The sequence below is a fragment of the Nelumbo nucifera genome, chromosome 5 (assembly GCF_055504915.1).
Source record: "Nelumbo nucifera cultivar China Antique chromosome 5, China Antique-T2T, whole genome shotgun sequence".
NCBI lineage: Eukaryota > Viridiplantae > Streptophyta > Magnoliopsida > Proteales > Nelumbonaceae > Nelumbo > Nelumbo nucifera.
Window position 1 is genome coordinate 26,700,000 of NC_142653.1, and position 72,089 is coordinate 26,772,088.

The 72,089-nt window shown below is 37.9% G+C and overlaps 2 protein-coding genes and 1 long non-coding RNA gene across 6 annotated transcripts; 2 read left to right on the plus strand and 1 right to left on the minus strand.

Annotated features, from left to right (window-relative positions):
• The first annotated feature begins 208 nt into the window (after positions 1-208).
• LOC104607527 (zinc finger CCCH domain-containing protein 44) lies at positions 209-37,015 on the plus strand. Its single transcript, XM_010273188.3, has 10 exons — positions 209-868; positions 1,028-1,107; positions 7,969-8,159; positions 15,227-16,145; positions 16,251-16,378; positions 27,272-27,331; positions 27,454-27,504; positions 27,806-27,876; positions 33,338-33,492; positions 33,629-37,015. Exons 1-10 carry the CDS (start codon positions 411-413, stop codon positions 36,727-36,729), a joined length of 5,214 nt encoding a protein of 1,737 aa, XP_010271490.1. The 5' UTR covers positions 209-410; the 3' UTR covers positions 36,730-37,015.
• Positions 37,016-49,349: 12,334 nt separating this feature from the next.
• LOC104607528 (transmembrane and coiled-coil domain-containing protein STS1-like) lies at positions 49,350-60,760 on the plus strand. 4 transcript variants are annotated; one of them, XM_010273190.3, is made up of 15 exons: positions 49,352-49,788; positions 50,249-50,330; positions 51,625-52,116; positions 53,516-53,681; positions 53,788-53,940; positions 55,571-55,668; positions 55,972-56,063; positions 57,357-57,427; positions 57,523-57,658; positions 57,829-57,888; positions 57,997-58,082; positions 58,165-58,241; positions 58,610-58,680; positions 60,287-60,344; positions 60,452-60,760. In XM_010273190.3, the coding sequence occupies exons 1-15, from the start codon at positions 49,565-49,567 to the stop codon at positions 60,593-60,595; spliced, it is 2,010 nt and encodes a 669-aa protein (XP_010271492.1). In that variant the 5' UTR covers positions 49,352-49,564; the 3' UTR covers positions 60,596-60,760. The 4 variants fall into 4 exon arrangements, with proteins under 4 accessions (XP_088745004.1, XP_088745003.1, XP_010271492.1 ...); XM_010273189.3 differs by having other exon boundaries at positions 49,353-49,788; positions 58,162-58,241; XM_088888878.1 differs by lacking the exons at positions 60,287-60,344; positions 60,452-60,760 and having other exon boundaries at positions 49,350-49,788; positions 58,591-58,633.
• On the minus strand, positions 60,663-62,717 carry LOC148791337 (uncharacterized). Its single transcript, XR_016076682.1, has 3 exons — positions 62,105-62,717; positions 61,221-62,073; positions 60,663-60,798 (listed from the first exon to the last, which is right to left on the minus strand). It is a non-coding gene; the product is annotated as an uncharacterized LOC148791337 (long non-coding RNA).
• Between the last annotated feature and the right edge of the window lie 9,372 nt (positions 62,718-72,089).

A 72,089-nucleotide genomic window follows, 5' to 3' on the forward strand; every position in this document is an offset into this window, starting at 1 on the left:
ATGAACGGTCAGGCGTCGATATGAATGGGCCCAGAACAAACCCTATATGAAAGGGGCCCACATCAAACTAGAATGGTATGTTGCTTCTTCTTGGATAAAAGGGGGCAGTTTCGATATTTCAGTTGTAATTAGGGACATTTTCGGCGCACTCCCTTTCTTAAAGATAACTCCCCTTGTTAACCCCGGTACCAAAGGAGGCCTGATCTTTATGCGTACCCTTTTTCCTTATCGGGGGACGGTCTGGCGCGTCCCGTCCCCGCTTTGGTTCGTCTGTGCTTACGGAACCAAAAAAACGACTATCGTATCATTTTCTTCTTCTCGCGCTGCCAAGTAGCGAAAAATTGAATTAGTAGCAGGACTGTGAATTTAGGGTTTCTTTGGTTGCTCTAATTTAGGGTTTCTACTTTGCCATGGAAGAAGAGGAGGAATGTGCGGGCGTTTACAGGCCTTCTCTGAAAATCGAGCATTCGAACCACGACAAGTTTGAGGAGCTTGAGGAGTTCCCAAATGTTCAACAATGCGGAGTTATTCCAGAGATGGACGATTCGCAGCTTGTCGGGGGGTCGCCCGTTGTTACTGAAGGGGCTGATGTGGCTGGGGAAGGAGCTGATGTGGCTGAAGATGAGTCAGCTATGGTCGGGGAAGGGGCTGCTGTGGCTGGAGAAGAAGCTTCGCCGATGGAAGAGGCGGAGGTCGAGATGGAGATGGACGCAGAGGAGACCGAGGTTACAGAGACTACCAAAAGTGGCGGGAAGCGCAAGCGAGGACGGCAGGCGAAGGTTCAGCCCAGATATTCATCGAAGAAGAATGAAGAGGATGTGTGTTTCATTTGTTTTGATGGCGGGAACCTCGTGCTTTGCGATCGCCGGTGAGGTCTCCTCTTTTTCGTGTTATTCTTGTTCAATTTATTTATTTATTTTGACTTATTTTTATTGATTTCACCTTTATTTATTGTTTCTGGTTTTTGTAATAATTTCCCCTTCTCTTTCCTTGCTTATTCCTAAGAAAGTGTTTTGGTGGTTGTTAGGGGCTGCCCTAAAGCGTATCACCCTGCTTGTGTTAACCGGGATGAGGCATTTTTCCGTTCTAAGGGTCGCTGGAATTGCGGTGAGTGGCACTGTTTCACTTTAACTTCCTATTTTGTTGAACTTCTTGCATTTTATCGCTCATCTTTTTCTTATTCTTCTTGCCTGCCCTGTTAAATGTTTTCTTTTTGGTGACTGATAGTGTGGTTTTTATGGTGGTTCTCATATTGTAAATTTGTAATGTGGGTCCTGTACGTTCGTATATTGTAAACTAGGGAGAGCTCGAGCAATGTAAACGAAAATATTGATTGGACATAGGCCTCACATATCACATTTTGCGTTTATGACAACAGAACTCGTATTCTTCTCTAGTTGCTTCACCAACCACATAACGAATTGGCTTGTAGTAGAAACTCTCTTGCATACCATATAACTTAGTTCAAACATATGCTAGTGCGAATTCTTGGTTCCTTTTACATAAAACAATTCGTGGTTCCTTTCAATTAATGGAAAAATTACTTATATATCCATTAATCTTATTTGACCTTTTTGTGCTTTCCTGTAAAGGTCAGGAGGTGCATAAGAAAGACAAAATATATTGTGGGAAAATTATAGAGAAACCCCTTCAAGGAACTGGTTGTTATTATTTGCGATATCGCCCAGCACACTGTTTGTCATTGGCGAACTGGTCCATGGAGTAACCCCTTGCGAATGTATATATGGGTGTGAGTGTGGTTACCTTGGAAATGCCTAACTCTGCCAGGGGCCTGAAAACTCTCTAAGGTCTCTTAGGCAATTATTTGCCTACAAGTAACTTGTTGGATTGTGCTTTCTCTCTGTAGGGGAATTGTGAAATGATCTGAATTTATACTTTCAGATTTATGGATTCCGTGGCACTTTGTTGCTTGTTTCTGCTCTCGCTTGTGGGTATGAGCTTTGCTTCACATGCGAATTTGTGCCAGGCCTTTGAGATATGGTTGCCATTCTTCTGGTAACTTTACTGCAGTTTATGCAAATAAGAGAGCTGGTAACTTGTGGCATAACCAGGTGGGATGGATGTTCAGATCACTGGGGGCAAAACTGCTGCAGCTGTTAATGCAAGTTTTTCTGCCCTTGGCTTAAGACTAGATATGTTATTTGGTGGTGTTCAATGAGTAGTGAGCGGGAGAGGCAGAGAAGGAAGACACCGTTTTGGTTTTAGAAGAAAATTGAATGCTTGATTTTTTGAAGAAGATTGCCCCACTTTTTGATTAGTTGTAAGCAATGTTGTTTTATTTTTGAGTTGCTGATAAAATAATGTTGTTTTTTTAATTGAGTTTACAGACAGACAGCCCAACCAAAAAGTTGCTCAGGCATAATGTTGCCTACTGTTCAATTAGAACCTCTCAACCCCTGATTTAGCTATTCCTTCAGTGATGGGTTTTAGTTTCCTTGATATTCATCTCATCTGGCCATTCAGTTGAGATGGGATTTCTCTAATTTCATTAAGAAAATGTGAGAGTATCCATGGACTCCTCCCCAAACTTTGACACCGCAATATTGCATTTCTTGAATCTCCTTCAACAGTTATTGATGTGATCTAGTATTCTAGTGCTACTTGACTGTACTGGGACCAACCAACAGGGCTCCAACCTTTTCTTCTGTGGAGTCTCCTTTGGAACATGTTTGTAATGGAAAAAGAAAGGCATCTTTCTTTCTACCATGTTCATATGTAAGTGAAGATAATTGCATGAGAAGGTAGTTTAGGTAAAACACAGAGTTTATTCTCTTAATAGCTTTCTATTCAGACCAAAGTCTATCTTTAAGGTTGTTTGCATCCTATCCACAACCCATTTTGAAAAGTTAAAGCACCTTCCTGATCATGTATTACTGCAAATCTTCTGGGTCATGGATCTCAATATTAGACATTGACTAAATCTAATCTATTTTACTGCTAACTTCTGAAGTTCCTACTACGTTGTTGATATTATTGGTTCATTTCTTATTCCTGGTGATTTTATCTGTGCGGCTTGAGTTATTCTGGGTGGCTAGGTTCAATTTCGTATATGCTTCTTTAAAGACCGAGCTTTTGACAGATGGAAATAAACAAGGACACTATTTTTTTTCTCATTGACTTATAAATGGTAAGGATCCTTGAGTCGCCTATTTGTTGGGTATCCAAAATTTTTATAATCAGAAACTCAGAATATAATAAAAATTTATTAATAAAAAGGATGAAGTACAGTTTCCATGCCTTTTTTTCTTCCTGATTAACAACAAAAAGGAAATAACTACTGTTTCCAAGTTGAGTCTATAGCATTTTTTCGTTCATGCAAGGTATTGAAACACTTGTATTGTTTATCATTGTTTTGATACTTCATCTAAGGGAGTTTTTTGTAGTGATGTCAACAGGTTGGGTTTGCCTCAACCTAAACCCAACCCAACCTGGCTAGATAAGGAAGGGTTATAAACCTGATTATGGATGATCTGACACTAACCCCATAAGGTCAGGTCTGTGCAGTTTTACCATTTAACCTGGCCCACTGATTAGAGATTGGCAATTGCAACATCCTTCTTAGCTTCTCAAGGATGGTAAGTGTTGATAATTTTGTAAGATCTGATGTTCTGGCTCTAATTAAAGGTGTACTTCCTGCCTAAGCTCTGTCGGATGGAGAGAGTTTATTGTTTGAAAGGGACTATAAAATTGTTATAAGCTAGCTACAGTCGGGTAAAGAAGCACTATGGATTTTCAGGTCATTGGTTAGATAATCTAGAGCTGAGCTGGTGACCTGAATACATTGTCCAGTTGGGTCCCAAGAACGGCAAACACAATGTTAACATGGAGGTGTTATGCGAGGCATTCCACTACCTGGAGGTGTGAGGCATAGTTTAGAAGTCAGAATGTAACAGGCATAAGCCTCCTTAAGAGGAGGGGGATGGGGAGGAAGAAGAGGAAGGAAGATCTCATTTTTCTTTATTTAGAAAAAAAATCTTTTATGTTAAGAAGAATGAAGATGCATAGCACCACTAGCTGAAAGGGGGATCTTGTCAAAGACCCAAAGTGGGGGTGAGCAAGCAAAGCGAGCAAAACTACAGACTCAATTTGTAGTTTAGACTTCAAATTTGAAATGAAAATTAAGTTTCTAGGACCTTCTTACGTTCTGATGTGATCATATGTCAGACATACAATCATCCAATATGGTTTTTAATCACTTCATGCCAATTGTCTCATTTTTCCTGAGCCATGCATGATCCAGTTACAGCCCTTTACAAGTAAAATTTAGCCAGACTTGGCAATCGGGATCTGTAGTATACTTCTCGGAAAACATCTTTGTTTAAATGCAATAGAAACATCAAATGAATACATATTTTATTAAAAGAGTAGCAACAATGAAAAGGTGTTGACTGTATAGCAATTAAAGCACCAGATTATCAAGAATGCAGGCATCTATGAATGAGAGAGTATCATTATGTTCACCAAACTTGATAAAAAATAAAAACTGAGCTACAATTCAAACCAGATCCACGCACTCCCCATGCAGAAGTGTCCTGTTGACCCCTGTTCTGGCGAGAATGATCAGCTACACTGTTTGCCGCAATGTTTTGAAAGGCATGGGATTGATGAACTTGAATTTGATTTCTGAATTAGCAATGTCCTGGTCAAAAATTTGAAACTTGTTCAAAATCATAATTAAATCCTGAAACATCGGAAACTTAATTAGAATTGTAAACTTTGGCTGCCATGGGTGCAATAGTTGTAAATTTGTTGGATGCAACAAGGATAAAAATTTTGCAACCAATAAGTTCTTTGACCAATTAATCCTCAAGTTAGACATCCTCTCAAAGAGTTTCACAACCAGCCTCAAATTTTCCACTCCCTCCCTACTTTCTCCCTCACAAAAAATAAGTATATCATATGCAAACCGTCAGTGAGTGACCAAAATATTATTCCTCCCAATTGACCAACCCTTGAATAGCTGCAAACAATTTGCTCTCGAAATCAATTTACTTGGGGCTTCAGCAATGAAAGTAAATAGAAAGGGAGAAAGGGGGTCACCCTGCCTAAGCCCACTGAATCCTTCAAAGAAATCATACACTGTCCCATTAACCATTACTGAATAGTGACTAGTTTGTAAACATCCCTTAATCCATTTACACCACAAATTTCCAAAGCCGCACCTCCTAATAATATCGATCAAGAAGTTCCAATCCACTAAATCATAGGCTTTTTCCAATCATGTTTGATAGCCACTCTTTTCCTCTTTAATCTCTTTTGAGCCTCCATACATTCATTGGCAATTAAGATTTGATCAATAATCTGTCTATCCTGTATAAAGGCCCCTTGAGATTGAGAAACAAATGGAGGGGTCACCTTCTTAGTCCTTAGAGACAACACCTTTGCTATCACCTTGTAAATACTGGTGACTAGACTTATTGGTCTGAAATTCCTTGGCTGGTTGGCATTTATCTTTTTTGGGATCAGTGCTAAAAATGTTTCATACCCGGATTTATTACCCCTCTTCTATAGAATTCATTGAACACTCTGAGCAGATCTCCTTTAATTATGTCTCAACAGTTTTGATAGAATGCCCTTGTGAAACCATCGGGTCCTGGTGCTTTTGATTTGTTCATAGAAAAGGCCGCTTCCTTAATCTCTCCCTCTTCAAACTTTTTTTTCCAAAACTTGGACTTGAGTCTTCCCCAATGTCTCCCAATCAATGCCTTCAATCCTCCATCTCTCAACTAGGGGTCTTCTGTTATTCCATCCAGCATATCGGGCTGTGTTGATATTTTGAACCTTGGGATGCAGTATTTTCTTTTGATTTTTTCATGTACAGTTGTTCTATTAATGGGTGTTATCTGGTTAACAATCCCTACGAGGGACAATTCATGATGTTTTGGAATGACTATTACCAATGATAGATGAGAAAAAAATGGAAGAAGCTGGTGATTCCCTGAACTTTTTGGCAATGGATTACAATGATCATATTGTGCTTGAAGCAAGTTACATGCTAGGTACGCCTACCTGGTCGTTTTACCTTTTCACCTGCATATTTGTGGTCAACCATCTAAACCATTTCGTCTCATTTTCATAATTGCAAACAGTGTTTTCCCCATTCTTCAGCCAACTAACTAGTACCTTTACCAATATTCATCACACTAGCTTGCTGAACCCCCTCTAACACACTGACATTTCAGTCATTGTAGTCTCCTTCACCACTTGGCCCTGAAAATATTGCTTTCGCAAGCCCTTATCCCTCACAATCCCTTCTTCATTCCTTATATCTCCTCTGTCCTCTCACCCCCAAGGGTCCTGGATTTCCATAACTACTTCCATCAAATTTATGCTGTCAAAATATCCTCTTTGGGTTCCCACCTTCTCAATTCCTTGATTATTGTAAATGCTGAAACTGCCACTGCCAGTCAGCCACCACCTCCCATTCTCTTACAATGTCATTGATAGAGAAAGGCTTAAAGATCTCCAATGATTTTATCCAGAACACCACTTTAATCTTTATGAATTCAATTAATGGCTGCTTGGTTCTATTTTGTTCTTTAAAGATTCTTGCATTCCTTTTTCTCCAAATTGTCCATAAGATAGTTGCCCTTGTACACTTGCATAATGCTCTTTCTCTTCTTATGGTTTACCCTAAGGGTCCAAGAGAGAATGTATCTGTCACACAAGTTGGAGTTGCCTTCCTGCAGCCAAATAGATAAAAAAACATTCCCAATTACCAACAACAAATGAACCCTTGCAGGAACTTGTTCAGACCACACCTCATCACAAGCATTGTAAAGAATGCATCAATTAGGGTATAAGCACAAGCATTATAAAGAACACATCAATTAAGGTATAGGCACCAATAGCATCTCTCTTTTTTTTCATTTTTTTTTTGGTAATATGTCTAGCAAAAAGTATGAACCCTTGGAGGAATTGGTTTAACCACACCTCTTTAACAGAAAAGGACTGGGATGGGTCACGATGGGAAGAAAGAGCCTTAAGAATGAGGCTCAAGAAAAAGAACCAGAAGGTCAAGGACTAGGAATCTGAACCCTCTTGTTGGCTTTGAGGGTTCCACAAAACTTCCCTCCAGCTCATATAAAAGTAATTAATAACGTTATCAAGCTATGACTCTCAAATTCCCCTTCAGAAAACTAAATTGCAATTAAACCCAAAGGAGGAGGAACTAGGGGAAAAACCTAGAAACTAGCTTATTCTTGAAGGAGGAAAGGTTAAAGAAGGGAAATGATCTCTAAGAGAAGTCTCCGCCAACCATACTGAAACAGATTCTATCACTTTAACACACATCAAGCCTGAGGAGGAATGAAGGAAGCATACTGTGAATAGCCTTCCAAGGAGATGCTAATGCTGCCTTTGTTGATACTCTGGCATCCCAGCCATTATCCTCTACCCCATGATTGCTTGCCACCAACTTGTGCTACAATTTCTCTATCACTTGAGAATCTCTACAACCCTTTCCCTAGTAATGCCTTGTTCTTCTTAGCCACCCTCCCAATCCCCAGCCCTTCCCCTGGCACCCATAAAATGTCTCTCATAATTGTCTCCACCTTTCTAATTACCCCTTGTGGCATCCTGAAAATTAATAAATGGTGATAGGTAAATTAGAAAGAATGGACTTAATGAAAGTAATTCTTCCTCCAAGTGAGATATAGTTCCTTTCCCAATCTGCTAACTTTCTGTAAGTTGCATGTTTTCACTGATTTTCTTTCTTTTGAGCTAATGGGATTATTGCTAATTTTCGTCTAATTAGCCATGTAAGCTGAGCTTACTGTTTTGAAATGTGGTTTTTGAATATCCTGCTATTTTTTTTTTGATTGCTAATTTCTTGCTACTTATAGACACTGGTTTCACTGCTTGTTAATATGGTTTGGTCTTTGGATTTCCTAAAACTCTTTTGTTTGCTGGCATAACTGCTGCCTTTTGTGATTGTCATTCCTGCAGGTTGGCATATATGTAGCAAGTGTGAAAAGGCTTCTTCCATTTATATGTGCTATACATGTACATTTTCTTTATGCAAGAATTGCATCAATTTAGCTGAGTTCTTTTCTGTTAGAGGAAACAAAGGTTTCTGTGCTACATGCAGGAGTCTTGTAATGCTGATTGAAAATGGTGCCCAGGCTAACCCGGAAATGGTATGATTTATTGTCTCTCTGTTATTATAGATTTTTTTAGAAGGTTTTTCATTTTTGTTATACATTTGATAGAACAATACACTGAGTTTCTTATTCTCAAGTTTGGCTGTAGCAACATTTTGGGTCAAACATTCTTTACTTTCCCGGTTGGGTTTTAGTTCATACACTTAAGATATTTGCATTAATGTTAGAAACAGAATATACAAATTTGCATTCTGAATTACAATCTTATTTTAGAGAGGTCAGACCTCTCCCCATTTATATAATTGCAACTTCGTCTAGAACGTATTATCCCTCAGAACTCGTTTATTTAAAGTATCAGTCTATGGTTAGCTGATCTCTGAATCCACTGCACTACGATGTCCATCCTACTCATCATCCATCTAATCTTTTTGATTTCATTCCTGTACATCCAAAGAGCTTCTTTGTAATTCATCAGCCATCTGATTAGACCATTTGAATCCCTTTCTGTTATCAACTTCTGTATATTCATTTCTTTTGTTCTCTTCAAACCTTCCGCGACAGCCATCATTTCTGCTCCCAATGAGTCCCCTATTTCAATCGGCCCTGAGAGCATTGCTATTACATGACTTGTTCCTAAAAACTCCCTACTCCTGGTTCCCCTGGGTTACACATTCTGCTGCCATCAAAATTTAATTTTATATAGCTTTCCTATGGAGGTAACCGTTTTTTGTGTTCTATTTTCTTGGCCACTGAACAGTCTGCTATTTCTTCAAGTTCCTCAATCTATCATTGACTGAATACAAAGAAAAGGCCTCTAAGGTTTTCACCCAATGAGATACCTTCACTGATATGCATTCAAACAATGCCTTCAAGCTTCTCTCCTGATCTTTTTATCTTGCCAAGGTGGTGTTGAAGCCTGTAAGTTATTGGAGTTGCTCAGACCTTGCAAGTCATTTTAGTATTATCATTTAGAAGTCAATTCTGGGGACATGGCTTAATTTATCATGAGTTCTGTACCACCAATTGCTGCTTGGAGTCCAGGGGTGTAACTTGGGCCGGGTTAGCCTGACCTTTGCTGAAAAGTTGGTGTTGGGGATTATGGTTGAAAAATACAAACGTGTCTTAACTTCAGGTTGGGTTATTGTAATGCATTAGGAAAGTTGATCCAGCCCAACCTACGTTGTCTTTTCATATTTGTATATATAAATATTTATATATGTATTTTTAAGTTTAAAGGCTATGCCCCCCCACCCCCCAACATGAGTAGAATACTCCTAAAGCACTGTAAACTTTTCCTCATCTAAAGGTTTAACCAACCACCCACTCAAAAAAAAAAACACTCTAGTTGACCCTAATTGGCTAATCATAAGTCTAGGAAAGTGGCATTTTTTTTCTTAAATTGAGAAAAAAAGGTGAAGAAATTGGGCTAACACAACCTGATAGTTCAACAACTTGGGCTGGGATAGGATTGGCCTCAACCCAAGCTAACCTGCTCTGACTTGCACCCTTATTGGAATTCCTTTTTTTGCTTATACATGTGATTCATAGTTTTCAAGGCGCCAAGGCGAGGCTGGGCGTCAGGGGGGCGCCTTGTCGCCTATGCGATGGGTTTTTTTATATAGAAAACATAGATCCTAGGGTAGTTCCCTAGGTACCATAGCCATATTTCCTTAATAATTATTCATAATTTTCATAAGAAAAGTATAGAGTTCATGTTAAAGTATAGAAAATGAACATATTTATGAGAAGGAAAAGAAAATTCAAAAAATATAGGGGCTGAACCCTTAGTAGTAGTAGTAGTTGAAAATGTGTTGATTAGGCAAAACTTTAAGTTCTTCCTTGCTTATTGGTTCAGGTTTTAAAGTGTCTTTGAGGGTTCAATACAGCATTTAGCAATGTTTGTATTGGTTAAATCCCAACAAATAAGAAAATAATAAAAACAATTTAGTATATAAACACACAAAATGAATATTTTAATTTAATAGTGCCTATTTTATAATTATAGTGTCAAAAATAAAGAATAAAAAAGTATTTTACAATACATAGTACAAAACTGCTTGGCGATTAGGCGAGGCGAGCCTCAAAGGGCACCTTGTCGCCTAGGCGTCGCCTTGACAACTATGATGTGATTACAAAAACAATTTTCATGGATATCTTAATATGTTTCTCCTAGAATCCGACATTCATTAATCTGACCTCTGAAACTGCAGAAACCACAACAGAAGTTAGGATGCCAAGGTTGAATCTGGCCTTGTGGAAAAGGAAAACAAGGCTTGGTAGCTGTGGATCCTTTATTACCCTTTTCTTTACTGTCTTGTCCTTTTTATTCAGCTTAAACTGTGTTCTGACACTTGAAATAGACTGGATTTGGACCATAAAATTGATTGGATTGGATAAAGTACTACAGGATTGAAAGCTATGTTGGATTTCAACTACTTCCTACAGTTTGACCCAGTCAACCTTTCTTTTAGCATTCAGTTGTGTGTAGCTTGCAAATGGGGCTGACCTTCTGCAGGGCTACAATTGGATTGGATTTCGATCAGATCTAGCTACAACCAAATCAGATCTGGTTATCAAATCTTTGGATCCAAATCCAATCTGGAATCTGATATGTAGGATTCAGATTTAATCAACCTCCGCCTATTGTGCTCAAAATGACAAACTTTTAAAAAGTATTAAAAAACTAATTTCTTTTAACTTATACGTGTATAATAAATGTATAAATATAAATACAAAATATCATCATCATTATCATCCAAGCCTTATCCCAACTACATGGGATGGGCTACATGAATCCTGTTTCACCATTCTATTCTGTTTAAAGTCATATCAATTTTTGAAAAGTGTGCTTAAATAATTTCTTAGTACTTCCACTCTTGCCCTTTTTGGTCTATCCCTAGCCCTTCTAGTCCCTTCAACATGCAACAGACCACTTCTTTTTACAGGTGCCGCCAGTGGTCTTCTATGCATGTGACAAACCATTTTAATATAGTTTCTCTCATTTTATCACCTATTTGAGCTACTCCTAGGTTCCTTTGAATGACTTCATTCTTACCCATCATTTCTAGTTTTTATTTTCTTTACTTATCCATCTCAGCATTTACATTTCTGCCACACTCATATTTAGGACATGTTTCTTTACTGGCCAAGACTCCACACCATACATTATGGCTGGCCTTACAACAGCTTTATAATTTTTTTTTGACGCCATAAAACTTCCTTTTAATCTAAGTTGTATTCTCCTATCACATAACACTCTGGATGCATCCCTCAATTTTGCCCATCCTGCTCTAGTTCTATGGGTGATATCGTCCTCATTCTCTCTCTTTTTTAGCACAGTCTCTCCCTTGTTGTGAATTATTGAATTTATTAGTTATAAACTTTAGTATATATATACACATGATTATACTGTATATATTTATAATAATTTTCAATTGGACTTGGATTTAATCAGATTTGATGGGTTAAATCCACATCCTATCCAATTATTAATCTGCAAGTGCTAACATCCAAAATTGGGATAATCAGATAAGATGTTGAATTGGGTATCGGACTTCTGGAGTCCATTGACAGCCATAACCTTCACTCCAGTCTTCTTTTATATCTTTAGCTGATAATCAAATAAGTTTTATATCAGAGAAGAAGAAGAATGGTCCCACTTGAAAAGAATCATGCAGATGGGGGTGAAGGATATACAACTATAAGTTGACTTAAGCAGATAGCAATATCAAACAAGCAACTACAGCTTAGGGCTGAGCCTGAGAAGCCAGGGCCTGTACAAGGTTCATCATGCAAATCCTTCCTCAAGAGAAAACCATGAACCTTTTGCAAGAGAGTTCACAAGATCATTTTCTGATGGTACCTATCTGGATGTACTATTCACTTATTCAGTCAAACAGTCAAGCATCTCAGTTTTCTGATCTGATGTCTTGGAGCCCAAGGACCATCTGGACCAGTCAAAAGCTACCCAATCATTACTTGGTATTTATCAAAAGAAAAAAAAAAACAAAGCTATCCAATCACCACTTGGTGATAGAGGTAGGAAGCTGAAAACTTACAGCCAAAAGAAGAACCCAACATTGTGGTTGTAGGTTATTGCTGTAATTTTTCAAAGTTATTTTCTTTTCTCTTTGGTATTTTTTCAAATTGCATTAAGATATGGTTTTCCTAGTTGAATTAGGAGTTGGCTATCCTCATCATGGTAGTCATATGTTTTCCTAATTGGTTTAGGACTTGTGTAGTTATTTCAGTAAGTGAAATGTTATCTTAGTAGGTGTAGTTCATTGTCCTAAGAGAACTCAGATTTGTCTCCTACCGAAAAAGTCAACTTTTTATTTCAGTCCTAAATGACCACTAGTATTTGAATCATCCTTGGTGTTTTAGTGGCATTTTCTTGGTTTTAAAGTAGGAGGCAAGGGAAAAAGGCATAGCCAGCCTTCCAATCTATGCTTATATTCAAGGCCTTTGGTTTTCTTCACATAAAAAGGTATAGTTGGAGTTTCTATTTGGAATTGTTCCAAATTCCTTTGTGATGTTGATTTTTTTGATCAATGACAGGAAACCATTAGATTAATAAAAAATTTAGTTACTACACTCCAGAGAGAGATAAAAAGGCTTAACTCTCTCCAAGAGGACAACAAAGAAAAAACTTACAAAACAGCCCAAAACATTTGATCCCTTCCCACCCCTGCATTGCCAAAGCAGCTGTAAATGCATTTACTCTTTCTCAACCCACTGAAATTGGATTTCCAGCCCCCTAGTCAGCCATTTAATCTCCCTCCTTTCATTAGCAAATTTCCACAGTCCACTTTCCTTCTGTAAGCAGCTTAACACCAGGTTTGAGTTCCCTTCAACGGCTAACTTTTGTATCAGTTCCTTAGTCTTCCTTATACCCTTCAGTACAGCATAAATCTCAGCTTTAAGAGAATCCTCAACCCCAATGGGACCTGAATTGCAAGTACCTTCCCATCCTCATCTCTAAAGGCCCCTCCTACACCTGACGGACCTGGATTGTCCTCACTACTACCATCAAAATTTAACTTTGTAAAGCCACAGGCTGGTGGTGACTACACAGGACAAACAGAAGAGCGAGCAGGAGCAGAATTAGCCACCTCCATCTAGCTATTCAGCAACGTATCCGTAGAAACATCATCAAACAGGTCCAAGGATTTTAGCCAGTTCACCACCCTAACTGTTATTACTTCAATAAGGGTTTTCTTTACTTCTTTCAAGGATTGCAAGCACCTTTGTGATGCTGATTCCTTCAAGAAACTATTGAGTTCTCTTTCTTAATTGTTACTCTAGGTGCTAACTCTAGAGAATCCTAGGCACTGATTCCTGGATTATTTTTATCCTCTTTGTAGGTATATTGTATATCACCTGGCATTTCTCTTCAACAATCAAATCTGGCCACCCACCTTCGGTCCAGGTTTTGAACTTTTGGATTCAGTGCCAGTCATCATCATCGTATCATCTAAGCTTTATCACAACTATATGGAGTTGGCTACATGAATCCTGTTTCACCATTCCGTTCTATTTAATGCTATATCCATTGTTAAATTTTGAAAGCTTACATCATTTCTTACTACTTTGACCAATGTACATTTTGGTCTGCCCTCACCTTTTCATCCCCTTCAACTTGCATGTGTTCAACATTGGTGCTGTTGATGGTTTTCTATGCACGTGTTCAACATTTTTTTTGGATTTCTTTTGAAGGGCTACACAATGGGGGGCAGCCCATCTCCCAACTCATAACCCCCCCCAATGCAGGTGCAGGTGGGATTTGATCCCAAGTCTCTGCTAGATCAGTAGGAGACCTTACCAACCAGCTGGTTGGCACCTTGCTATGCACGTGTTCAACCATCTTAGTCTACTTTCTAACATTTTATCACATATTGGAGCTACTGTTGCATTCAATGCTAGTATTTGTTTTAATCAGAACATAATAAAGTGCATTTATAATTTGGAAATCAAAGGAATCCTTTCCGACTTCTCCAATTCTAAACATGATTAATCTTAACTTTGATGGTTGTACCTTGGGGGCTTATAAAAAAAAAGGTTGTACCTTGGCGAATCGAGGAATTTCTGGAGTTGGGTGTGTTTTCAGAAATTGGGAGGGAAGCATTGTTGCTCTATAAGTTTTGGTGACTATATTAGGGCAGATATTTGGTTGTTCTAAATGGGCTAAATCTGGCTATATCTTGGTATTGCAAGGATATCTTGGTTGAATCCTTGAAGGGGACTCAACATGTAATTGCATTTTGGTTGAGAAACAATAAAATGGTCATGGAAGATTAGATATATGTTAAAGGAGATTACAAATTTAGTGCTGGAACTGGGGACAGTTAACAAATGGACTCCGAGATCAGCTAATAGTGTTGGGGAAGGTTTTGCATAACAAAGGTCAAATAGAAGATAAATGTACTGGGGTTCAACTCCACAGGGTGGGAACTCATAAACATGAAGCATGATATTCGTAAGGCAGCTAGCCAAGGATAGATACCTTTTACAGGTGTTTTGCACATTAAACCAGAAAGCCACACACTCCTTTTTCAACACAACAGCCCATTAACTCCATACAATGATACAAGAAAATCGTCAGGACTAATCATAATAGTTTGAGCCTAAAATAAGTCCCTAATCATCAAGAGAAAACCTAAAATAACTCCCTCTTCTCTACTACCGCAAGCTAAATTGTCAACAAGCTGGATACAGTGGAATAAGATGTTCACTTCAGCAGTCAATAATTCTAGTTTCTTTCTTCATCCATCAACCAACACATCAGCATCCAAAAATCTTCCTCAACATCCAATGAGAATGTTCCTTGATGTACAGTAGTATAATTTGTGATGCCTGTAAACACCCATGTGCTTTGCCACATCATTTAACACTTTTGGCTGCTTTATTGTACTTCTACTGTATGTTGTGCTAATTTTGTCTCATTTGATTCAAAAATCAGTATTAATGGCTGAATCATCAAAATGCTGTTGAATTAAACGATTATGAACTGCCAGAATATATTGTGCTTTATCTATTTTGTACTTTAATGGTTGATTTCTGCTATTTATCTGAAGCTTTCTTTTGATTTCTGTATATATGTGCAGGCTAATGTAGATTTTGATGACAAAAGTAACTGGGAGTACCTTTTCAAGGATTACTGGATGGATTTGAAACAGAAGCTGTCTTTAGCTTTAGAAGAACTCACTCAAGCCAGAAATCTGTCAAAAGGATCTGGTGACACTCAGAAGGACGAATCTTCTGATGAACTGTATGATGCTAAAGATGATAAAGGTTCCAATTCAGACAGTTCTTCTGGTCATGCTGAAGAAGAAAATTCCAAAAGAAGGAAGGCTAGAAAACGATCAAAGACCACCAAAATTGGGGATTCTCCTGGTGTGGCAGAGGCAGCTGGTGGAGATGAGATATTTATGCCTGATAACATTGAGTGGGCTTCAAAAGAGCTTCTGGAGTTTGTTTCACACATGAGAAATGGTGATAAGTCTGTTCTATCACAATTTGATGTCCAAGCGCTCTTGCTAGAATATATTAAAAAAAACAAACTTCGTGATCCTCGGCGGAAAAGTCAAATTATTTGTGATTTGAGACTTGAGAATCTCTTTGGAAAACCACGTGTGGGGCATTTTGAAATGTTAAAGCTTCTTGAATCTCACTTTCTCATAAAAGATGATCCTCAGGCAGATGATATTCAAGGGGAAGCTGTCAATACTGATGCAAGTCCCTTGGATGTTGATGGGAACAATGATATTGTCACAAAGGCAAGTAAAGATAAAAAGCGTAAAACACGCAAGAAAGGAGATGAGAAAGGACCACAAACCAATCTTGATGATTATGCGGCAATTGATGTTCATAATGTTAACTTGATTTATTTGCGACGTAGCTTGATGGAGGATCTACTTGATGATACTGCTAAGTTTCATGACAAGGTCATTGGCTCTTTTGTAAAAATAAGAATTTCTGGCAACAATCAAAAGCAGGATATGTACAGGCTAGTTCAAGTTATAGGTATATTTTTATAATTACTAATTATGGCTTAAAAATTTGTCATTGGCATGCATATATCGGTGCACATTCTTTAGAATTGTAAAACAATCAATAATTATGATGTAGGTACATGCAAAGCTGCAGAGTCTTACAAAACTGGCAAAAAGGAAACAAATGTGATGCTAGAAATATTAAACTTGAACAAGACAGAGATCATATCAATCGATACAATTTCAAATCAGGAGTTCTCTGAGGTAAGAATAAACAATTGAAGGCATGCTCCTTTTCTTATTAACTTTTTTGATTGTTAATTAATGACCAGTAGCTTCATTAATGGAAATCAATTCAGCACTGGGTACAGGCAAAACTTCTTTTCTCCTATTAGAGAGAGGACAAAAACAGGCCTTAACAAACAGTAGAAGCAACTATGTATAGAAGGTCTCCCCAATATAGATCTGATTTTCCGACCCCTCTTGCTATTGAGTCATTCCCTTTCAATGAATTTGGTGATCTGGGCATGCAAATTTTACTATAGAATTAAAGCTGGGTGGATAAAATGGAATTTTGTTTTGGAGTCTGATGCAACCGAAGAATACTAGTAAAGCTGAAGGCAAAACTGCTATGGGCGGCCATGTTTTGTTAGTTACAACAGAAGAGGAACACAAGGTCTTTCAAAAGGTTAGCTATGATTCATCTAGTGTGATGTTGCATAGCTTAGAAAGATATACACTTGACTAGAACTTGGTAAAAGTTGATGAGCGGCAAACTTAGTCCGTATCTGTAATCTTGGAGAGCCTTATTGTTATAAATTTCAATATGGGGGAAACCAGTAACTTAGAAATAGAATTGTTTAATGCTATGGAATAGTTCCTCTGAAACTGAGGAAGTGCCACTTGAAATGCCTGATTCTGTATCCAAACTTGTCAAAAAAATGCGAGATTCTGTATCCAAACTTGTAAAAAAAATGTGAGATTCTGTATCCAAAATGTTAGATCAGGATGCAAATCATAACTTCTTTTTTATTGTTCATTACAAATCAGAATAGTTTTTATTAGCAATCCAGAAGAAAATAGGGATTACAAGCAGAAAGTAAAGCCATTTAGCATGATCATAGTGCATTAAGCAGGTGGCTCCCTAGTGTGGTGGATAGTATGGTAAATAGCTTAGCAAGGGTAGGAGTATCGAGGGACAATCTGGTTTGGGGCACCACACCAGGTCCTGTAGCTAATTTGTAGCACTGTTTGTTCTTCATTGTTAGTATATGGGCAGTTTAGAGTTATTATAGCCCCCTCACTAGCTGGGACCTGTGCAACGCATGGGCTTTATTAAGCAAAATATAAAAATGGAAATCTATGACATTTTAAATTAGGCTTAGCTTGTCCAGCTCCAACCCAAGCATTCTTTTTGGGTGATTTACTTATCTTTAATTACTTTAGCATTTAATTTTTAATTTTTGTTAGTTAATTAATTTTATTTTTTAAATTTCTGCTGATTAATTTTAAAGCTATATGAATTAATTTTAAAATCGTTAATTTTGCAATTTTAACATTATGAAATTATAATTATTTTTATTATTATTTTTTTAAATTTTGCTAACCTGGTTTTTGCTTAAGCTGTTTTCTTTGTCTTCTTAATCCAATTTGCTGAAATAGGTAACTTGATATTATAGATAACGTGTCAACACTGTCAATAGTTGATATGATGATACCATTTGTTTTCACTACTTTTGCTGCACATTACATGGTGATATCAACTTTGATGTTATTGACTGTATCAACGGTGCACTCAGCTTCATCATTTAAACTGTTCACAGTTTCAATAATTCTCCAAACTGGCAGCTTATCAATGGGGTGAAGTAACTTAACCCTTCAACTATAAATGGTAAGTAAAGTTAATAGGTGAATGTGGACTTCAAGAAAAAAGTTAATAGGTGAACGCAATGGAGGTCTTAGTAATTTTCTAAAAATTTTGGGGGAGATATTCTTCAATTGAGATAATGAAGGATCCCTTCTCTTTTAATTTGTACGAATATCCTACTCCTATACAGTGTTGTATGTATCCCCTGTTACAATTTCCTCAAAATCAGAAGATGTGAAATTGCAAGTGAAAGATTGTCTCCTTTTCCCAAATCTTGTACCATCGACGTCCATTCCTCAAATGGAGAAGACATTCTATTCACCTAGGGTTCCAAAGGCGGGTAATGAAAATCCACCATGATGGAAGTGACAAAGGTACTCTTTAGTATTGGAACCCTAACCTATCTTTTCGTCCTTAGAATGAGAAAAACAATGGTTTTCACTTATTGATTCATGCTCCATTAGTTGTGAAGATTGCACCACCTATTCTGGTTCTTGCTCATCTACCTTGCAAGTTTAGATTTAAGCCATTCTCATTGTCTTCTTAACTTGGTTTTATTGAAATAGGTACTGTTAAATCCTGATCGACATGAGAAGTGAAAAGCAGCAGAGAATTTGTCTAATGAAACCATCATAGTCTAGCCAATCTCTCTGCTCAATTCTCTTTCTCTTTTCCCTATATTCTCTCTTTCTGCTTCTTCCCTTCTCTCTCCCCTCTTGTTTTTTCTCTGACAAAGTGTCAAGAGCTCAAAGCACTTCTAACATCTCGGTCATCAAGGTCTCTTTGAACTCAGAATATTGAAATGTTGTCATGTGGAAGACAAGAGGTCTCTAGCTCTAGCTCAAGAGACACATTAATACAGCCATAGACCAATAATTTTTTAATAATGAAAAGTCTCTCAAAATGACATGTTTGTATACATGGACCAGTTTATGTGTTTTTTTTTCTTTAACAAAGAAAAATGCAAAAAAGGAGAAAATAGATAAATTATTTATCTGAAAGGAGAGGCCATGTGACATGGGCTATCTTGTTTTAATTTAATATTTCCTCAAGGATCAAAATTTTGCAGTGTATAGACCCCTATCGGCTGATACATATCATATTGGTGACCCACCAATACACGAAATACATAGAGTTTTGGGTAAGACCTCATTCAGGGGGTAGCAGGCCTTATAGCGACCCCCCTCCCCTGAATATGCTTAAGAAAACTAAAAAAAGCATGGTGTTAAAGTCAAGTTGAGGATAAGTAGTGTAGCTGAAGGTAGGCTTGTAATCTAATTTGTTGAGAAGTTAGGGTTTAGGGTTAATAATCAAGTTGAGGTCAAGTAGCACATCCAAGAGAACATAAGAGAAGGGATAAAAGGTAAAGGAGAACGAATGATGTAGTACATCCAAGCCCACCCAAGTTGCACCACTATTGAAGATTATAAGTTGGAACATAAGGGAAGGTAGACATTGTTTTAATTCAAGAAACATAGTTAGCTAAAATTGATAGGTGGTAGAATGGTCACATTATGAAGTAATGGGGTGATTAAGAAGAGTTGGTAGGAAGATACATTGTTAGTGAAATTGAAACATCTTGAGGATGGCTTTGAGTTGATGTTAACAAATGTCTATGGTCCAAATAACTATAGAGAAAAGAATGAACCGTGGGAGGAAATGTTCAAAGTATTGGTACAACCCAATATGCACGGACACGTGTATTGGATATTTAGTTTACTGCCCTACTTTTTGTAGTTTTTTTTTTCAAAATTTTACAAGGGGTTGGTCTTAGGAAGGCCTACCCCCTAAGATTACAAATATACAAAAAAGTGAGTGTTTTCTAGAGATATTTTGCTTAGATATTTGGAAAATCTAAAATATAGGAATATTTTATAGAAACATTAAATTTGTTAATAAATCTTCAAGTGATCATTAAACAAAATGTAATTGCACATTTTAGGCTCCAAAAACCATGGCAAAGAATTGTATAAATCAAATAGGATAAAATCAGTGTTTTAAAAGCGCAAGGGCCAAAAAAAACTAAAAAATAAAAAAAGTCAGAAAATTAAAAAGAATTTTAAAGAATGCAAAAAATTCAAAAATATTAAACATAATGTTAATAAAAAATATAAACATAAATTTTAAAATAAATGTTTTAAAAAACCAATTAATTAAAATTAAAATACATAGAAATAACATGTAAAGCATATTCAAGTGAAAATTTAAAAATAAAAGCAAACATATAAAGCATTTTCAAGCAAGTAAAACCCACAATCTCATTTTTTCCTTAATTGCATTGCTTCAAGTAGCTAATGTGATGTAAAACATATTGCATTCTTGATTCTATGAGTCGCCTCTGTACCACACCCCTCGAGGCAAGCCCGAACAAGGCTATGTTAGGGTCTGAAATTCTTATTTCTCACATGAAAAGTAATGATTTTATCACTTTAATTGCCTTTTAAGAAGATATTTTATTGGAATGAATGAATGAACAACATTAGCAAATAGGGGTTCTCGGAGCTTCGGTGAGCAAGCGAAGCAAGCACATCATGCACAAGGTGCATATCGAGGGCGGAGCCCCCAACCTAGTCGTTAGACTAAAAAAAAGGCAAAAAGCGCAAAATTTTTTAAAGGTGCATGCCTGGGCTAAGGTGCAAGGCGCACCAAGCGTGTGCCTTTTGAAAGGGGTGTGCCTAGGACCTGGACGAGGGGCATACCCCAAATTAAATCACTCCAATGTTTTAAAAGTGAAAGGCGCAAGGCAAGGCGCGCGCCTTTTTGAGGCAAGGCGCACAATTTAAAAAAAGCTAAAAAATAAAAAAAATTGCCAAAAAAATTTAAAACATAATATTAATAAAAATATAAACTTAAATTTTAAAATAACTGTTTTAAAAAACCTATTATCTAAAATTGAAATACATAAACATAATATGTGAAGCATATTCAAATGAGAATTAAAAAATGAAATCAAACATATAAAACATTTTCAAACATATAAAACCCACAATCTCTTTTTCCTCAATTAAATCAAGTAGCTAATGTGACATATTACATTTCTAATTCTACGAGCCGCCTTCGTGCCACGCCCCTTGAGGCAAGCCCAAACAAGTCCATGTTAGGGTCCTAAATTCATAGTTTTCATACAAAAAATAATGATTTTATAGTTTTAATTGCTTTTAAGATGATGTTTTATTAGTATGAATGAATGGACAACATTACCAAATAGGAAAAGGCGTTAAATTTTCAAAAGGTGCACGCCTTGGCTAAGCATTAGGTGCACGCCTGGGCTAAGCATTAGGTGCACGCCTAGGCGCACCAGGCACACGCCTAGGCGCACCAGGCGTGCGCCTTTTGAATGGGCTGCACCTAGGACCTGGGCGAGGCGCCTACCCTAAAATGCTTCTTGCTTGTGTGCCTAGACGCGCCTTTTAAATCACTGAATAAGATGATGTCATATGCAAATTGCAAATGTGTGACTGCCACCTCAAGTCTTCCTACCCTCCTCCACCCTCTAAAAAGGTTTCTCTGATCTACCTCCATGACCATCCTACTTAGGACATCAACAATTAAAGTGAATAGGAATAGAGAAGGGGGATCCCTTTCTCTCAATCCTCGATCAACCATTAATCATGATCAAGTACTGCACTGAACTAAGGCATCCCTTTATACACATCCTCCAGCGCTCCCCTAGCCCAATTCTCCCCATAATTTCTAAGAGAAAAGACCAGTTCACAAAGTCATAAGCCTTCTCTAAATCCAACTTGCACACCACACCCCTCCCTCTCCTCCTCTTCTCTAGTTGCTAATCTGTCTCCCTTCAACAAAGGCACCTTGATGTTGTGAGATGACTAAGTGTAGTACAACTTTTGTCTTTTATTTTTACTATATGTTTTGATTGCATTGATATTACTATTTTGTAGTTTTATGCAATTTTTCTTTTTTCTTTTCAATTATAGTAACTTTGTTAAGTGAATCATATGAAAATAGTAAGCTAATTGCCCAATCACCAATTCCCTGTTGGTGCTTTTATGAAAATAGTTTTGAAAAATTACGATCATTTTAATGAAATATTGAAGAGTTTTTTAGTAATAACCTATCAGAAAAAGTTTTTTAGTAATTTTTTTAAAACTTTAAGCTTTAAATAAATAGTCTATCAATTAAATCTGAAGTATAACCAACATATTGTCAGAATATTGAGGATATTCAGAAAAAAAAAAGATTCTTGGAACATTTTGTATTACCACCCAGCAAATTGGGATATTTCGAGGATATTTTGCCAAATATCATTGATATTGTGAACTGTGGCCAAAACATTATGATAGGCTTGATACACCCCAATAGACCTGTTTACAGGTCGGACTTCGGACCCAACTTTTCACTGTTTCGTGCTCGGGCTTCGGGTCAGGCCTATTCAAAATTTGGCAAGAAGCCAAGCCTGAGCCCTACCCACGAACATGTCTACACCCCAATACATTGTGATTTTTTGACCCGTGGTGGGATGAGATAAGTGCAATAATAGGGTTCTATGAGGAACCATGGTGTTTAGTAGTGCAATAATAGTGTTCTATGAGGAACTATGGTGTTCATGAGTAAGGTATACTTGGTCAAATGTGCATAGTGTTTGCTTGAGGTTGTATATGTTCCTTTTTAGTTGGCTTTTGAGGGGCATTGAAGGGGTCAACTTTTAGAACAATATCTAGGTCCACTTGGTTGTTAGCCTAAGTCAAGAGATGGAAGGTGGGATTGGACCATACCCCTTTAAGTTTGCTCGAGGTTGGGTGGTAATTTGATGAAGTGGATAGGTGGTACATTTCATGGGAATTAAAATGCTAAAGGTCAAGTTGAAAGTGTGAAACAAAGGGCATGTTGGGCAACTTGATAGCAAAGAGGACAATGGATATTAAGGAATGAATTGAAGGATGCATTACTTAGGTAAGAGATTATATCATGGAGATAGAAATCGAGACAAATTGGAAGTGGATGGTAGGATTTTAAATTTGGAGGAAATAGCAAAAGGCTTTATGGATCATTTTAATTGATCTTTAGAAGACCTTTGGAGAGGAGATTCTTGGTTGAAGGACTTGAATGGCCATATTTAAGATGGGACCAAATTGAGGTTCTTGAAAAAAAAATGATTTGGTGAGGATGAAATAAGAGTGGCGTTTTTTTTTTTCAATAGACAAATGAAAAGTCTTTAGGCGAAATGGATTTTCAATGGCTTTTTACTTGGAGTTTTGGGGGATAATTGAGGATGATTTGATGGAGGCCTTTTAGGAGTTCTACAAAAGGGGAATAATTATTCCAGTGTTGTAGAACTCCCAAGGATTCTAGACCTCTTAGTTTGGTGACAAGTGTTTATAAAATCTTTGCCAAGGTGCTGTCCTTGAGACCGTAAACGGTTCTCCCCCATATTACTTCTTCTACACAAGTAGCCTTTGTGGAGGAACATGTCGGGGAACAAGGGGATTAGGGTGCCTTCAAACTTGTCATCACTCGGTGTTGGTGAACAGGGTAGTGTAGGTTTTTTTCCCCAGTGTGTAGAGGGCTCAAGCATGGGTATCATTTGTGCCCATTCTTGTTCATTTTGATAGCTATCGTCTTCAATAGATTAGTCTTAAGAGAAGATAAAATGCAGCTAATAACAGTGATTTAAAAAGCGTGCCTAGGCGCATAGGCGAGGCACATTTCAAGGTATGCGCCTCGCCTAGGTCCTAGGCGCAGCCCTTTCAAAAGGCGCACACCTGGTGCACCTAGGCGTGCGCCTGATGCGCCTTGCGCCTCAGCCCAGGCGTGCGCCTAGAGGGGCAGCAATTAAAGTGTCTTCTTAAAAAGCAATTAAAACTATAAAATCATTATTTTTTGTGTGAAAACTAAGAATTTAAGACCTAACGTGGACTTGTTTGGGCTTGCCTTGAGGGGCGTGGCACAAAGCCAGCTCGTAGAATCAGGAATGTAATATGTTTTTCATTACATTAGCTATGTGAAGTACTGCAATTGAGTGGAAAAAATAGAGGTTTTACATGCTTGAAAATGTTTTATATGTTTGATTTTATTTTTAAATTCTCATTTGAATATGCTTTACATCTTATGTTTATGTATTTTCCTTTTAGTTAATAGGTTTTTAAAGCATTATTTTAAAATTTTAGTTTATATTTTTTATTAATTTTATGTTTAATATAATTTTTTGATTTTTATTGATTTTTTTTGACATTGTTCTTTGATTTGTTAGCTTTTTTTTTTTAATTTTTTCGCCTTGCATAAAAATGGCGCGTGCCTCGCCTTGCGCCTCTAGCGCAAATTGACCCCTGCGCTTTTAAAACACTGGCTAATAAGGGATTGGAGAATAGATAAGTAAAATGTTATGATTACTAATTTGCAATTTGTGGATGACATCGTCTTGTTCTGTGAAGGTGGTGGGTTGCATTGGATAGAAATTTAAAGTTGATGTTGAATTGTTTGAGAGCTTGTCAAACTTGAGAATCAGTTTTGAAAAAAATGGTGTGGCAGGTTGATCAATAAAAAGTGGTTTGATTGGGGTAAATATGAATGAAAGGGAAATAATGGGGTGTTTGGTAGTTGATTGGCCAATGAAATATTTATGTTTACCTCTAGGAGCCGACTTGAGGGAGCATGCCTTTTTGAACTTGATTCTAGAAATGGAATCTAGATGTCTTGTAGTGTAGATTGTGGAAGAGGATTTACTTATCTCTAGAAGGAATGATCACCCTAATCAAATCTACCTTAGCTAACCTCCCTGTGTACTATTTGTCAATACTTAAAATATTGCAAGGGGTCGCAAGGGACTTCTCGTGGGAATGTGGGAGGGTCGGAAGGACCATCTGGTGAAGTGGGAAATAGTGTGCAAAAATAGAAGGCAAGGTATGTTAGAGTGGTTAATTGATAAGAATATGGCCCTGTTGGGATGTGGTTATGGAGATTCCCTAGAGGTAGAGATAAACTTTGGTGTAGGGTGGTTGGTAGTGTTAACAGTGTGAGGCACAATGGCTAGATACAAGCCTTTTTGTTCGAGTGACAAAGTCTTTTCCATGGAAAGTAATATGCAATATTCTACTTTCCTTTTTTTTGATCAAATTCTACTTTCTTTCCTTAATTGGGTCAAATATGATGTCTGCTCTAGGGACATGATTTTATTTTGGGAACAGGTTTGGTTGGGTGATTTACCTTTGAAGGACCGTTTTCCTTGCTCTTTGTTGCTACTCTTAAGGCCTCATTCACATCTCGGTAAATGACTTATCTGGGCAAGTGTTTCTTGGGAAACACTTATTTGTATAAGATCCGATGTCTTTTATTCCCCAGGTAAAGGTGTACAATGACCGATTTATCCAAAAAAGTGTCATTATTGAAGGGACAATATTGTCCCATCATGTATTAGCCATTTTCGGTGTGCATGTGTAAGTAGTTTACCCAGGTCTGAGGAGAGTATTACTTCCCTAGGTAAATGAGCTGTTCGGGAATTGTTCTTTTCCGCAAGACCCACTAATACCAAAAAACGAACGTGGTTTAATTCTTTTCCATGGGACCTACCAAGTTACCTACCCCTACTTCCCGAAAAACGAATGAGGCCTAACAAGGAACCTATTTCCGAATTCATTGTGCCTTCTTCTAATGTGTTTAATAGGGACGTGGGATTACCTTCCAATTAATTACTTAGACCTCCCTTTAGGAGCCAAGTGTAAGTGTAACTCTTCTTTCGTTTGGTGCTCAATGCTTGAAAGGTTAGAAAGAAAACTAACTTCATGGAAAGGAAAATATGTATCCAAGGGAGGTGGGATCAGCCTTATTAAAAGCACTCTTGTAAACCTCCCAATCTATTACTGATTCTTGTTCCCAATCATTGCAAAGGTAGCAAAATGATTGAGAAGCTTCAAAGAGATTTTCTTTGGAAAGGGGTGGGAGGGGAAGAAAATTCATGTATTAAATCGGAGCCAAATCTGTGCCACTTTGGATCAAGGAGGACTAGGTATCAAAAAAATCAAGGACTTTAATACAGCTCTCCTTTGTAAGAGGATTTGGAGGTTTAGGTCTGGAAAGGACGGTAGGACCCTACTGTTTTAGAAAGGTCCTTGGTGCTTGGAATCTCCCTCGGAGAGGCTCTTCCCTCAAATTTCTCAAATTACTGAAAAGAAGGAAGCTGCGATGATAATTGCTGTGAGTTGGTGGAAGGAAATTTGGTCTGGGCCCGTAAGTTTGGAAGAGGCTTTCAGGACTTGGAATTGGATTGTATGTTTGGCCTACTCCAGCTTCTTAGGATCAGACCCCTAGAGAATACTGCTCTGACCAATGGAGGTGGAGATGGAACAGCGCTAGCCAATTCTCAGTTAAGTCTTTTCCAAGCAGTGTTAGAGATCATAACAATCTCTCCTTCCCTGCCAAGCTAATATGCAACCACCATATCCTTTCCAAGGTGAACTTTTTACTATGGACCGTCTCTTGGGAGATGTCTCACCAAGGACCTGCTGCTCTGCATCCACTGCCCTGTAGTTGCTAAGCTGTGGTTTCATTTTATTGGGGCAGAATGTGTATGTTGGGCTATGCCCAGATCCACTACAGACGTGGTGTTGGGATGGACCCTGATGGGTGGGCTTCAGTAAGAAAGAAAACACATTTAGAATTCTGTTTCTGCTGTTGTAATTACTACCATCTGAACCGGAAGAAACAATGGAATTTTCACTTTTCAGAAACATTTCCAAGGATGTTGATGAGTTAATCTTGTTTCCTGGTGGCCAAATTCGGTCTTGGACTTCTGTTGCAAATAACTTTAGAAATCAAAATACTGTTCTGTTGTTGAACTCGAAGGGTCTGTGGTAGATTTGATGTTCTCTCCTTCCAGGTGGGGATTGTTGTTTCCCTTGTGACCTGGATGCTTGTCATACTGTATCAGTGTGTGTTTTTTCTTTCAGCAATAAAATTCTACCTTGCCTTTTTTCAGAAAAAAAATATTGACATGGGCAACTATTTTATATGCAGAGTGGAAATGGTTGTTATTAATTTTGTTAATTATTTATGAAATATGTTGTATAATTAACCTTTCCATTTTTGTTTATTTTGTGGTTCTTATTATTATTATTACTTTTACAATACATCATTAAAAAAAGCTATTTGAACCCACTATTTATGGTTATGTGACTCCATTTGTTTAGTCAACATTAATCTGACTCATAATTACACGAAATATTAAGTTCTGCTTTTGCATTTTGTCATGGCTTCTTTTCTTAAAATAAGCTATTTCCTTTCATAAGCTAGTTATTTTCTTTTTTTTTTTTTTTTAATTCTTCTTTTGTTTCTAGGATGAATGCAAACGTTTGCGCCAGAGTATAAAGTGTGGATTGATTAATCGGCTCACAGTGGTAATGCTACATGTTACTTCCAAATTATAGATTTCAGTATGGTATGTGGACTACTGATCAAAGAAAAAGTCAGGTATGTGGACCCTTATATTTACCCTAAGAAGTTTTGTGGTTGCTTGTAGGGTGAAGTTCAAGAGAAAGCAATGGCACTTCAGGCAGTGAGAGTCAATGATGTAAGTTTATTAACTGTGTTTCTCCTCTCAAGCACAAAATCATGATTCATCCTCCCTCTTATCTCATCTGCCTTGTTTCTTCTTTTTTGTGGTTATCTCTAGAAATTCTCTTTTTTGATTTATTCATGTATGGGGCAAGATGCATATGTGTTTATCTGGAAATACTTCGGATAATGTTGAGTAATACGTCATTATATCTTTGCCTCATTTTTCTTATAAAAAAAACTTATCTGAGAAATTCTCTGGCATCTGATTTCATTCTTGACATGGTCCTATCAGTAACACTTTTTATTTATGACAGTGTTTGGAGTCGGAGAAGCTGAGGCTTAGTCATCTTCGTGACCGGGCTAGTGAAAAAGGGCGCAGAAAGGAATATCCTTTGTTTAGATATGTTGATATTTGCATCATATCATGCATACTTGTGATTTCTTTTATGCTGTAATCCATCATATTATTTGTCAGTTAATGTTTCTACAATCCTACTCTCTTTAGCACTTAGTCTGGTCGAAGAATTTGTTGGGTGATGTACAAGCTCTGCTACAACCCATAGAACTTGAATATGGTTTAGGCCACCATCCTGGTTTTGCATACTTTTTTCCATCTTCTATTCTGAAAATAATGGATATATGCAAGAAATAAGCAAATATATAATAAAGAGAAGAGAAAACTTGTGTGCCTGTAATAGGGCTGAGAATCCATCTTGATTCTCATGATCACTAATCATTGATATTATATATACTAATGATTTGAATACAAAGTTGCCTCTTAATAGGCACCTACTAATCTGCCCCAGTACAAAGTCAAGATTACCCTTCCATACTCAAAGAACATGTTAACAGCCAATTTTTTGGCTATAGACTGAACAATCATTTGGGTTGAGTATATTTTTGGGTGAAAGAGGAATTATTCTAATTGGTCTGAGGCTGAAAATGAGCATGAGATAATTCTTAAATGAAGTACTCTGAATGCTTCTTTCTTGATGATTAATATGAACATATTTTAGGTAATTATAGAATGCTTGTCTATATAATATAATGATGAAATTTGCATCACATAATGATATATTCTGTGCTTACCAATAAAATGGGATGACTGGATTACCGGATTTCAGACTATCTGGAAAAATATATTCCATAATTTCATGTGCTTATTTATCATGCTTTGTAAGATGAAATCTGCAACTTTCTAACAAAACAAGTAATATGTTATTTGCACCTTTACTAATTAAGTTGAAGTTGAACTTCAATGGCAGCAGTTTGGGTAACCTGGGACCCTCTGGAATTGGAGGGGTGATAAAGGACTAAGGTGGAATAATTCAGGGTTTGTTTTCAGGATCAATAGGAGAAGGAAATTCAATCAGGGCAGAACTACTGGCTGTAGTTTTGGCGTGCAGAAAGCAGTTCAGATGGGGGTGAAGAAACTTGTTATTGAAGGAGACTCAAAAGTTATTACAAGCTGGTTGATGAGGGCTGATAATGCTCTATGGACTTACAGGAATGAAATAAAAAAATTCAGGTGGTTTTCATAGGATATGCAACTGAAAGTTAATTGGATTCCAAGAGCAGCAAATAGTTTGTCTGATCTGTATCAAAACAAGGGGTGAATAGAGAGCAGTGCTTTTGGGCTCAATTGTAAATCATATTGGGACAAGAAATAGCAGTTTCTGTTCTCTCAAGGGTTATACATCATACTGTATAAATCTGAGGATATAATGGGGTAGGCATGGCTACCAAAGTGCTGTCCTCTTCTTTCTCTTATCTTTTAATGATATTTTCTGTTTCTGATAAAAAATATTTATTACTAGAAAGCAATTAGAGATGGATGCAATTGTCTAGTGGAAAAGAAAATTGGGCCTTAAGGTCTTTAGGGAAAAAAGAAACTAAAACAGTGAAACAAGAAGACTAGTTCAAGGTGGATTGTTGGAGTGATGATCCTCTATAATAGTTGTCAAGGCAACTAGGCGATTCTGGGTGACACTGGGTATCTAGTCAACTGGGCCAGCACATAGGTGATAAGAATTTTATAAAATAAAGAACTAACATTTAGCTAGTTCCCTAGTCTTATATACCATTCAACATGTATATGAATTGAAAAAAATAGCAATTCTCTTTATTGTGAACGTTAAATTCTCTCTCAAAACATGGCAAATCATCATAGCTAAAAGATACAAATCCTGCAAGGTGCAACTGGTTGGATGGTAAGGCCTCCTGCTGATTGTAGCAGAGGTTTGGGATTGAATCCTGCCTGCACCAGGGTTGGGGGATGGGCTATCCCTCATTATGGAGTTCCATGGAGCTATATATATTATATATTAAAAATAATACTAATATTTTTTTTGATAAATAAATATTATAATATTAGTATTATTTTTATTTTTATATATATAAAAATAATACTAATATTATAAGTATTTAATTGATCAATTTCATATCGCTTAGCAACTAAAGGAAGCTGTGTTTTATATGATAAACATTCAGAATGGAAAGTGAAAGAGAAAGAGGCAAGGATGGAGTTACTCTTTTATTTAATGTAATAGAGAATAGAAAAAACCAAAAAAAAAAAGAAAAAAAGAAACCTCTTTATACTTCTACTATTTCTTTCTCTTCTCAAAACCCTATGACCTTTTATATTTCAATAGTAAAACACTAAAGCAATGTATTTAGATAGAATAGAATGTATTGACACACATACTAATAAGATGTAGCAGTATAAATGATATTATAATAAGGCACCCACTTTGTCATTTTTGTCACCTAGGTGGGCGCCTTGTCACAATAAGCCAAGGCATTTATAGGAGTGCAACTTTGGTGGGGCACCTTGGATGTGAGGGTTCTTTGACAACTATGACACGACTCCTTTCTATTCTCAGCCACAACTTCAGCTAGCCTATCTGCCAGTAAATTTGAATGTTAGAGCTTTAGCCTCTAAATAATGGTGGATGCTCAAAGGACCCTCACATCCATGCATGTGCCAATCTATAATAATTTATCACTCTCCTTCAATATCCAACTGTCGTATAGCTAAAATGATCATGAATTTGTGGTTAAATTTCTGCTTGAACAAAACCACTTAGGCTGCATTTGGCATTCCTTTTTTTAAGGACTTATCTCCTTTTTTGCAGTTAAAGTGCCCCTATGAACACTGAGTTTTTAACTGCAAAATGGAGATAAGTCCTTAAAATAAGGAATGCCAAATGCAGATATGTTATAGAGAGCCTAGACATGCCAACAAAATGTCAAGCTGCATCCTGAACACCGCCCCTCTTCCTGATGATCCTTGTTTCCCCAATGAGCAACCATCAAAATTTCGGCTTTCCACTCCTTGTGGGGGAAGAGGCCAGGTCATCATCATCATCCAAGCCATTTCCCAATTATATGAGGCCATCTACATGAATCCTGTTTTTCCAGTCCGCTCTGTTTAATGTCATATCCATTGTTAATTTATTGACACTTGATAATTTCTTACCACTACCCATGTCCATTTTGGTCTACTCTTTTCCTTTCTATCCCCTTGAACTCTAGTTATTACTTTCTGTGGAGGAGGATGAGCCAACAATGTTTGTTTATCCTCAAGTCATCATAAGGAGAATGGCAAAAACAGGCAATGAATTAGACTTTTGAACGAACTCTCTCAGTCTCACTAACCAACAGACAATGAATTAAACTTCTTCCTCCTCAGAGTTGTTGGTATCTTTCCTCCATCATTATCATTGAAACCCTTTAAACAAAGCTTTTTAACCCCAAACTTTTGAGAGAAGGAATAGGATTTTTTACTTGCCCTATATGTTATACCATCATTCTTTTATTCTTTAATTTTTTTTATGCATTCCTTTTTTGGAAGCCATTGTTCTTTCTCCTCTTTATTCAAGTGACAACTCACTATCTGATATTTGTTTGCATTCCAGGGTTTTTGTGTCTTTTTGTTAGTACCATTTTTAACTTGTAGAATCACCACTCCTTGTTTTTTTTTTCTGCACAGATAGATCAATTTTCAGGTTTGGTCAAAGCTACAAAATGTAAATTTTAACTATTCCAACTAAGTATTTGGTAGCCTAAAATTCGAAAAAGCAAACTTTTTTTTTTGTTTTCTATGATTAGATACGCAGATTTTGAACTGCTTCTTTTCAAACTGGTTATTTTATCATTGTTTCTATTGAACTGATTGATCCATTGATCTTCTATAAGTATGCGGTAGGCAAACAATGGGCAAATACATGATAGATAAAGCTGCAAATTCAATTACTTCAATGAAAAGCTGTAAATTCAAATAACAGAAGATCATTCAAGGTGACATGATAATGAATTAGTGATATGAGAAATCCTATATGAATATGATATAAAGGACAAACTATAGTCTGGATTCCTTGGTGTACAACAGTATAACAGTTCTATGAGCAAGTACGAGATGCAATAGTGCTTGATGAGTCTGCCTTCTCGAAGAATTAGATATAGCCATAGACAAATACAGTGTATGCACACAATCATGAAATAATGAGCCTTTTTCTTCTTTTTAATAATGTTCTGAAGATTGTTAATAATTAAAAAATGTATATTCCTATTTGCAACTTAATAAATGTGGCTAAGTTTTAACTGTAAAAGGCCTAGTAATGGGAAATAAGCCTAGTCCTAAAATGAATTGCAGGTTTAGAAATATTTTATTAGATGGAAGATCCAAAAATTTTCTTGACTATTTTTACTTGTGTAATTTAATCCTCTACATTTGAATTACAAAATAAATTAGTGATTTCTAACTGCGACCATTGTAGAAAGTGACTTTTCTGAAAAATTGAATATATATTTTTTATGCTAACTATTTTGATTCAAATATTATTCTTCTATAAATGGAATAGCAATCTTAGCATGAATTGATTTAGGAATGGGCCATATCTATTTTATTTTATTTTTCTCTTGAGGCTTAAGCCACAAACCACCTTGAAGTTTATGCCTCGCCTCTCCAAGTCCTATCTGCCTCACCTTTGCCTTTAGCCTTTTAAAACTTTGACTCAACGGTTGGGGTGGTCCATTGCAACCTGGGTGACTAGGGTTCAAATCTTGGAAACAGCTTCTCTATGTAACTGCAGGGGCTGCATATATTTGCCCCTCCCCAGACCCTGCATTGGCGGGTGCCTCCTGCACTGGGCTTCCCTTTTAGAACAAAGAAATGACTTCAAATCCCTGAAACTTGAGCACAATAAACTAAGAGATGGTAAGTTGTCCCATCATCAGCCTTATGAGGGAAACAAAAGGATGTTAAGTTGTGATCGGCAGAAGATGAAAGTAGAATTTACCAGCCTATATAATGCCAGAATGCTGCTATTGTACTGAAAAGCTATGGTACCTAACAAATTGATAACCAATCAACAGGTAATTTCATTGAAATTCCTGTGACAATTTGATTGATTAAAATATTTTAGGTTCGGTACCTTTTTGGCATGGTAGAAAGTGTGACGGTACAATGTACTAGGAAGAGATAAAACTTCTACCAAATAATGTATCGTGGTGATACCAACAGATGAAAAAATGATTTGTTTTGATCTCTGATTATTTGATGCCCTTGCCTGAATAGCGAGGAGATGATTGGGATATAATTGCTTTCGAGTTTTTCTGTTCTAGTGGTTTGAGATGTTGTAGGTTTCTTTGGATTTCACATTTGTTCCTTGGCATATATAAACATAGCAGAGCAAACCAAAGGCAGTCTCTATTTTGTGTAAATGTAATATTTATACGAATGTACTTTTAATTGTTCCTAAATATCTGCATTCTTCATTGCTATCATTTGTACACAGTCTACTAAGTACTGAAAGTATGTTGAGTCATCCTTGACTTGGTTTCACGCTTAGAGAGCTTGTGGAAAAATTGCAGCTTCTAAACACGCCAGAGGAGCTTTCACGTAGACTACAAGAAATTCCAGAAGTGCATGCTGATCCAAATATGGATCCAAGTTATGAGTCTGAAGAAGATGAAGGGGAACCAGATGATAAGAATAGAGGTTTCCAAATTTCAGTGTCAAATTTGATCTTCCTATTTTTCACTATTGTATTTAAATTTTTACTTATCTTTCTTTTTGATTGTTGGTATCTTTCTGTATCCTCATTACTTACGTATTTTGCTTGCAATGGATGCAGATAATTTTGTCCGGCCAAGAGATGATGGATTTAGTAGGAAGGGAAGAGAGAGGGAGCCCATCTCTCCCGGAAAAGGAGGTTCAGCTACATATGACGGCTGGAGTGGAGCTCGGAAAAGTTTCTCGAGTTGGGAATCAAGCAAAAATGTTTCCATGAGAAGTCTTTTGGACAAAGGAGATGGAGCCATAGGGTCCAGTGAGAGAACACACGCATCTACATGGAATCAAGGAAGAGATACTTCTGATTCAAGCAGTTGGGAGAAACCTAAAAACCAGACAGTTGTCACTGGTTTGGATACTGGTGGTTGGAATACCCAAGGTGCGGTTAGATCAAGCATACCGTCTTCTGGGTCTGCACCCCTCTCTGCAGGTACAGCTCTGTCAACTAACATCAATGAGACTGAGAAAATGTGGCACTACCAGGACCCATCTGGGAAAGTTCAAGGGCCATTTTCTATGGTACAGCTGCGCAAATGGAGTACAACTGGATACTTTCCTGCTGATCTGAGAATATGGAGGTCAACAGAAAAACAAGAAGACTCTATTCTTCTGACTGATGCATTGAATGGGAAGTTCCTTAAGGACTCGTTACGGGTAGGCAACAGCTTTTCACAGCCTCAAAAAGTTATACCTGCATCTGATAATAGGGAAAGTAGCTGGAATGGTGGTTGGAGAGGGAACAATGGCACTTCTGATAAAGTCGATGGATGGGGCTCTCGGTCATCTGGTTGGATCGCAACAGCACCTGAAGTTGTTAATCATAATGAAACACAGACTGGAGTTACTTCACGAGGCTGGAGCTCATCAAGGAGTACCAATGCTTGGTCTGTTCAGCCGCAAGTACACAATCAACACCCCTCACCCTCATTTTCTGGGAAGCCATACAGAATGCCATCACATCAGGGAAGAGAAGGTCAAGGTGGTGAGAGATGGAATTCTGGTCAGAATCGTGGGACTTGGAACCCAAATAAATCTACAGGGTTTCAGTCTAGTAGTGGGCATGGTTATGAGAAGAGATCCAGTAACTGGGGTTCTTCTGGCCAACCGTCTGCAGAAAGTTGGAGATCTCAATCAGGAAGCAGTTCTTTGAAGGGATGGAGTAGTCCATCCTCAGGCGAAGCCCATAAAGTTGCAAGAGAAGGGTGGGGTTCTGATCAAGGTAGTAAAACTGATTCAACAAAACTTCTCACTCCTACTCCAGGGGGCAATATTGTGCAGCATTCAGTGTCTGAACCTCTCAGGACTGCTTCTGGCTGGGGGGAGCAGCCTCATATCTCTCTGACATCATATGCTGGGAGCAGGGACTCTGGTGCTGCTTCAGTGCTTAAGCCATCTGATACATCAGATAAGGTAAGCAGAATTGATTTTTCAAATCCTCCTACTCCTACCCCAAAGTCTGGCAGTGGTGGCTGGGCAGGGAGTCAGGGTGTTGAAAATAAATTAGCTACAGCTCCAACGGCGACTGCTCAAGAAACAAACTCCTGGGGTAATGCTAGCAATCCATCAAGTGATGTGATGCAGCAATCAGTTTCCTCGTCTAATGAACCTATAAAAATTAATGCTGATTTGGGTAATCAGATGTATAATCCAGCAAAACCTCCTGCAGAATTGGACTCAGGTTCTGAAAGTGGCAAGCTGGCATATTCTAGCACTGTGCCTGTTTCCACTAAGCCAGCAGCAGATGGAATTGATGGTTCTGATGTTTCTCAGACAAGTATATCTGGATCCAATGGTTTTGATTCTCTGGCCAATCAGGCGGTTTTTGGCCTTCCCCACCAAAATGATAGCGTAGCATTTTCAGCTGGCTCAGTTTCAAAAGGCGGTGAGGATTTGATACAGGGTCCTAAAAATGATTGTTCATTGCATGATATAGTCATTCCTTCAAGCTCTGCAAACAATAATCAGATCCCTTTGCAATTGACTTGTGATGATAAGCAACATGGGGTTGCAAGGGCTCTTGATCAGAAAGAGAAATTTGGATGTGATTCTTCTCCAAGTGCTCATGTTGACAAAGAATCTAGACCTTCTGATGTTTCAGTGCAACAAGATCCAGTTGTAAAGTGCCACCCTGGCACTCTTATGCTTGGTGCTGATACTGTGTCAAATGAAAGTTCACCGTCACAAGCTGCTGTCTCAAGTGTCCCAGGCTTGGCTTCATCTGTTAATGGTAACAATCCTCCAGATGGATCTCATGGAACAGCACATGGTTCAATTCAAGGGCTGGAGATGGTTGTTTCCAGTCCAATAACCCAATTTCAATCTCATGGACCTGGAGATGCTCCTGCTTTGAAACAAGAACTGCCTACATCAAGTCCTGTGCCTGCCACAGGTCAAAAATCAGAAGCAGCAACTGCAGGCCAGTGGGGTGATGGCCAATCTTCTGGAAATTATTCTGCTGTAACGCTTGGTGCTGCTGACCACACCAGAAGTTATTGCAATCCAGGCGTCTCAGTTCCCAACTCTTCTAGCAATTTCATAGGCCCAGCAGGGATAGAAGGCAGCAATTGGTCAACCCCATTGACAGCTCCACCTACCAAGACTTCGAACTGGGGAGTAGGTGCTGGTGCTACACAAGGTAGCACTCAGAACAATTATGTTGCTCCCTCTGACCCTCGAAAGCCTCTAATGCCAGGTAACCAATGGGAAATGGGATCAAACATCCAGCCTCCTGCAGCATCCACAGCAGTTTGGGGTGCAGGTTCTTCGGAGAATCCAGCTTCTGCTTGGGGACCAACACAGGGAAACGCAAACATGGGCTGGGGAGGATCAAATCAAGGAAATTCCAATACAGGTTGGGGATCTGGCCAGGGAGCAACAATGCAGGGAAATACAAATGTGGGTTGGGGTGCACCGGCTGGAAATCCCGGCATGTGGGCTAGCCAGCAAAAGCACAATGGGGAGAGGTTCTCTGGTCATGGGGATCGGGGATCTCATGGTGGCGATTCTGGTCATGGTGGTGGTAGGCCATCATGGAATAGACAGTTGTCATTTGGCAGTGGAGGGTCTCCCAGGCCACCGCCCAGAGGACAGAGAGTGTGCAAATATTTTCATGAGAACGGACAGTGCAAGAAGGGGGCCTCCTGTGATTATCTGCACACATGATTGCTGTAACAGCATTCGATTTTGTACAGTCATTTTTATTTTGAGATGTTTAGTTAGATTATAACGCTTCAGTATGTTCTGTAAAACTTGTGCAGTAAAGCAGCTTACACCACTTAGCTGCTTCATATTATATTTTGCTTTATTAGTCACCACTACCTGTAGTTTTGAATTTGTTGATGATCGAGGAAATGATGCCTCTCCGTGTAGGACGAGGGCAGTGGTTTAGGCTTTTGGGCCTGGCAACTGCGTCATGGAAATGCATTTGATCAAATGGAGTTTGGTCCCACATGCATCTGCTTGTTTGTCACTAACCGGAGGGAGACTCTTCGAATCTGAATTATTATTTATTAATTCGATTGATAGGTTTCCCAGAAATTCGTGCACATTGCGGAACAGGTGCGGTGTATAATAACGACAATTATAAGGGAGGTCAAGTACATACAATACGAGGTAATCCTTTGGTATATACGCTCTACAGTCCATTAAATTGTTCAGTTTCTAAACCATGAAAAGCAGGCCATTTTTAAGTTCGTTCCTAACTTGCTCTGGGTTTTCTTATAGAAAATTGTTCTTGATTTTATAATAAATTCTTTTTCATGATAACACCATTTCTAGGGTGTCAAAGATATGAAATCTTTTGAGCTTTAACCAATCTTTTAACTTGCAAGAATGTGGATGAGTTCCTATTGATTGGGAGGGCACATCTGCTTGCAGCCTTGCACCACAGCACTCTCATATGAAGGCCAAAGCCCGGTGAAATCGGGAAAATCTCTCGTTTTTTTTTTTTTATTGAATAACAACACTTAGCGTGTTTGTGTTATATGTCCAAGCGCAATTAAAAACGGGCTTTCATTGGGATTTGGGAACATATAATGCTTGCAGCGGAGTTAACTTTGGCTGTTGGGGGCCAAATTGAGGAGTCCGGATTTCCTGCCCATGTTAATCGCATCTACACATGGAGAATATCTCATCCTCTACATAGTATTATGCAAGGGGAGATGTTTCCAATTCATGGGAGATAAGAGTATTGTGAGTAGGCGTGGACAGGAGATCCTGAGTCCAAATTGAGAGCGTTTTTTGGCTGGACATGTTCACTCATTCACTCCTATGTCTATCTTTTTTGGACTAAAGGAAGGAGGAGCAATGACTATTTTACCCCATTATAATGGTAACGTGGCATTCCCAACAATGTTTTCAATAACAAGGCTGTAAGACCCAACAGTCAAAATTTTTTCCTTGCAGCATTCCCTCCGAACCAACTTTGGTATACCTAATGGTGACTAAGAATTAAGAAAGCAGTTCAGTGCGGTTAACTTGTTTCTACTGAACATGGGTTATCTGAACATGATGGCTGTTCAGAAGGCTGTAGAGCCCATGATAATGTTCCACGTCAGTAATAAAATACATGGTACTCACACCTTTTATAGGGGGGCCCATGGAGTATTATCATTGGTTCCACAGCCAGCTGAACAGCCATCAGTCCGAATTCTTTTCTACCATTAGAGTGTTTGTGTTTCATTGGGGCGGGGGAAAGTTTGCAAGAGACTACTGCACCCATCACTGATAACTTGGCTGAGTACTAATAGGCAGGATACCTTTATTGTTTTGCTCCCATTATAAAGGGTTATTTGCTAAAATACCCCATATTGTTTTGTTTAACAGATTTACTAAAACCTGTCCTATAATTTATATTTTACACTTTTAGCAAAACACCTCTATATTTTGCAACCAATTTAATTAATTGGCCTTCTGTTAAGAATCATTTATATTGTTGTTTGGTAATTTTCACATGGCCACCCCAATCCCCATCAGCAATAAAAATTAATCTCCATCCTCCATCCTCCATCCCCTATCCCTGATTCTATAATTTTTTATTCCAAAATTGACCTCACTCTTTGATAGAAATGTCCATGCTTTTTACTCTTAGCTAAAACCCTACGTTCTCTCACATCATTATCTCTCTCTTGCTTCTATTTCATGTGGAGCTAGTTGTAAATAATTTTTCTTATCTATTCTGTTTCCTCTTCATCTAAGGCTCAGTACAAATACAAATATGTACAATATAAATACATATAAAATAATATAAAGTACAATGCATTGCACTATAATATTCCTTCTAAACTGAGCCTAAAGAAAAAAAAAATCATAAATTCATAAGGATAAATATGTGAAACAACCTCATTTCATATATTATCACATTCAGATGTTCAAACACTGTAAAATAAAGAAAAAAAAGAAAATTTTGACTATTCAAAATCTAGAGCCAGATCATTTTAGCTTTTTAAAATATCATAATTCAATTTTATCAAACACCTCCTTGGTACTAGAGTCGGTGCAATAGATAGGCTCAGTTTGGAAAGAGTACATATCCAAATATATACAATACAAATAATACAAAATACAAAATTTTGCACTAACCATATTGTATTTTATTTGTATTTGTATTTCTTTTGAACTGAGTCTAAGGTTGCGTTTGATTGCATTGTAATTTTATTTGTATTAATACCAACACATGGGAGTGCAAATGAAAAAAAATGTAAATTCTTGTATGTTTAATTTTGTTTAGTGTTGCTGCTAAATATATAGCCGAGGGCAACAACATAATTTGAAGCGTTTGAGGCCGATGGATCCAACCCGCTGAGAGAAAGAAGATGTTAGAGGCCCAGGAGTGTTCCTAGGGGCGAAGACTCTGATAATAAAGTTAGCAGAAGGTTGCGAGGTGTCAGACAAGCAAGAGAGGAGACATAGAGCTTAGGTTCCGGTGTGTTTACCTCAATGTGGAAACCCCTTTTATAGTCAGAGTTGCCTTAGAAAAGGAGCAGGTGGGGGCAGGTGCCAACGGTTGGCAGTGGTTAGTGATGAGCGACCTGGATACACTCGGTTGATGCCATGTGTCAAGATCCCCAGGTCGGCTAGATATTCCTACATCACTTGCCCACCCAATTTCGAGGCCATAGAGACCGAGGCTAGTTGGCGAGTTGTGTAGAGGCGTCGGCTTCATCTGAAGAGAGTATGGTAGATATGCGTAGAAGCGTTGGTCTCAGCTGCAGAGCTCTTCTCAGCGGTTGTGCGGAAGCTGCTCCTCTGTTCACCCTTTATGTCAGTGAAAGACCATCCTAGGCCGAGGGGATGTGACCGTAGCCCGTGCGAGTGTACGCTATCTGTGTCCATTGCCTACACCTCGTATGATCGTTGATGTCAAGTTGTATGTCTGTACGCAGGATGGGCGTCGAGGTCAATTGAATGAAGTCGTGCACGAGATAGTGTCGGGGGGATCCGGTTTGGCATACCCTTGAGCTAGAGTTGGTGGGAAAATCGGCCCCGCCTCTTGGCGGTGTTTCGTCTCCTGAGGTCAATGCCACATGGAGCCTGTGGTTCGGTTTGAGCCATACATTTTTTTTTAAATAGGGAGGTTGGTTGAGTGACTCTTCACCATTTGCACGAAACCTTTCGCCTTGGAGCTACTGAGAACACATTGGCTATCAACAACCAACCCCTTAGACCTTCTTTAACTAATATCTTTAGGTAAAGAATTATTGTCCTCAACATGTCGGCCTCAGATTCTAGTTGTGAGGCTTATAGCCTTCCTAATTGGAGTAATCCTAGTAGCACTGCTAGTTATGATGGGAGTGACAGTGGTGACTTTGAGAGCTCCTCTCGGATGCCTAGCAACCAAGTGTTGAGGGAGAGGCTCGTGTCTCGTGGGGACGAGCACGACCAACAGAGAGCGGACTCTGCCAATGAGAGTACCGGTTCCATGCGACCAAGGAACGACACCCTAGGGAATGTTCTTGGGCTCCCTAATGTGGTAGATGTGGAAGAGGCCGAGGATCCCATGCTGAGGAGCGGGCTGAGGTAGAGAGCCTAGGCGTGATGCTGGGGTGTTATCCCCGCTCTGACCTAGATAGCACTCTCGGTAATGGGCAAGCTAGCATGTTGGCTGAGAAGTACTACATTCTGGGGGACTATAGGGTTAGAGTCCCCTGCGTAGGTGACATGCCTTACCTTGTTCTTGAAGGGGAGGTGTGCGTCCATGAGCATTACCTTCACTTCGGGTTACGGTTCCCCTTGCACTCCTTCATTCCCGAGATCTTGAACCATTATAACCTCACCCTTGGCTAGCTCGCTCCCAATGCTATTAGGACGATAGTGGTTGTATTGGTGATAGCCCATTTCCAAGAGGTGTCAATGACACTAAACATATTTCGGAGTTTGTTCAAACTAAGGAAGCATCCTAACAGGGAAGGCTTGTGGTACTTCCAAGGCCGACGGGAAAGGGTGGTGGACAACTTGTTGTTTGTCCTCAACTGGAAGAAGAAATTCTTCTTTGTTAGTTGCCCCCAAGGCTGGTCCTTTCAGTCCAGTTGGGGGAACCCAGATACGCTAGCCAAGAGGATCCAGCCACACAATAGCGACAAGGATAAGGCAATGATGAATTGGCTTCGACTGGGCGAGACGATTCATGTTGGACACTTGGTGAAGGAGGAGGCCTTGGTAATGGCTGGCCTTAGTCCTATCCCCCTTGAAATGGATGCTCCCACTGTCTGCCAGTTGTGAAATTGCTTGAGCTTTGTTGGTGCTCTTCTAACTCGTTTGTTTCTCTTGTTCGTAGCAATGGAGGGCAATAGAAATGAAGGGAGATGTCAGGAGCATGTGTCGGCGTTCACCGGAGGAGGGTGCCACCAGACAACGGGTCGAGGTTGAGGTGGCCCATAAGAAGACACTGGCACAGAAGTGCCCTGTAGAAACGGCCCAAGACCCTCATGCAAAAAGACTTCAGCTGCGTGAGCAACGTTGGCCCAAGGGGACCTCAGGCGGGTCACATTAGGCAGTGCCTTGGTCGTCTGACCCCAGGAGAACAAGCCGATCATCGCTAGTCAGACATTCCAACCGTAGTGGGGTGTGCAAGAGGGAGACTCCCTGTCGGTTCTTTGCGTCGGTCAGCAGCTAGCAGTTGATATAGTCCTTCCCAGGGACCACCAGTCTTGGATGTAGCATTCAGTGGATTCGGTCTAGGACACACTTTCAAACAAGGCCGCTAAGGTATGCACGTACTTTTTCGAGTCTGTTGTGTCGCCGAGGTCTTCTTGGCAGAATGTAACTGACGCTTTTCCTTTTCATGTGCAAATGGTCTCTTGCTTAGTTGGCCTTTGCAATAAGGTTGAGGTGCTGATCCAGTAGCTTCGGTAGGCGCAAGAGGAGATTGAGTGCCTAAAGCAGCAGACGATCGAGGTGTAGTCCAGTCGGGAGGGTTGCCGAGGGCCAGACATGTGATGTGTATGAGTGTCGCAAGAAGGTCGAGGTCGAGGTGGCAAATAATAGGGAGCTCATGAAGGAGCTAAAGTCCTCCTTGGCATCAATGGAGCAGTAGTTGGCCGCAAAGGTGGTCAAAAAGTACAAGACCTCGGAGGAGCACGAGACAGACCTGGCCACCTTTTCCTCCCAGGCTTACTTAGAGGGCTTTAGCAATTACAAGGCTCAAGTGATAAAGATCCTTCTAAGCTTCGACATCGGCCAATTGGATCCGTTCACTACTGAAGCTCAATAGATAGTAGATATATTGGGGTAGGACGAGAACCCCATTGTTGATGCCACTGCCTAGGCTGCCGCTCAGACTAGAGGGGGCCAATAAATTATTTTCTTATTTTTCTTTTGTTTGGGCCTACGTGCTCCTGAAACTTGTATATTTTTTCTTCTTTCTTTTTTGTAAGGGGACGATGCCTCCCCCATAAGAGGCCATTGTTTTGTAAAGACACTTGAGTAAGTGAAACTTAAGTTTCTTGCCAAAAGATGTTCTTCCTTTATTCTTTTCTCCTTTTTTTTGTGCAAGGGGTCGGTGCCTCCCACCGAAGAGGCATCTTTGTAAAAAAACTTGCTATCCTTTAATAATAAAGTAATTATTTATTGTAAAAGTGCTCTTTACTTAGTCTTTCGTGAGGACGTTTTGTATTAGTCTTTTAGGCCGATGCCGACACCACGAGTTGTTCCATAGAAGCTATCGAAGTTTTGGAATTCCTTGCCTTGGCGAAAAAGAAAGAAGGGGATTATGGTTAAGGCCGACATCATGCTTAGTGTGTCATTAAGCAAGGGCTTTATGGTCGAGGTCACAAGTGGTTGCCTTAGTGGAAAAGTGTTATTTACTTAGTTTGCCATTCGTCGTGTTTTTTATTAAGTAATTGGCCGGCGTTGGCTCTTTGCCCTCCAAAGATTCACTTCTTTAAGGGTCTTTGAGGTCGAGGTCGGGGTCATGGCCTAACTTATCAACAGTTGTCAAGGTCCCAAAAGCTCTTGCCTTAGTCATAGAAGGTCGAAAGGCAGGTAGGCGTATGACTCGCAAAGTGTCATACGCCTTGGGTCGACGTCTGGTCCGAGCGTATAGCTTTAAGAAAGGTTATATGCTACAGTCGGTTGGCCAAGGGGTCCTATCAGTTGTAGGGGACAAAGAACACTTACACAAAGAAAGATCCAAGGTGAAAGGAACTTGTACTTTTCATTTACAATTTTCCACTAAAGTATTTACACTGCTACTGATAATACATCTGAAGATTTTTTGAGTTCCATGTACAAGGTATAGGTCTTCCACCCATATACTCTATCCGAAAGATGTCGGGTCCTACTACTTGCTTTGTTCTGTTGGGCCCTTACCAATTTGGTCCAAGATTTTCGATGCCAAACTCAAGAACCATGACTTTTCTAAGGACGAGGTCGCCTTCCTTGAAGTGACGCTCTCTGACTCGGGAGTTGTAGTATCTTGCAACTCTTTATTGGTATGCCGTGACCCTGATTTGGGCTTGCTCTCGGACACCTTCCAATAGGTCGAGGTTGTTCCTAACTCTTCACTGTTCTCGGCTTCTTGGTATGCCTCGGTTTGAAGTGTCAGTTGGTCAATCTCTATTGGGATGACAACCTCTGTCTCATATGTCAAGTTAAAGGGGGTTCCACTCATGGCAGTCCGAGGTGTCGTTAAGTATGCCGGGAGAATGTTGTACAGTTCGTCTGCCCAAAACCCTTTGGCTCTGTCTAATCTTGCCTTCAATCCATCTAGGATCGTCTTATTGGTGACCTCAGCTAGCTCATTAGTTTGAGGGTAGCCGACTGAGGTGTACCTACCTTATCCCTAGGCTTCCACACCATTCTCTGAACTTAGAGTCATCAAGCTGTCGGCCATTGTCGGTGACTAGCATGTATGGGATGCTAAATTGACAAATGATATTTTTCCAAAAGAAGCTCTGAATTGTCTTGGTTGTAATAGTTTCCAAGGCTTCGGCTCCGACCCACTTAGTGAAGTAAACTACTGCCACGAGGAGGTATCTATTGTTCCTAGTGGTTGGGGGAAAGGCCCAATGAGGTCCATTCCCCATTTTGCAAAGGGCCAAGGGCTATTGAGGGCTGAGAGGGTCATCATAGGCCGATGAATAATGTTGGAGTGCCTTTCGCATCGGTTGCACTTCTGTTCCAACCCAATAGCGTCCTTCTGGATGGTCGACCAAAAATATCCTTGTCTGAGTGCCTTTTGTGCCAGGGCCCTACCCCTTATATGGTTATTGCAGATGCCTTCATCAATCTCTCTTAGCGCATACTTGCCTTCCTCTTGGTGAAAGCATCAAAGGTAAGGCAGGATGAAAGATTTTCTATACAACTTGCCTTCAAGTACAGCATACCATGCCGACTACCGTCGGACTCTCCCTGCCTCATTCTTGTCGGATGGTAGCTACTCATGTTGCATGTATGCGAGAATGAGATCCATCAAGCAAGGTTCAGCTTGGACGGGGCACACTTGCCTTTCTTCGATGTTAGGATGTGTCAAGCTCTCGATGTGCACAGTGTGGCCGAGGGCCGACTCTAAATAGCTTGCAAGTTATCATAGGGCATCAGCTCGTGTGTTCTCGGCTTGTGGGACCTAGTGTAGACCGAAGTGTCGGAAGTGGTCGGTAAGCTCTCGGACTTTGTTCAAGTATTTGGCCATATTTGGCTCTCTGGCCTCATACTCTCTATTCATGTGGTTCACAACCAATTGTGAGTCGTTGAAGGCCTCAATGTGCTTGGCTCTGAGGTCTTTTGCAAACTAGAGGTTGGCTAGCAAGGCCTCGTACTCGGCTTCGTTGTTGGAAGGAAACCAAACTACAATGCATATTCCAGCTCGTTATCATCCGGGGTGAGAAGTATGAGATCGGCTCCGCTTCCCTTGGCATTAGAGGATCCATCTACAAACAAGGTCCAGGTCGGCAACTACTCCTCATTCTCAGTCGCTTGGTTGTGGTCATTGTTGAAAGTGCACTCAACCAAGAAGTCTGTCAATGCTTGTGCCTTTATTGTAGGTCTCGATTGATAGTGTAGGTCAAACTCCGACAACTCGATGGCCCACTTGTTTAGTTGACTCGAGGTCTTAGGCTTTGTAAGCACCGATTAGAGGGGTTGGTTGATCAACACTAAGATGTTGTGGGCTTGAAAGTAAGGTCTCCGATTCTTAGCCGAGATCACTTGTGCAAATGCTATTTTCTATACTTCTGGGTATCTGGTCTTGGCCTCGTGTAGCACATTTCTGACGTAATATACTGGCCTCTGAACTCCATTGTCTTCCCGAACCAACACCAAGCTAACTGCCTCGTCCCTAGCCGAGAGGTATAAGAATAATGTTTCTCCCAAGAGGGGCTTCGTGAGTAATGGTGGTGTTGCAAGGTAGGACTTTAACTCCTCGAAGGCTTTCTAGAAATCTTCTATCAATTGGAAATCCTTCAACGTCTTAATGGCTCGAAAGAAGGGTAAGCACCAGTCAATCGACTTGGACATGAATCGACTGAGGGCCCAGACTCAGCCTGTGAGCGATTGGATTTCTTTCATTGACCGAGGGGGCTCCATGTCCAGTATAGCTTGTATCTTCTTACAGTTGGACTCTATGCCTCGTTGGGTGACTACAAAACCTAAGAATTTTCCCGAGGTGATCCCAAAGGCGCATTTGGTGGGGTTCAGCTTCATCAATGTAGGCCTCAACATTTCTCCCCATCTGTTCTTTGAAAATCTTGTTCACCAATCTTTGGTAAGTGGCCCTGGCGTTCTTCAGTCCAAAAGGCATCACCTTGAAACAATAGGTGTTGTGTTCGGTGATGAATGAGGTCTTTTCCTCGTCAATCGGATGCATCTTTATCCGGTTGTAGTCGGAGAAAGCATCCATGAAGTTTAGTAGCTCATACCTTGTAGTGGCATCGACGAGGTGATCAATCCTTGGCAAAAGAAAGCTATCTTTGGGGTAGACCTTGTTGAGATCTATGAAGTTAGTGCATATGTGTCATTTCCCATTATCTTTCTTAACCATGATCACGTTAAATAGCCATTTAGGGTAGTGTACCTCTTTTATGAAGTCGGCGTTGAGTAGCTTGTCCTTCTCTCTGATGGCTTTTCAACGCTCTGGTGCAAAGTTTCTTTTCTTTTATCGAACCAGCCTACAACTCGAGTCCACACTCAGCCTGTGGGTAATGAACGAGGGGTCAATTCCTGGCATATTAGCGGTGGACCAAACAAACAAGTCGGTATTGGCTTTGAGGAAGCTTACCAGTTCAGAAAGTATGTTCTAAGGAAGGCAAGACTTGACTCTACCGTTTTTTCGGGATCGGCCTCATCTAGGGGAACCGTGATGAGGTTCTCGGCTGGATAGTCTCAATTGGATGGTTCGTCCTTGAGGGAAAGCCCCTCCAGTGGTAGGGTTTCCTTGTTCTTGTGTTTTAGCGCTGCAACGTATCATTATCTAGCAGCTTGCTGGTAAGACGAGACCACCACCTTGAGTGCGTGAAGGGTCCGGCCTCCCCATGATAGCATTGTAAAGTGAGCGTATCTTCATGACCAAGAACTCAGTCATTCAAGTGACGTGCTGAGGTTCAGTCCTTATAGTAACCAGTAGGGTTATTTTTCCTTCGAGTCTAGCAACTGCTCCGGAGAAGCCGACGAGTGGCACGTCAACAGGCTGCAGTCAGTTCAGTGTCAGCTACATCTTTTCAAATGTCTTATAGAACAGGATATTAGCTAAGGAGCCATTGTCTATGAGGATTCTTTTCACCATGTAGGGCAATGGTCAGTGACACCAACAACGCGTCATCGTGGGGCACAAATACTCCCTGTAGGTCATCGCCTGAGAAGGAAATGGGGTCTTTCGATCTCGGCCTCTTCGGTGCTTGGCTCTAGATATTGTACTAGCGGGCGTATGCTTTCCTAGACGAGGTAGATGCTCCTCACGAGGCCGAGCCTCCAACTATGACTTTAATGACTTTGACCGGGGGCGATGATTGTAGGGCTCAGCCTATGGTTTCTGCGAGGATGATGTTGGGGCATCACCTTCAACAAAATACTTTATGTGCCCACGATGGATGAGAGACTTGATCTGTAGCAGTCCTCAGTGCATGACCAGTGTTGCGGTGGTACTTGCACTACTTCTTAGGGTTCCCCTTATCAGGTTCCTCTTCAATTTAGCAAACCACTTCATGAATTCTTCCTTCCCTACTTGCATCAGTATGTGTGTTCCAGATGAGTTTAGCAGCATGTACTTATTGAAGGAAGAGGCCAATGACTTCTTCTCTCCACATTTGTTGGCGGGACCGTCGCCGCGATCATCCCTTTCCTTCCTCTTCTTGTCACTAGGTCCTCTGCTAGCCTCGGCCTCTAGTTCTTGGAGGCATTTGTTAGCTTCGGCCTCTTTGGTGGTGATGTACTTCTGAACCTTCTTCAAGAGAACTTGGCTTTAGTCTTGGGAAAAGTCTTGGAAATGGACCAACTAAGGGGTCTAGGCCGGAGTCCACTAATGGATGCATGCATGGAGACCGAGGGGTCAAGGTCCTTGACCTCGAGTTCTTCCTGGTTGAACCTCTTCATGTATGCCCGAAGGCTCTCGTCACCCTTCTGCTTGACAGACATCTGAGAGATGACGGTTTTCTAACACCACCGGCTGCTCATAAAGTGACCTAGGAAGAGGTCTGCGAACTGTGACCAAGAGCCGATGAAGTGTGGAGGTAGTGTAGAGAACCATCAGCGTGCTAATCCCTTAAATGTGGCTTGGAAAGCCCAACACATGAGGGTATCGGAGTATCCATGTAGGAGCATGAGGACCCAAAAGCTTTCTAGGTGGTCATCAGGGTCTGTACTCCCATCATAGGTCTCCAATGTTTGGGGCCTTGAAATTTGGTGGGAGGGCAGCTAGTGGAGGCATTACCTTGGCCCTCCTTTACCTATTGAAGCTGGTCCTGAATGGCGCCAATATGCTCTTGAATATCTCTGAGGCGTGGTCGATGTATGGCACCGTTGCTTCGGCTTGGTCTCGGTTCTCTCTCATGTGGGATGGGTTGGCCCCATTCCCAGAGTGCTTGGACGTTGGCATGTCCTGAGCCTTGCAGGCATGACGATCATTAAGGAGGTCGCGAAGGTCAGAAACTAGTGGGTTAGAGGTGTGGTGTCGGCCTCCTACCCTTGGAGGGGGACTGTAGTGGCCCGAGTGTCTATCGTCATCCCGACTGGTCGCCTCACAATGGTGTTGACAACCGAGATTCTTTTGCTTGGCATGGAACCCCACGAGGTCGGCCCCTTAGCTAGGGAGCCGAGGGGTCTTGGAACGGGGTTTTCCAGCCCGTCAGCTATTGCTGTCTAACTCTGAGGGGTCGGCTCTCTCCGGGCCGCCCTAGCTTTGGCTTATCGAGGTATAGGCAGATTGCCTGCTATGTTGTCCATGGCCTCCGATAGGGCAGCCACCCTGTGGGTGGCTTCTTGTCAGACGCCCTATGTTGTCCAATCGTTGGGCCAGGTTGTCCAGCCAGTTTAGGACTAGTTCGAATTGGTCAATTGTGACTAAGTTCTAGACATCAGGGATGGGGTCTTGCTTGTCAGTCATTTCAATGACACTAATTGATTAAATTAGGTTTATTTTTTTTTCTTAAGGGAAAGTTTTGAATACATTCTCACACACGGCGCCAATTATTGCTACCAAATATGGAGCCGAGTGCAACAATATAATTTCTAGCATCCGAGCCCGACGGGTCTAACCTGCTGAGAGAAAGGTGTCAGAGGCCCCGAGAGTTATCCTAGGGACAAAGACTACGACAATCAAATTAATAGAAAGTTGCAAGGGGTCATACTAAGCAAGAGAGGTGACTTAAAACTTAGGTTCTTGTGTGTTTACCTCAATGTCGGAGCCCTTAGAGTTGCAGAGCAGGTGGCGACAAATAGCAATAGTTGGTGATGAACGGCTTGGATACCCAGCCAACGCCACATGTCAAGATCCTCGAATCGGCCTGATATTCCTACATCATTTAGGGTTTTATTTTTTTCTAGTTTAGGTCTTATGTACTACCATAATTTTGCATAAAGAACGGAAATGATTCTCCGTGCATACGTTAGTTCACCCAGCCGTGCCATGTATCCGGCACGGCAGCACCTGGACGCCTTAAGACTCCACGAGTCACAGCGAGAAAAGAAAAAAAAAAGTAAAAAAAAGGTCAACCATGTCATACTCTTGTTTCTTCATAAGATTCCAATCCAAGTGGCAGCAAACAAAAGATCTACGTTTCATGGTGCCAGATGGCAGCAAAGCAATCCGTATCCAGTATCTACATGTGGCATGCACGATGAGAGTTTGAAACGGTAAACGATCCTCATGATGATGGTGATGTTGTTGTTGAGTGATGAAGAAAGCCCGTCAGCCGCCTGAACATTCAGATCAGATGTTCCTACGAGGCTACGACGATGAAATGAAAACAGAACATCAGTCTTCGTTTAATTTAATTTAAAAACATTCAATTGTTTGGTTCAGTGCAGAGGATTTTTCAATGCCTGTTGATAGGCTGTGAACCTTCAGTTAATGGCGACGTCGTCGAGATTGACGCCCAAGCAGAGATACGCGGCAGGGGCTCTTCTCGCTCTTGCTCTTCACCAGGCTCAGATCCACCAGGCCCGCCTTTTTATTCTCCCGGACGAAGAGACTACCAATGGGCGTACAAACAACGGCAGGGGTAGTGATTCTCCCTCAGAGGAGCCTCAACTCTGGATCCACGAAAACTCCGGTCTCCTCCGCCCTGTATTCAGGTCTCTTCTATTTTCATCTTTATCTTCTTTCAAACGAATCGTTGAAATACGAGTGCTTGAAACAACTTAAATGAGATTACTTGTGTTTTGGCTTAATTGTGATTCACCATTGTTCATGCCTTCTTTCAAAAGTTTTCAGTCTAAGCTAATTTCTGCAATGAACGTCGAATAGTTTGAATTTTATCCCGTAAGATGCTTAGTTTAGAATTTAAATTGTGAAAGTGTGTTATGTTCATTTTGGCTGGGGTAATGACTTTTTTCTTTTCTTTTTTTTTAATCTTGGAAGCTAGGCTATACTATTAAGCTCTGATTGGACGTACTTTTCCCCACCCGACTTTTGAGAATTACCCGATTATATTTTGATTGGTTTCCTTCATCAATTTAGTAGTTTGTATTGTACTGTAAACAGGTTGTGGAGCATTTCGGTTAATTGTTTTTATTATTTTTATGTTATAAACAGGTCCCTAGAGATAGACTGTGAAGACTGGCCTCGTTTGGAGGAAACTGCTCGATTCTCTCCAGCCAAGGATCATGTTGGAGCTGTATCTCTCTCTCTCTCTCTCGTCATTCATGCCTTTGAAACATCGTGTTGAATATTATAGGAAATATGATTTTCTTTGTGAATGAGTGCTTAATGACCACAAAGAAGAGGTTGACTATGCCTTGGAATCCATAATAGAACTTATACACTTTCTTCCTTGGGAAATAGTGTTGAAAGGTATATTATTTCATTAATAAGTATTTTGGTTCAAAGGGCCAAATGCAATTGTGAAAAAATTTTGAAATGACAACAAAACATGGTGGGTAGAACTTGACCTGTATATTTTGGCACGTTATATTTCAGAAGCTTGAAATGACAACAAAAAAACTACATGCTGGCAGTTTTCCTCTCCCTGTTGATTTAGAACTGAAATGTGTCAATTGAATGCCCGGTCTCAGTTTTTCTAACATTTCTGGTGTTTTGTTCTCAGCTTTCAACCTTGGGTGCTAAGAAAACAACAGTGTACTGGCAGTTTCCTTTCTTTCTGTAAATGTAGAAAGGAAAAGTATTAATCGAATGCCCGGTCTCAGATCTAAAAGTTGGAAGTCGTGTTTGATTCTCAGCTTTTAATCTTTGGGTTTTTTTTTTGCCTTTCAGGTTTTACTTTTATTTTATCCTACACAATCTTCCCCATCGTAGGTTTCACTTTGTTCTGAAAAACGAGGTCCAATTTTCTCACCTAAAAAAGTTCCTGAATCAAGTTGAGAAATTTTTTTCCACCTGACTTGTATATCTCAGGCACTACAGTTCTCAGGTCTTTTAGAACAGCTTACTTTGAAGATAAGTAATTAAATTCAAGCTCTTAGAAAAAAGAAATAAAATGAGATGAAATGAGAACTTACGTGTTATTAATGCAGTTTCATATCTGACTAGATGATATAACCTCCATTCTAGCTTTTGTACAGAGAATCATGAAGTTTATGACCATTTTTCATTGATGGAAAAACTTTATATTTGGAGAACTATAAAAGGTGAAATACCATTATAGAAAAATGTCAGTTCCTTCACCTGAGTAAACTAGTGTACGTTATCATGTAGATACTAAACAATATGTGCTATTTTATCATGTCTTTGGGCCTCTCAATTTGTGACTATGAGTAACCAATATGTTTCTCCTTTTGAGAATGTTTGGAGTTATGAGACATTAGTAGTCTTTTTTAACATTGAGAGACTTTGTATAGCTCTTTTACAATGTTTTTTATTGGATGTGTAACAGCTTGGGTTCTTCCCTCTTAACTTTTCACTAACTGCAGTTATACATCTTTAATTAATTATTGATGGCTATGCTACCACAGTTGTTAAGGTTACTTTCAAAAGAAAATGGTGAAACTTCCTCAGAAAGGTTGGACCAGGAACTTGCTTTGACAAAAGCTGTTGATGCTATGGAAATGAAAATGCAAACAAAAATTGTTTCTTCCGAGGGTAAAAGAGAAGTGAAACACCTTGAGTATGAACAAAAATGCCAGGAGAGAATCTCTACTGAAACCTCTGAAGCACCTGATGTGCCCACTGAAACCTCTCAGCATACAAGTTCCTACACATTGTCCAACAAAGAAGATGCTTCTGACAAATCTACCAAGGGATTTGAGGAGAAACCTATTGAAGAGGAAACACTTCTCAGTTATGAAAGGAAGGTAGCATTTCTATATGAGCTTCTTTCTGCCTGTTTAGCAGGTACACCTGAAGATGACAAGAAAGATACTCAGCTAAGAAAAGGTTATGATGCTCGACATCGTGTGGCTCTGCACTTGCTAGCAACATGGCTAAATTTCAAGTGGATCAAAATGGTTTGTCAGCCAAAAAGTGTTTCTATTTGTATGATACTTATGTATGATTGTAGTTCAAATTGCTGCTTCTTTGCCTCCTTTACATGGGTGGGGCATATAGGGGGTGTTTGTCAATAATGTCATGTCAGAAAAGCACTGCTACATCAGAAGAAAAAACAGTTGCTTTTTTCCGATGTGGCTGTTGTTTTTTGTTTTAAGAAACAACATCCATATTGGGGAAAAACCTTAATATATGTTTTTTAAGAAACAGAAAAGCAATCATCCAGATTGTGGGATTCAATTGCATGAAGTCCTTGCAAGCTTAATATATTTAATCTCAGAGGGAAAAGGCCTCTTTAAAGCATCAAAGATGTCCTAACCATTCACCTTGGCACCATTGGTACCACACTGATTATAGTACCTGTTATATGTAGACAGGTACAAAGGGCCATTCTATGTCAGACATCTTAGCTAGATGTTGGATGAAAAGGGCCATTTTGGTTAGTAAATCCTCTCATATACAATTTTTTGCCATATATTAGTAAATATCTCATTCGCCTTTAGGCCTTTTAAAAAATCAGTGGTGATTGAACGAAAGAAATAGAAGAAACATCAAGCAACAATTTGATCCAAGTGAGAATTTCAAAGCAGAGAAACATGCAATCCTGTTCTGCAAGTGTAGTTCATCCATTATGTTAGTTGTCAACTCCTAGTTTTGCAAACCATGGGTGTGTAGTTTGAAATAGAAGAACAATAGATGGAAAGACAAAAGAGAAGTCATCAAACTTTATTTATCACATTCCTTTTAACAAACCAATTATAGATTCATCTGGTCTATTCGTGGCTATGAATATCTAAAATCATATCCAAATGCTTTTTTTCAGAAATGTTTGTATCCATGTTATGGAAAAGTTGGCATATATTCAATTATTAAAGTAAAAGAAATGATGTAAGCTGGTCTAAAAACATCCAGTGAGCCTAAGGATAAAGAAAAAATAGAAGAAGATTGAACAAGTATGTGAAACCAATATCAAGACAAAAAATATTTGCAAACCAGAAGTTGTTGATCACCCTTGGATCAGTTTCCTGCTATCTATGTTAAAAATTTGTCATCAAGAGGATTTATGGGTCTTGTATCATCATTTTAGATTAGCCATGCTATAAGGATCCAATACTGTTAGAAGAGACCATAAGCATTTTTATCATCAGGGAATTCTGTTTTTATGTCTTTGATTGACTTAGATATTATGGCATTCTGGCATTGCGTGAACAAAATCTTTTTTTATGGGTAAGTTAGGTTATACATGTCTGTAATATTTAAGTTTGTTATCCTTTTCAATAAGTACTTACAAAAACATTTGACTGTTTGACACTCTGAACTATAATACATGTCTATTAATAAACCCTTTCTGATTTTTAGGAAGCTATGGAGGTAATGGTTGCTCTCTCTGCAATAACTCTAATGAAAAATAAAGAAGAAATGGAGGAAACCAAGTCCCCAGAAAATTCATGGGATAGATGGAAACGTGGAGGCATTATTGGAGCAGCTGCATTGACTGGAGGGACCTTGTTGGCCATCACTGGTGGTACGACATACTTAGCTTATCTTCTTACAATTTCACAAATTAGAGATTTCTTTGGAATTTCTGATGATGCTTCCAAGCTTTTACTTCATATATCATTGCTTAACAGGTCTAGCAGCTCCAGCAATTGCTGCGGGCTTTGGTGCATTAGCTCCTACATTGGGAACTCTTGTACCTGTGATTGGAGCAAGTGGATTTGCTGCTGCTGCGAGTGCTGCAGGGTCAGTTGCTGGTTCTGTAGCCGTTGCTGCATCATTTGGAGGTGAATCAGTGGTTTTATCAATTTGGTTATATCAAAGGCTTGTATATTGAATATGGAATTCTTTATATATCTTTTGAAACACATCGGACAATACCGATGCTTCAGTAAATCTACTGCTGATAAAAAATAAATTTGACATATCAACTCTGGTGCTTTTAAGAGTTCTATATTACATTATACGTTTGAGTCAACTTTCTTTTTACATTATTTAATAGGGTTTCATTTCTACCTTCAACTTTTACTTTCTACCTAAGTTTTGATGTAATGTATTCAGTTATGTGCTGCAAGGGCACTTTTGCCTTTTTATCTTTTATTATGTTCTTTTAGTTTCCCTATAATATAAATACATTCTCTTGCACCCCCAGCCAGAACTTTTTGATTCCTCACATTCTTTTTTCTTCTCTCCTCCTTCCCTCTTCTTTTCTGGAAAAACATGGTATCAGAGCACGACAATACACTCTAGACCTATGTTTTCTGATGGAAGCCCTTAACTTCTTTCTCCTTCCTCGAACTGAGAATGGAAAGAGCGGCTTTGGCCCAGGACTAAGAACACTTTGGCTGTTTCTTTTCTTCCCTACCTTTGGTTGAGTGGCTTTTTAGAGGTTGGTGACCTTCTTTTTCCCTATACTATTTTTTTTGTTTGGGTTGGAACTCCAAAACATCTACTCGGACTGAACAGGGGTAAGATTTAAACCCTTTGTTCTGAGTAGATGTTTTGGAGTTCCAACCCATTTGGGCTGTGGGAAGGACAACAAAACATCCACTCGGACTTGATTCCAGCTGAAACAAGATGGGATGGGCTGACTCCCCACAGCCCATCCCCTCCATGAATTGGGAACATCTCCCCATGACAAGCACGGGAGATGTTTCCAATGCATGAGAAGATGGACTGTGGGGTGTGTCTGGTGCGCTCTATGGACAGCCCATCCGAACTCCCTGTCCCCACTCAAAATAACATTATCTTGGACGAGTTCAAATCAGCCCCCCACAACATCCCACAGCACATCCCCGCCATGTATTGGGAACATCTCCCGATTATGACATCATCGTTTCTCGTATTATCATTGGGAGATGTTCCCAATACACGACGGGGATGTGCTGTGGGATGTTGTGGGGGGATGATTTGATCTCACCTCGGACTGGGTGAAGACCTGAATCACCTGACCCACTAACAAGCACATGTCGATCCAGATTCCTTTCCTTAACTGCTGGATCATTCTTCGAAGCATCTGGATAAGCCCTCCTGCCACCAACCGTCTCTTACACATCAGAAAACCATCCAGACTGTGCACCAGGAATCAAGTCAAAACAAGTACCAGGAACAAGGGAATCGAGCCCTAAACAGTTTGATCCTCTCAATCCTTCTTTAATACGGGGATATTCTTCTGATATTCTTAACTTGAATACATATAAAAATGCACAATTGGTAAGTCTAACTATGCTTAGGCAAGGGGGATTGGAGTCTAAAACTGGAAATATGATGGGATACCTTTCTAGAGTAACTTGACTGGGGGTGTACATGGTCATCATTTTATATCTCCTTTTCCTTCCATTCTGTTTTTATATATCCAAGTACTATGTCCAGTAGAGCATTAATTCTATCTTCTTATGCTTACTTTGTGTAATGTAGTGGCTGGAGCTGGGCTAAGTGGGATGAAAATGGCTAGAAGAATTGGAGATGTTGATGAATTTGAATTCAAAGCTATTGGACCGAATCATAACCAAGGAGTGAGTTATTTTATTTTTTTGGTTGGTAACAGAGACTTTATTGATCATGAAAAAATAATATAATGTGCACAATATTATGCCTTGTATCCCTTAATTTTAAGTGTACTCCTGCTGCCTAACCCTTAATACATCATTACAAGACAAGCTCCCTTAACTGGGTTGTTCTTGACTTGTTGTTTGTGGGATTCCCAAGGATTTCATCTTGACTTTTAACTCCAAAACCAAGTTTTTTATTGGAACAGGGCTTCTCCTTTATGTGATTTATCGCTTGATCTTGTTCTTGATGAACTTTCTTATTGTCAGCGTCTAGCTATTAGCATCTTGATTTCTGGAATTGCCTTTGAAGAGGAAGATTTTATAAGGCCTTGGGAGGGACTAGAGGACAACTTGGAGAGGTAGGCCAAATTTACAAACTCTTTTGATATTCCTTACTTTTAATGTCTTTGTCTCCTTTCTCACCATGTAGTTCTACATGATAAATTTGTCTTGATCAATTTTTTAGTATTTCTTAGAACCAAGTTTGCTCCAACGAATGTGTTTGTGAATTTTATATAGCTACTGTAGCTTTGTAAATAGATATTGTATATTCTTTTCAATCATCAAATTACTGATCAAAAAAGTTGTTAGTGTTTTTTCTCTTTCATCATGTTCTTTCTTCGTTTATTGAATCACTTCAAACCACTCAAAGCATGAAATACATATATAGTTTCATTTTTCCATATTTGTGATATCTTTCCCATTGCTGTACTATTTCTTGTTATTTTTCACAACAAGTGCAACTGTAGAAGAAAAGATTTTAGACTTTTACTTGGAAAATGGTAGCCCAATGATGGACAAGGTAATGCAATGAACCAACTAGTATCAACTATATGATAATTTCCTTGGTTTTATATGTTCTTTGGATATTATTAACCAACAATTTACCTAGAGAAAATTATCAAGTAACCTCTTAGTTTTACCTAGAAAAGAACATAAACTGTCCAGGTCCAGACCTAATATCCTCCATCAATACATATGACTGCAAAATTTGTGACTTTCCATGATATTATTGCTTGGACACATGCATGCAGAATATGTCACTTTCCATCCTTTAGGCTATGTTTGGTTTGAAGGAAAAGGTAGGTAAAGGAAGGGAAAGACAGGGAAACCAATACAAGGGTTGTAAAAGTTTTCCTATGTCTCCCTTCCTTTCCTACATTTTCCTTCAAACCAAACATAGCCTTAGAGTTTGCACCTATATTCTCCTAAATGAATTATTTGGGCACATTATTTACATATTTCAGTTAGCATATTATTTTGTGATTATCAAAGTGCAGCATCCTTGTGTTGAACTGGTTTGTTCTTGGGACACTAATAAGGTGACTTGGTTGTAGGTTAGCAACAGATTGGGGAGAGTAGCACTGTTCTCTCATTTATCCCTGCGATTTCTTTCATTCTGTTGTATGATAAAACTACTTTATCCTTTACTGATTAAAAAAGATAATGCGCTAGGTTAAAGAATCATGTATTCTTATCTAAACCAAATTATTCCCCTTGTCATGCAAGAACATTCTGAATAATGTTTGAGATGATGCTGATTCTGTTTGATCTGTTTGTATACACAAGATTCTTTGCCCATGTGATAGGACTTTCATGAGCCTAAGAATCTTGCTTTATACATATATGGCAATGTTGCTTCAAATTTGTAGGTATGTGCTACAATGGGAGTCTGAGAATCTGATTGCAGTGAGCAAGGCAATCCAGGATTGGCTAACTTCAAGTAATTGGATTGGACAACCTCATAATTGTTCCCATTTAGGGTACTGTGATCATCACCATCATGTGATATGTTGACATTGTTTCTACCTGCTGCAGAAATCACATCGGAATTGATGAAACGAGGTGCCATGATGACTGTATTGAGCTCACTGGTAACTGCACTGGCATGGCCAACAGCCTTACTTGCGGCTACTGATTATATAGACAGCAAATGGACAATTGCAGTGGACAGGTCTAAATCCATGATGATGTTGTATGAATATCACTATAAGATGGGAATGGAGCTGCATACTGTATTTCCATCCTATCTCTAGTAGTTCCCTGGACAGAAATGCAGCATTGGGAATTATGATCAACTATGATTATGGATTTCTTGTTAATTTAATTTTCTGTATTTTTCAGATCAGACAAAGCAGGAAAACTGCTTGCTGAAGTTTTAGTGAAAGGATTGCAGGGGAACAGGTATCTGAATCCTATCAAATTTAAGGAAATTCATATTATGTTCCTTGAAAATAAATTTTGATTAATATATATTAATCTACCATTCCCTGGCTCTGTGAAATTCTTCAGACCAGTGACACTTATAGCTTTTTCACTGGGGGCCCGTATAGTCTTCAAATGTCTCCAGTGTTTGGCTGAGATAGAAGATAATGGAGGTATTGGCAACTTTAAAGAATTTCATTATTTGATACATTGAATTGATTGAATTGTTCTAAAATAATTCCTGAATTTCAGCAGCTGGAATTGTGGAAAGGGTCGTTCTTCTTGGGGCACCAATTTCAATAAGAGATGAAAACTGGGACACTGTTAGAAGGGTATTGGAAACTTTTTGCCAGTTCCAAATCCTCTACTGGCTAGTGAGGAGAGGATCCTCTACTCTACTGGCCCAATGATATCATGCCAACTCATTGATGTTAAGGTGGTATTCATCAAAATTCACCGGAGAAGGGGGTTTATTGGTCAAAGCCCTTCTGGTATCATGTCTTTCTGGTATTAGTGGTTATTTCTTTACCCACTTACTACTCAATGAGTTGGCATGATATCATTGGGCCAGTAAAGGATCCACTCCTCATTGGCTAGTAGAGGATTTGGACACTTTTATCTGTCTAACTGCTTTATCAAACAATTTTGTATTTGATCCATACTCTCTGGAATTCCTTTTAGACCTAATGATGCTCTGCAGATGGTGGCTGGGAGATTTGTGAATGCTTATTCCACCAACGATTGGACCCTTGGAATCGCTTTCCGTGCAAGGTATGTGTGAAAAAGTTGAGAAAAGATTTGTGGAGTGTTTTGCCAACAGGGTATCTCAATAGAATGTTATGGTACATATACACTGCATAATTCAGCTCAACAATGCCTTGCAACTGAGTCCAAATATGCTGTGTCAACTATGTTGTGGACTTGGCTGTGTTCTCAACCAGATCTGGACAACTGTCAGTCTTCCCTTTTACTTGTGTTTTGTGTTCTTGCATGCATGCAAACACTGGTAACGTACTCCCTTAATGGCTTAATTATATTTATTTTCATTATATATATAGGATGAACCCAAGACCAAAATCAGTTGGCAAAGACTAAGGAAAATAAGGAGAAAAATGAAAACAGAGAATTTCAAGAAAACACATACAAATTTATGTGGTTTGGCTTATAGCCTACATCTACGAGCAATAGAGGAGCAAAAGTCCACTATAGAAAGCGGAAATTGAGAATACAATGTTGTGCAAATTCTCTCTCTCTCTCTTAGAAACCCTAAACCCCAATATACCCAAGCTCTAACTTACAATACTTGCTCACTCTTATCTTCTAGTGCAAACCAAAGATTACATAAAAGAGAAAAATCCCAACACCATAACATAATGTATTTGGGTTGGACCCTAGTGATCAAAGCCCTCAGCTTCCACCACAAACCACTATGAAACATTGCCTTCAAGTTTTTCTCCACATGGAGTAGGTTACAACAAAAAATTCAAGACACAACTCAACAAATCTCCACCTTGACTTGAGTTCCAAGATTCCATCAAGCATCACAAATGGCAACTCTCTCTCTACCTTCGCTACATAAGCCCCAATGGGCATAACTCAAGTCCTTCAAACACCAATCAAGTCTAAGCAATGCTTGAGCTTAGCCATAGGAAAAGGCTTTGTTAACACATCAGCTAGGTTGTCTTCAATTCCAATCTTCTTCACTAAAATATCTTCTTGTTCAATATTGTGAACAAAATGATACCTAACATCAATGCGCTTCATCCTCTCATGATACATTTAATTCCTTGTCTGATGAATAGCACTGTAACTATCACAATAGATGACAATCACCATTGTACCCAAACTAAGCTCACTAAACAAACCTCACAACCAAATAACTTCTTTAATTGCCTCAGTCACTGTCATATAATCAGCCTCAATAGTAGATAAAGCAATTGTGGATTATAGAGTAGCTTTCCAACTAATAGTACAACCACCAATAGAAAACACATAATATGTAAGTGAACTCCTCTTATCAAGATCATTAGCATAATCTAAATTAACATAACCCATCAAACTATCACTACTCCCAAACTCCAAGCAAGCATTTAGGTGTCTTTCAATGACCTGAGAACACCAAGAACACCAAACACAAGTGGAAGGACAGTTGCTTGGATCTGATTGGGGGATTGGAGAGACAGCCAAATCACAGCATAGTGGAAATAGTGAACACAGCAAAATCTGGAGTGGATGATTCATCAATCTGATGATTAGGATGAGTCATCAATGATTATTGAAATATTGAGGTTGTGGCATTTCCCAGAGCTATTAGATTAGTAGTGCTTTATGCCTTTGTCCTTTCAACATACTTAACAGGATCAGTTTCATAGTGCAGTCTTCTTAGTGAAGGATTAGCTGGAATTCAACCTGTGGAAGTTCAAGGGATAGAGAACGTATGCCTTCTCATTCTCTCATAGTCGAACACCATAACCAAACGTCATAACTTTCAAATTCCTGTTGAATGCTTCAGAAAATAATGGGTTTAATTTTGTTTCCTTAGGTTGATGTAACAGAGCTGATTGAAGGTCACTCCTCGTACCTCTGGACAACACAAGAAATACTGGAACGTCTTGAACTGGATACGTATTACCCTATCTTCAGGAGTTCGGACAAGTCTGATGAAGAAAAAAATGAAAAAATTTAGTTACTCCCACTCCGACCTGCAGCAAACTTTCTCGCTCTTCCTGAAGCATCATGCGGCACAAAGAATGAATAGTATGACAAAGCGTGCAATTCATATACCAGATTGAGACAATTTTTCAATATGTCAGCCTTGCACCACTTGCCACTTGGCCATTACTTGCTTTCATTGATGTTCTCTGGCGTCCCAAAAATCGTTTTGCCTTGCTGCCTTGGCCAAATCAATTTTCAAAAGTTAATTAATAATAAAGTGAAAATTAATTACAGTCGCTTAGAATAACAGATCTACTAGTTAGGTCAAATCTTCTGGGTTTTTATTTTTTTGTTAAGCTAAGTACCCTTTATGTTTTAGCAAATGGATTAAAATTTATTCTACTGTTTCAAAAAGGGAGAATGACTAATCAGTCCAGCTCAGAATAATGGTAAGATTGAAAAGATTGAAAAGAATATTTTATAGAATGCAAAATCTTATATTTTGTATTATTTTATATATATTTATACTGTATATATTTGCATTTGTAGTAACAAATTCTTTGAGAGCAGGGAATCGTTTTCATCAGGTGGGATGGAGACTCAACTCCCATTTTACAGGATTTGTAGACCTGATGCATAGGTAAAGTGCTAAATACCTTGGATACATCAGGAATAATCCAACACCTCTTCAAGGCATTCCTTCAATGTGCATTCAAACAACGATCTATCCATTTGTTATTCGTTGTTCTTCTGGGTTTCTTGTCATAAAGAGGAGCGCAATCTTATGGACCCTTCGGTTCATAGGAAGTGTGCACCTGCTAATGAAAAATGAACACGTCGTTTTAGTAAGCTAACAGGAGTTTAACAGGGCTGCTCGGTTAATAATGGTCTAACTGGTTGAATCATTAAAAGATGAAAAAAAAATAATAAAACCCAATAATACTTCCTTTTCTCATTCGAATTCCCTTCTCACTATCTCTCAAGTCTCAACATACTGCAACCGACGACCAGAGACTCACGATAAATTCTTCTTCTCTTTGTCCTCCATCTTCTTCTTCCCTTTTTTTTATTCTTTTTCTTATTTTTATCGACAACAATCCACTGAAATCTTAAGGCTGTGCCTCAGAACCCCAACACCCTCTGTCTGATCCAGCAGCAAGGAATCAATCGCTACTAGTTGTTGTCGGAGTAAAGTAAGCGTAACCTTCAAAATTAAGATCATTAAAGTAGGTTAAGCTCTGACATTTGAGGGGGAGAAAAGGAAAGCATGAATAAAGCCGAATTGCTACTTGAGGTATTGGGAGAGAAAATCCATGTAGGGATAATAAAAAAAAATTAGTTGTTTGTCATTACCTTCATTTCTTGTTTTGTCTTATTCCTTGAATAGCAGAAAAAGGGCAATCAAAACTACATAGTTAAACCTCATTTCTAGTAGCTTTAAAGAATTCCACAATCCTCGCTAAGTACATTTAGATTTTCCAAGAGCATTTAAGCACTTGAAATTATGGACTGAAAAATCCAAGAAGCAATTAGCGATTACCTGAAAGTTTGAATACTAGAGCAGAATATATATTGATCTCATGATGCATGAAATCAGCTAATATGTCAATGGCAATGCAAGAGCGAGTGTTCCGATTGATTTTGGCCTTCTTCGTTGTTTTTTGATTTTTCTTTTTCTACCTATACATCCTACACTTCAATTCCATCTGTGACAGGAAGAGAAGAAGATTATGATTTTACCGCCGGTCACCGATCGTCGATCTCCCAATTTGGTTACTGTGGTTTGATGCTGAAAGACGGTAAGAGGGGAATTCAAATGGAGGAGGTTGTCGTTTACTCGTTTTTTAACAAAGCAATTCCTGCTAACTTAATAAGGTGACGTGCTCATTTTTCATTCACATGTGCACGCTTGGCAAGTTGGCAATGAGGCATTATTGGCATAAGTGTCCAATTTAGCCCTTTTGAACTGATAAAATTCCATGGTTGAAGTTGGAGCTTGTAATTAATGATCATTTAGGATAATTCTACAAATAATGATCATTAAACAAGAATTTAGAATTCTAGCTCGCAAAATTTGGATGATAATGATGATGAGATGCAAATTATACGAGCTCTCGAAATTCAGATGGGTTGATCAGGTGCTCTATAACAGGATAACAATGTTATTAGTTTGGTTTAAGTCCACAGGCCTGAACTCTGAAGGGTTTGAATCTGATGGCTGCTCTTATTGTTGTTTTGGGTTGTAAAAGGATGATGCAGCTCATTTCAGTTTTGGGTGACTTGGAAATTGAAAAGTGTCTTATAAACCCACCGATCCGTTTGAAACTGAAATGGGATCAAGCCCCTAATAAGTAGCAAGCCATTCTGATTATCTGAATATGTGGTGGTTGTTTCTCAACTTCATTCCCTTACAAGGAGATATTTTGCTTGCAAGTTCAACCATACTTAGATAATCTGAGATACTCAACTAATTCCACTACCTGATTTTGCAATGCTTTTGGTTTTTGCAATGCTTCTTCCAAGTGTTCAACTCTTGTCTCCATTCTGTTGGAACAAGAGATCTCTTGCTAGTTCTGCCACTAAAATGAATTGGATAAACCGATCCTTCCAGCCATAGTTTGGAAGGAGTACAAATGCAAATATGTAGAGTGCAAAACTGTGTATTTTGTATGTATTTGCACTGTACATGTTTGTATTTATACTCCTTTCAAACTGAGCCTCAATGTAAAAATCTAACATGTATGCAGTTTAACATCAATTTACACCTCTACCATTCTTTCAAAAAAAGAAAAAGGATACTTCTACCAAATGTGTGGAAAATGAATCGAAGTGCAATATAACATTGGTCTGATTTTTTTTTTTTTTTGTGTGTGGGTGGGTGTGGGTAAAACATTGGTCTGATGCTTATACCACAAACGAACGTGGCCTAAAGAGTTTTCTTCTTAAAAATATTATAGAATTCTATTTTATACACACATAGAATGCATGGTAGACTTTTCTTATAAATAGGGCACCGGAGCCCACTTTTGGGGGAATTTTTGAGACATTCTCACACATTTTTGCTCACTTTTCCTTACAACCTTTCCACCAACTCAATGTATAGTATTGAAAAATCGATAACTAGCCAACCGGTATTCATTCAAGATTCAAATTTGACATGGGCTTCTGATAAAAGCTATTTTTCCACTGTGGCTCAAATTTAGGTTTGAGAAGCTAGATCTAAATGGGTTTATCTTTTTATTTTTATGTTTTTTTTTTTTTTTGTAAGAAGATCTAAATGGGTTTGGCTTCTTATCTTGCTGCTTGCCCCATATGTCATGCATTGGGATCCATCATGTAAGTACAGGTTTATAGTTCTAAGGGAAACTATCTGAAACAAGGGGTGTTCACGGTTTAGTTGACCCAACGGTGGGCAATTTTCTAAAACTGAACCGGTCCATAGGGTTTTTTAGATTTCCCGAACTGAAACCGAATATAATCAATCGGTTGACCAATTTTAGTTTTTTATAATATCTAATATATTTACATAAATACTATTTATATATTATAAATATTATATATAATATATATACCAGCCGGCCTCAATTTTTCAAAAATATATACCAAATCGATCATTCAATTAACTGGTTGTTTTGGTTTGAATTCATCGATTCAATTTGATTTTTTGGTTTTTTATGAGCACCCCTATCTAAAACCTCTCCTAAATTGACATTATGAAACTTTTATTGGTTTTTGGATACCTCCAAATAACAATCCTGGAAGAAGGTTTTGTAAATCATATACTTCTCTTATGTTTTCTTACAGTCTAATGAGAAGTATTTTTCAAATAACAAAAAAGACTTAAGGGATTTTTGGACTGCACTCTCCCTTAAAAATCTTTTTTGCAGACCCCTCCTAGTCTACTAGTAACCCCCCCCCCCCCCCTCCCTAAACCACACCCTGCCCATGAATTTGGCATCAATCCACGGCAGGATTCACTTCACCCCTAGGTGGAGCTAGGATTTTCTAGGGATGGACTGAATCATAAAAACCCCAGGACCCAAACCCATTTGATCTATCCTGATTCCTGAAACATCTCTAACACATGCTAACCATCCCACTACCCTAAAAAATGTTCTACAGCTAAATGCATTTTTGCCGATTATGTTCTTAGAATCACACTCATTATTACAAGAATAAAGAAGCAACGATTCGCATTGATTTAACTATCCATTTAACTAAATCCAAACATTTGAATTTTTTTTGGGTATTGCATACTATACATTAGTAAACGGAGTAGGGGTAAGGCAGAGTAGGGATGACGTGGGGCCCATTGGCCATGCCATGGAGAGTGGAGACCATGTGTTCCATTCCATGGGTTTGAACTTTGAAACCACATCTCCTATTTGGTGGGGATGTCAAGTGCCTATCCAAACAATTGGGTCATTGGCATGTTAAATCTAGTTGCATGGTAATAGGAAATTAAGTTATATATGAGGGGGTGCAAGATTTCCTTGAGAAGCCAAGCCCATAGACGTTAGCATGGCAATCTCCATTTTTTTTTTTTTGAAAAAAGAAAATTATGAATAGATCGTGACAGAATATGAAATGAAGTACTATATTAGAGGGGGTGCAAGATTTTCTTGAGAAGCCCATAGAGTTTGGCAAGTTAGCATGGCAATCTTTTTGTTTTTTTTTTTTTTTTTGAAAAAAGAAAAGGGAAAACTCCTGATCAGTACCTTGTATTTTGGTTAAATTGATAATTTGGTCCTCGAACTTTAAAATGCAACAATCCAGTACCCGAACTTTCAAAATGTGACAATCCAATACCTGTGTACGTTAATCAGCCATTAACTGACATTTGAAAAGTCAAAAATGCCCTAAGAATGCCATCTAATTCTCTTTATCAACCATCCAAACATTGACAATAAAATGAAAAGTCCCAAATTTTAGATTCTCCTAAATAGTCACCAACTTTTTTGAATAGAAGAGGCTAGGATTTGGGACTGTTCAGTTTTTTGTCAACATTTGGATGATTGAAAAAAGAGAATTAGACGGCATTCGAAAGGCATTTTTGACTTTTCAAATGTCACTTAGTGGCTGATTTAACAGACTGGCTAAGGGCAGGTACTGAATTGTCACATTTTGAAAGTTTGAGTATTGAATTATAGGATACCAATAGAGAATTTTGAAACTTTATCGTATTTTAAAGTTTAATGACCAAATTGTCACTTGATCCAAAGTATAGGATACCAATAGAGAATTTTTCCAAAAGAAAATTATGAATAGATAGTGACAAAGAATATGAAATAAAGTCTCTCACGTCTCACATTCGTGATAAAATAAGAAAGGGCCGACTTCTAGCCTCCTAATTTCTCTCTATATTTCTTGCTAACCCCATTAGGTACTCTCTCTATTCTCTCCTTTGGACGTATTTGCAGTGTTTTCATCGTCTTTCTCTACTCTCTCTGTTTGGAGCATGTCACCACAAAGCAGTAGATCTCTATGCATGTGTTGTGACTCTGGGCCATCCTCTTCTGTTCAATCGAGCATTTTATCATTTCAGAGACAATCTGTATTGTCATCTAGTCACAGGTAAATAAATCGTTGTTTTTTCAATTGGTCAACAAAACAGGGGCTCTGCCTTTCTCCTTCTACACATCGAAACAGGGGCTCCACCCCATTGTGTTTCTAATGCACTGTTCTTCGGTTTTGAAGGTAGACCACTGCTTTTCTAATGCACCATTCTTCGGTAAGTAAATCATTGTTTCAAATGCACTTCCTCTGTTTTTCTCTTTCTCACGAGGGAAAAATAGGGCTTCATTGTTTCTTATTCTCTTAGTGCGACATTATATGACGAAGGAAAAATAACTCCATTGGTGTTATTGCATGTTTTTCACAAATTTCCTACAGCACAAACATTGTTAGGGGCTTGGTCTCAATGCGAATAACACCTTATGGGCTTTAGCAAATTATCTGAATTTGCAGAGTTGCTCCGTAGCCCGTAGGAAATGTAGACCTAGATTCTGATTCCTGCTTGATAATCCTATTGGCTGAATGTGCTCTGTGGTTGACTAAGGATGACGACAAGATCAAATCAAACATTGTTAGGGCTCTTCGAAGTCTTTCGAGATTCGTGAACTTTTCACATTTGTGCAATGCTAACAATGAGCCGGTTTGTATGGGTTTACCTCTAACCACCAATAGCATTGAACTGTTGCATTCAAGTAATGATTCCAAAGCCAGTCACGGTCTACTCTCTTTAGGAAACTTGTCTGATCTAAGTTATATGCAATATACCCATTGGTTGGATACGATGGCTCAGGCGTAGGGGTGTTAATGATATCAGAAAAACTGATTTCGAATTTGAGATTCGATATAATCGAATTCAAATAGTATAAACGGTCGAATTCGAATATTCATTTTCTATAGATTAATTAATCGAATCGAATTCGATTTTAAGTTGATTGGATTCGAATTTGATTATATTATGAATATAAATATAATATTATATAATATATTTTTATCATCTCCTTTTAATGCTTTCGGATCTAACATATCTCAGGGTTTTTATAGTCCGCGTACTGTTCAGCTTTGATTTACCAATAGCCTACTACATATCTCTTACAAACACTCGATTATCTTCTCAGTGACAAGACCACTCAGTTTACTTTTTCATTTACCAATAGCATACTGTTCATCTCATCTCCCCCATCTCTGCTATTCCGTCTCATTTGCCTCGCTTCTCCCCCATTCGCCATTCCCCTTTGTCTCTCCATGGTATGAAGGTGGTCGACATCCGAACTTTAGTAGCTAGAGGCATTGTTGCAGAAAAATCAGCCGAATGTTTTGGGTTTTCAAGTTCTCTGCATCTTTCTAATGTTTTTTTCCTTTGTTTCTCTTTTGATGAACGATCCCCTCTTTCTATTTCTCTTGCTCTCTCTTTATTCTCCCTTTGTTCTTTCTCTCTCTGCGGTAAAGGGATTTGTTATTATGATTAGAGACTTAGTTGCTTGCTTTATATTTTTTAAGTATTTTGTTTTCTTTCTTTTTCATTTATTGTTCTTCGTTTTGCTTAGTTTTTTAGGTGTTTTGTTTTGTCTTTTTTCGTTTGCCTGAGTTGTTTGTTTATGGTGAACAGAGGCCCGTTGTTACACTTCAAGACTTAGAGTTATTTATGTTGATTCGAATAACCAATCGAATTCGAATATTCAATTAATCAGTCGAATCGAATTCAGTTGTTAACTCTTCACATCCGCCAAATATTTAATCGAATTAGAATTTAGTGTGATTCGATTCAAATTCGCTCCATTCAGTGTAGGATATTGTTGAGATTCACGTACAGTAGTTGAAGAAAATCCCAAGTCTCTCTCTCTATATATATATATTTAAAGCCCTAGACTATAGCCCTCTATAATCAAACATGTGGCTCATTTATATTCAGATTAATGGTAGTTTAAACACAGAACCACTGTGTCTGATTAGTGGTAGTTCTAAAAAATAGCCCACTAAAATGGAGAATGGAGTCCACCACCATGCAAAGTTGTGAGAAGTGGGAAGCTCGCACTTTCAATCATTTCCTAAAAAAAGGAAGTTGTGCTATTAATTATTGTTAACTAATAAATTAATTAATTAATCCAACTACTGATTACTAATAATAATTATTGTTAACTACTTCTAATTAATTAATACAACTATTATTTACTAATAATACTTACTCACTTATAATAATTAATTACTGAAAATAATTTCTTATAATAATTACTGCTATTACTTAATTGCTGATAATAATTAATTAGTGATAATATTGCTCATTATTAATTCAAAAAAATAATTTCTTATAATAATTGCTGCTAATACTTAATTACTAATAATTTATTATTGAAAGTATTGCTCATTTTTAATTCGAAATGATAATTAATAAATATTTTCATAATGGTAATTAATAATTCAGAAATAATCATTTTATATTTATATTCTCATACTAATTATTTCGAAAATAAATATTTAATGGTAATTATTTATATTATAATTATTATCAAAAATTATAATTCATACATTTATATGAAATAATTAATTATATTATTATAAGTAATTCTAATTAATAATATTATATTAATGAATATAGTTATATTATTATCAATAATTATAATTAATTATTACTAATACTCATGATGATAATTATTACTTCAAAATGTTAATTAATTAATGATAATTAATAACTGGGATATAATCATTTTATATTAATATTAAATCATATTAATTATTTTATAAATATATAATTAGTGTTACTTATTTACATTATTATTATTGTTACAAGTAATTATAATTAATACTATTATTATTATCCAATAAATATTTCATTTAGTGAAAGTTAAATTATAAAACTTTTAATTATTCAAAATTGTTAAACTTAAAGAATTATAAAAGCAAATATTATTTTATGAATTAACTAAAAATCATAATTATAACAGATTAATTACTTAATAAAAATAAAATAATAATAATAATACTTTAATATTACAGATTTCAAAATCAATACACATAATAAGAATATATTATTAGTTATTGATTTCACAATTATTAATAATACTGATTATTATTAAAAAATGTTTATAGCAAAATTTAATTACTTAAAATTATTTGTTGAAATTACCCATTTTAATTCGGATAGATAATTAATTATTAATTATTAATTTCTTAAATTTATTATTTACAGAATAATTTAAATTACTCTTTCATTAATGACCTTATTTTTGAATAATTGGTTTTTTTTGTTCAATATTTTTTTTTCAAAAATCCAAATAATTTTTCATTTGCAATGCTAACCATTTTATTTTTCTCTTATTCAGTTTTCCAAAAGATAAAAAAATAAATTAATGATATTTACCTATTTTTATCAATTATGTATTTATTAAGTTGTTGTCATTGATGATGACGAGTCAACTTTTTGAAAGAAAGGGGGTAGTAATAATAATTAATGACTTTCAATTAATTAATTTTGGCTATTAATTACCAATAATAATAACTCACTAATAATAATTAATTACTGATAATAATTTCTTATAATAACTACTACTAATACTTAATTACTGATAATATTTCTCATTATTAATTCGGAATGATAATTAATTAATGATAACTAATAGCGATTTTCATAATGGTGATTAATAATTCAGAAATAATAATTTTATATTTATTTTAACTCATATTAATTATTTTGAAAATAAATATTGAATGTTAATTATTTATATTGGAATTATTATCAAAAATTATTATTCATACATTTATATAAAATAATTAATTATATTATTATTATCAATAATTATAATTAATTATTACTAATAATAATGATTTCTAATAAAAATTAATTACTGATAATTAATTCCTTAATTATAATAATGATAATTATTACTTTGGAATGTTAATTAATTAATGATAATTAATAAGTATTTTAATAATGTTAATTATTAATTGGGATATAATCATTTTATATTTATATTAATTTTTTTATAAATATATAATTAGTGTTAATTATTTACATTATTATTATAAGTAATTATAATTAATGCTATTATTATTCTCCAATAAATATTTTATTTAGTGAAAGTTAAATTATAAACTTTCAATTATTCATTATTGTTAAACTAAAACAATTATAAAAGCAATTATTATTTCATGAATTAACTAAAAATCGTAATTATAACAAATTAGTTACTTCATAATAATAATATTAATAATAATAATAATAATAATTTAATATTACTAATTTCAAAATCAATACACACATAATAAGAATATATTATTAGTAAATAATAGTATACTTATTATTATTACTGATTTCATAATTATTAATCTATATTACTCAATAAAGACATGGGATAAAAAAATTCAAATTACCTCTAAATGAATGAACTAAAAATCTATGAATATTCTAATTGACTTGAATTTGACACATCAACATGCCCAAAATTATAATTTCAACCTACATTTTCTATTTCTATCTCCCAATTCCCATAATTCGAACATACCATTAGGTTATGTATAGGTTTCCCTACCTTTTTCTTAAAGATAAATTCTAGCCAGTCTATGTGCATTGTGAGGAGCTTGGACTTAAAATCCATGATCAACCAAAAGAAGCATTGTCACCTAACTTGGAGGTGACTTCCATACTCATGATGGTCCCATTATTCTCCTTTCTTTAATGCTTCCTCTGTTGGATGGGCTTTAGAGTCCTAATTATATTATCAGTTGATTGTAGTCATACATCATGATTATTTATTTTTGCATTTATTTATATTTTATATTCTTATTAAAGTTACTATAGAATTTTGTTATTTAATCTTTTTATTTTGTTTTTTAATAACATTTAAAATATGATTTAGTATTCAATTTTTATATTAAAAACATTTAAAAATAGTATAAAACATAAATAATACCCTGCCCCACCCCGAACGAGGCAAGTTTTCCCTAATCTTAAATAGGGATGGGGAAAATATTTTTGCTCCAAATCAAGGATAGGGAAGGGACAAGGTTTGCATATAATTCCCCAAACCCCAATAGTAATTTAGTAAAATATTAGTAGATTTAATATTGACTTTTAAAGTATCTCTATGTTTTTCCTCATATTCTTATTATCCTAGGATCCCACAATTACATTTATAAAATACCCCCAAATTGTCATAATCCAATTCCTAAAATACCCCAAATTCTCATAATCATATTTGTAAAATATACACAAATTAGATTTTTAGGTGGTTGTCTCGGGATGGGGAAAAATTGAGATTCCACATCCCTGATGGGGAATGCGTGTCTCATCTCTAACCTGCCCCGCCACCGAGGACGAGGCAGGGATGGGGTAGAGCATCTTGAATACAGGGGCGAGGGACAGGGAGGGGTGTTGCATCTTGTGCATCGCATGGGCCCCACTAGTTATAATTACTTTTGTGCTTTTGATAGCTTTTTTAAAGTTGTAACATAATCTTGTTATTTAGTCTATTTTTTTGTTTTTTAAATAATATATAAGATATGATTTAGTTATTAATATTTTGATATTTAAAGTATTTGAAATTAGATATTTATAATATTATTTAATTATTTAAATAATGTCATTATTTAAAATTTTAAAATATTAATTATTTATGAAATTTAATAATCCATAAAATTATAATTTATACTATTATTACATAATTTCATTATTAATTTTGTAAAATATAAAAGTATTATTAATTCAAAAGTTATGAAATCTAGTATAATTCAAAAGTTATGTTAAATATTTTATTATTTAAATATTTAATCTTTGTTGTTATTTAAGTTTTATTTTTTTAAGTTATTATGTAATTTTAAATATTTTGTTGCATAATTATTTAGCTATTATTAATATTTTTCTATTTAAATAATTTTTATTTGTATTTTTTAAATATTATTTAGTTATTAAATTAATTAAGTAACCCATAAAATTATAATTTCATTATGAATCTCATAAAAATATAAAATTATTAATAATATGAATATTATTAAACCTATTATAATTATTTTTGTGTTTT

Bases quoted from the DNA above. Each gene is read 5' to 3' on its own strand.
- LOC104607527 (XM_010273188.3), top strand. From the start codon at position 411: ATGGAAGAAGAGGAGGAATGTGCGGGCGTTTACAGGCCTTCTCTGAAA. The intron at 869-1,027 runs GTGAGGTCTCCT...GGTGGTTGTTAG, and splicing joins CTCGTGCTTTGCGATCGCCG to GGGCTGCCCTAAAGCGTATC. The intron at 27,505-27,805 runs GTAAGTTTATTA...TATTTATGACAG, and splicing joins AGGCAGTGAGAGTCAATGAT to TGTTTGGAGTCGGAGAAGCT.
- LOC104607528 (XM_010273189.3), top strand. From the start codon at position 49,565: ATGGCGACGTCGTCGAGATTGACGCCCAAGCAGAGATACGCGGCAGGG. The intron at 49,789-50,248 runs GTCTCTTCTATT...TGTTATAAACAG, and splicing joins CTCCTCCGCCCTGTATTCAG to GTCCCTAGAGATAGACTGTG. The intron at 57,889-57,996 runs GTATCTGAATCC...GAAATTCTTCAG, and splicing joins AAAGGATTGCAGGGGAACAG to ACCAGTGACACTTATAGCTT.